Source organism: Cynocephalus volans, chromosome 3 (genome assembly GCF_027409185.1).
Source record: "Cynocephalus volans isolate mCynVol1 chromosome 3, mCynVol1.pri, whole genome shotgun sequence".
Taxonomy (NCBI): Eukaryota; Metazoa; Chordata; class Mammalia; order Dermoptera; family Cynocephalidae; genus Cynocephalus; species Cynocephalus volans.
In genome coordinates, this window is record NC_084462.1 from 148,095,074 (window position 1) to 148,167,162 (window position 72,089).

General features: G+C 41.3%; 1 pseudogene; it reads left to right on the plus strand.

Moving 5' to 3' along the window:
* Positions 1–23,046: 23,046 nt before the first annotated feature.
* Positions 23,047–23,613, plus strand: LOC134372767 (large ribosomal subunit protein uL6-like; annotated as a pseudogene).
* Positions 23,614–72,089: the final 48,476 nt, after the last annotated feature.

Genomic DNA, 72,089 nt, shown 5'->3' on the forward strand with positions numbered 1-72,089 from the left:
ATCCACTTGTCCATGGATGGACATTTATGTTAGTTCTAACTCTTAGCTATTGTAAGTAGAGCTTTTCAGATTATTTTGAGCTGATTATTGTGAGAAAGAGCAGAAACAGGAGAAGCTCTGAAGACAGAGTTTACGTTTCCCTTTTGTAAGAAAAATTTAAATTCAATAAAAGAAATTCCCATTTGTAAGGGTGTCTCCCTCTCTGTACCAGAAGACTTATCAATAGAGAAGCCATCAACCTTAATCTTCATAACAAATTTTACCCTTGTTTGCCATACTTTTCCTGGTTACCTTCCCATAACTTGCCTCTCCCACCCACAAGCCCAAGAGCTCCTTTTCCTTTGTTGAAATTTAAACCCAAGTTTTGACCACCCCTTTGAGTTATTCATCCCTGAGTTTTTCCCATGTATATATGAAATATACATGTTATTAAACTTCTGTTTTTCTCTTCTTAATCTGTTGTTTATTACAGAGATCCAGCCAAGAACCTAAAATGTAGAAGGAAAAGATTTTTTGTCCTCCCCATAGGAGAAAGCAGAGGAAGAAAGCTGACATATAGAAATGGGGGAAAAAAGAAAGCTGAAAACTAGAACTGGGAGCTGGTGAGGATCATATAGTAGGAGGAGCATCAAGGACAAAGATGCTATGAAAGATGACAACTATTACACAGAAGAGACCATCATCAGTAACATCATGGATCACACCAGCCAGGGATAACAGTCCAGCTTTCTAGACAGAAATGAGTTGCACATCTAGCCTTGCATGGTTGGACCATTCTTACCACTTCCCTGAGTGAGAAAGTATGAGTTGGTAAAGGCATGTGGGATTGGTTCTATGTACCTAAATAATAACAATCAGCAAATTGTAGTAGTAATTAATACCCATCCAAATGTCAAATGCTATTTGAGACATTTTCTTGGGTAATCCCCATCCAAATGTCAAATGCTATTTAAGACATTTTCTTGCTAGCCCTATTGAAACCAGTGCTCAAGGGAAAACTATCTATACCCCCAACTCACTCAGAAAGCAAAGGCAAGTTGTTGCTGTTGGACCTGCCCCCTCAACTGGCAGAGCTGCCGCACACTACATATGCCAACTAAGGCCCGAGGACTGGCCTGCTCAGCACCCATCAGCAGTGCCACCCCCTTAATCAGGAGATCTGCCATGGCTGGTTGCACCACACTAGGGCCTGAGAACCAACCCAACCAGCAGCCCCAAGAAAGCCATACCATTGCCTCCTCAAACATCTTTAGTCTCAGTCACTGAAGCACTTTTGGATACCACTGATGTTGGTTACAGCTGAAGAAAGAACATGGAGACCACACTATTGTGCCCACCCAGAACCAAAGCACCCTACTCAACCAATGCTATAGGACACATCTGTAGGAAAAAGTCTTTCCCTGTGAAAGCTACTACATAAGATTGGAATAGGTGACTGTTCTGCCAGATGTGCAGATAATAATGTGGGAACACAATAAACATTAAAAAGCAAGAAAGCATGATATCCCCAAAGGAACACATTAATTCTCCAGTAACAGACTCCCCTAAAAAAAGGATATCTATGATACCTCTAAAAGAGAATTCAAAGTAATGATCTTAAGCAAACTCAGCAAGGTAAAAGAGAATACAGATAGACAATTAAACAAAATCAGAAAAATAATTTGTGATTTGAATGAGAAATTCAACAAAGAGATAAATATTCTAAAAAGACAAACAAATCTTGGAGCTGAAGGATACAATGAATGAAATAAAAAATACAATCAAGAGCTTCAACAACATACTAGATCAAGTAGAAGAAAAAATTTCTGAGCTTGAAGACAAGTCTTTCAAAATAACCCAGTCGGACCAAAAAAATAAAAAGAAAAAAGAATTTAAAAGAATGAGGGAAACTTAAAAGGCTTATGGGACAAAATTAGCAAATATTCATATTATGGTAGTTTCAGAAGGAGCAGAGAAAGAACAGGCATTGAAAATCTGTTTAATGAAACAATAGCTAAAAACTTCTGACGTCTTAGGAGAGATATGGATATTGAGATACAGAAAACTCAAAGTTTCCAAAGTAGATTCAACCAAAAAATGTCCTTTCCAAGCCACATTACATTATACTCAAACTATCAAAAGTCAAAGACAAAGAGATAATTTTTAAAACAGCAAGAAAAAAACCCATCAAGTCACATATAAAGGAATCCCCATTAAACTAACAGCAGATCTCTCAGCATAAACCTTACAGACCAGGAGAGAATGGGATGATACATTCAAAGGGCTGAGGGAAAAAAAAAAACAACTGATAGACAAGAATATGGGGGTACTTCAAAAAGTTTATGGAGAGATTCTACTATATTTTAATTCCTCTTTTCCATGAACTTTTTGATGTACCCTGTATACCCAGCAAAACTGTCCTTCAGAAATAAGGAGAAATACAATCTTTCCCAGGCAAGCCAAAACTGAGGGAATTCATCAACAGACCAACCTTACAAGAAATGTTCAACAAAGTCCTACATCTGGAAGTAATAGGACAATAACTACCATCATGAAAACACATGAAAGTATAAGCTCTGTGGTAGATAAGATACACAATGACAAAAAAATAATAATCAAATCTTATCACTACAGAAAACCACCAAACTACAAAGACAAATAATAAAAAAGGAAGAAAGGAACAAAAAATATGCAGGACTGGAAAACAATTAACAAAATGACAGGAGTGAGTTCTCACCTATCAATAACCTCAAATGTAAATGGATTAAATTCCTCAATTAAAAGATATAGACTAGCTGAATGGATTTAAAAGAAAAAAACCAAGACTTGACTATATGCTGCCTACAAGAAACTCACTACACTTATAAAGACTCACATAAACTAAAAGAGAAGAGATGAAAAAAGATAGTCCATGCAAATGGAAAGCAAATGCAAACAGGAGTAGCTATACTTATATCAAATAAAATAGACTTTAAGTCAAAAACTGTAAAAAGAGACATAGAAAGTTATTATATAATAATAAAGAGATCAATTCAGCAAGAGGATATAACAATTGTAAATATATATTCACCCAACACCAGAGTATGCACGTATATGAAGCATATATTATTATATCTAAAGGGAGAGAGAGACACCAAAACAATAATAATTGGGGTCTTCAACACCCACCTCTCAGAATTGGACAGACTATCTAGACAAAATCAACAAGGAAACATCACATTTAAACTGCACTATAGACCAAATTGACCTAACAGACATTTACAGAACATTTCATCCAATAGCTGCAAAACACACATTGTTCTCATCAGCATATACAACATTCTCCAGGACAGATCACAAAACAACTCCCAACATATTGTTAGAAATCAAAATGATATAAAGTACATTGTCTGACCACAGTGGAATAAAACTCAATAAGAACTTTGGAAACTGTACGAATACATAGAAATTAAACAACGTTCTCTTTAACAACCAATGAGTCAATAATGAAATTGGGAAGAAAATTTAAAAATTTCTTGAAACAAATGAAAACAGAAACACAACATACCAAAACCTATGAAATATAGCCAAAGCAGTACTAAGTGGGGAGTTGATAGAAACAAATGCCTACATCCAAAAAGTAAAAATATTTCAAATAAATACTCTAACAATGTACCTCAGGAAGTAGAAAAGTAAGAACAAATCAAATCCAAAATTAGCAGAGGAAAAGAAATAATAAAGATTGGAGAAGAAATAAAGAAAAATGAGACAAAAAAACCCAACAAAATGAAAAGTTAGTTTTGGAAAGATAAATAAAATTGACAAACAATTATCTAGACAAAGAAAACTTAGAGAAGACCCAAGTAAATAAAATCAGAAACAAAAAAGGACACATAACAGCTAATATCACAGAAATACAAGTGATCATTAGAGACTAGTAAGAATAATTATATGCCAATAAACTGGAAAACCTAGAGGAAATGGATAAATTCCTGAACCCATAAAACCTAAGATTGAACCAGGAAGAAAGAGAAAACCTGAAGAGATCAATAATGAGTAACAAGATCAAATCAGGAATAAAAGTCCAGGACTGAATAACTTCACTGATGAATTCTAACAAAAAGAACTAGCACCAATTCTTTTCAAACTATTCCCAACAAAATTGAAGAGGAGGGGATTCTTCCAAACTCATTCTATGAAGCCTGCCCTACCCTGATTCCAAAACCAGGCAAGGACACAATAATAACAACAAAAAAAAAAACTATAGGCCAATATCTCTGATGAACATAGATGCAAAAATTCTCAACAAAATACTAGAAAACCAAATCCAACAGCACATCAAAAAAAGACTATACAACATGATTAAGCAGGGTTGATTCCAGTGATGCAAGGAAGGTTTAACATATGCAAATCAATAAATGTGATACATCACATCAACAGGATGAAAGACAAAAGTATATGATCATCTCAATAGTCCCCGAAAAATCATTTGATAAAATTCAACATCCTTTCATAATAAAAATTCTCAACAAATTAGGTAGAGAAGAAACACAACTCCACATAATAAAGGCCATATATGACAAACCCAAAGCTAACATCATATTGAAAGGGGAAAAGTTGAGTTTTTTTCTCTAAGATCTAGAACAAGACAAGGATGTCCACTTTCACCACTCTTATTCAACATACTGCTGGAAGTCCTAGCCAGAGCAATTAGTCCAGAGAAAAATATAAAGGGAACCCAAATTGGAAAGGGAGAAATCACACTGTCCTTGCTTGCAGATGACATGATCCTATATAGAGAAAAACCTAAAGACTTCACCAAACAAACAAACAAACAAACAAAAAAACCTCCTAGAGCTGATAAATAAGTTCAGCAAAGTTGCAGGATATAAAACCAACATATAAAAATCACTATTGTCTTTTTACACCAATAGTGAACTAGCTGAAAAAGAAATCAAGTAATCAAGCCCATTTGTAGTAGCCACACACAAAAAAATCAAATACCGAGAAATAAATTTAACCAAAGAGGTGAAAGATCTTTACAGAGAAAACTATAAAAGACCGATAAAAAAATCTGAAGAGGACACAAACAAATGGGAAGACATCCCATATTCATAGATTGAAAGAATTAATATTGTTAAAATGTCCATACTACCCAAAGCAATCCATAGATTTGATGCAATCCCCATCAAAATGCCAATGACATAACAGAGGGAAAAAATCCTAAAATTTATATGGAACTACAAAAAATCCTAAATAGAACAATCCTGAACAAAAGGAAATGCTGAAGGCATTACACTACCTGATTTCAAAATATGCTAAAAAGCTATAGTAACAAAAACAGCATGGTACAGGCATAAAAACAGACACATAGAGTAATGTAATAATAATACCATGTATTTACAGCTGATTTTTAACAGGTGTGCCAAGAACATACATTGGGGAAAGAACAGTCTCTTCAATAAATGGTGCTGGGAAAAATGGATATTCATGTGCAGAAGAATGAAACTAGATCCCTATTGCTCACCATATACAAAAATCAACTCAAAATGGGTTAAAGACTTAAACATAAGACCCAGAACTATGACACTAGTAGAAAAAAATGTAGGGGTAAAAAATTCAAGACATTGGTCTGGGTGAAGATTTTATGGGTAAGACCTCAAAAGAGCAGGTAACAAAAGGAAAATTTGACAAATGGGATTATATAAAGTGAAAAAGCTTCTGTGCAGCAAAGAAAGTAATCAACAGAGTAAAGAGACAACATGCAGATGGGAGAAAATATATACAAACTATTCATCTGAAGGGATTAATATCCAGAATATACAAGAAACTCAAACAACTCAATTTGGAAAAAAAAAAAAATCCAATTAGTAAATGGGCAAATAAGTTGAAAAACCATTTCTCAAAAGAAGATACACAGGTATATGAAGGTATACCAGGTACACAGGTATACCAGGCCTATGGGTATATGAAAAATGCTCCACGTCATTAATCATAAAAATCAAAACCAAAATGAGATATCATCTCACCCTAGTTAGAATGACTATTATCAAAAAGACAAAAAATAACAAATGCTGGTGAAGATTAATTTAAAAGGGAACTCTTACACAGTTAGTGAGAATGTAAATTACTACAGCCATTATGGAAAACAGTATGGAGGTTTCTCAAAAAAAACTCAAAATAGAACCACCATATGATCTAGCAATCTCACTACTGGGTATTCATCCAAAAGAAAGGAAATCAGTAAGTTGAAGAGATATCTGCCCTCCACATTCGTTGCATTATTTACAATAGCCAAGATATGGAATCAACCTAAGTGTCTATTAACAGATGAATGGATAAAGAAAATGTGTTGTATATACACAATGGAATACTACTTAGCCATAAATAAGAATGAAATCCTGTCATTCGTGGCAACATGAATAAGCCTGGAGGACATTATGTTAAGTGAAATAAGCCAGGCACAGAAAGACAAATACCGCATGTTCTCACTCACGTGTGAAAACTAAAAAAGTTGATCTCATGCAAGTAGAGAGTAAAATAGTGGTTACTAGAGGCTGGGAATAGTAGGAGGAAGGGAGAGATAGGGAAAGGTTGGTTAATGGATAGAAAATTATATCTAGATGGGAGGAATAAGTTCTACTGTTCTATAGCACTGAAGGGTAACTATAGTTAACAATAATTTATTGTATTTTTCCTAATAGCTACAAGATATGATTTTGAATGTTTCCAACACAATGATAAATATTTGAGGTGATAGATATGTTAATTACCCTGATTTGGTCATTATACATTGTATACATGCATCAAAATATCACAACATTCCCCACAAATATGTGCCATTATGTGTCAATTAAAAGAAATAATAAAAAAGAAAGCAGAGGCAAGAAATACAGAACAGAAATTTGGATATAGAGGGTTGCATGTAAATAGAATTGAGTTCTTCTGATCCCAGTGGAGGAGAAACTACACCAGATGGCAGACAGAGCTTTCCTGAGCACTGCCTAGGAATACATGGCATCTGGGACTGTTTCCCTGTCAAAAAGAATAGAAAATCTAAGCAAAAAAGCACTAAAGAATAACCCTCCTGGATCAAACACAACACTTCAAATATTCCATTGCTACAAATTCCACCTACACTCACAAAAGCCTCTAGCTGTCAGATTTTCTGATTCAATTTTCTCTCCCAAAAAACCAAAAAATTAAAAAAAAATTCCTTTCATGCATCAATTCAACTTCTTGGACCTTTCTTTCCAACACCTCTGCATGCCTGACAAATTTTCTGAACTTTGAGCATTGGTTTGTAACCCTTGCAGTAGCAAGTTGGGTTTTTACATTTAAGCTCAGCATTTTATAGTCTGACCATTATACCTGTAATTAGCTGCATTTGTTGCTGACAGACCAGGCTCGGCTTATCCTCTCGCATTAAACAAATGACCTGAAAATCCAAAAGTTGGTGCAAGGTTTGGAAGGTTTATTCAGATTACCAGTACTCAACTAAATGTCCAACCAAGTAAACAAACAAAGAGAAAAGAGGAGCAGTGGGGTCCAGTTTATCCTAGTCCCAATCGGCAGAGCCAACCTATTCCACTGACAGATTGATAAGAGCAGTTCTCCCCACTGTTGTTGGCATAAAGAAGAAAAGTACCTACTAGATTTAAATCAAAGAAACAAAGCATAGCCGGGAGCCCTCCAGGGTGCACCTACATAGTAGTGGATACAATCCAACCAAACAGCAGAAGAGGGCTCAGAAAACCAGAGAAAGTAAAGAGAATAAAGCATTGCCTTGTCAGAATTTAGGCTGGGGACTCCAGGAGAGACTTACCAGCAGCAGAAACATGGGAGCAAAATAGCCCCAGTGGCCACTTGCCTCTTGCAGCTAGAGTCTTCTCTGATGCCCAAAGCTTTTCAATTTTCACCAGTGATTAAATGAGGCTCTCGGATTCCAAAGTCATAGAAATGAACAATGTACCCAGCAGTAAAGCTAGCAATGCTTTATTAAAAGAGGAGATAGACTTAAGCATAAGGGGGATAGTGAAAGTAAAGCTAACCCCCCAAGGGGAGCTGATCAGAGTCTTTTATAAAGGGAAAGGAGTTAAGGGGTATAGGCCAGTGTCACTGGAGGTGGTCCATTCTGTTCTTTCTGGTTGCGTCATGGGTGCATGCTCAGTAGGTCCAAGATGGCAGTGGTGTTCATCATTGTCACCCCAGGAGAGACATTGTAGCAGTGACCTTGATGCTTTGTGCACAGTTGGGAATTCCTAAAGGGGTCTTAAGCTTTATCTGTAACTTTTACAATTATGGTAAACAAGCCTTGGGGAGGGGTTTTGCAACTCAGTGAATATCTTTTTCCTCTCTTATCTCAGTCTATTTTGTCAGGGCAGTCCACGGGGTAATCATTTGCCCTGGGAGTCTCATGACTGAGGAGTGGAAAAGTAACAAAGTGTCCTCTGCAGGGAAAATAGGGTCAGTTTGATTCACAGGCCAAGCCTTGCTCTGTTTCATATTTACCTAATTTAAATGTCTTTAAAATCTTAAATAAAAGTTAATTTATAGTACTATGTAAAGAAACTCTTTTTAGGATCCCCATCTTAAAGTATTAATAAGGGATTAGGTATACTCTGGTAGATATAGACTGGCTGCCTAAAAACAACTGAGAACCCACATTCCCCTTGTTTTCTTCTGCTATAGAGGGCAAACAGAAAGAATATTCACCTTCCCAGTCTCCCTTGCACCTAGAGGTAGCTATATGATCCCTGAGGAAGTTTTTCCTTCCCAAATATAAAGAGAAAATCTCAAAAGGAGAAAGGCTAGAGCACTTCCCCTTTCTTCCTTCCTGGAATTTAGAAAGAGCTGCCTGGAGGCATAGCAGCTATTTGCAACCATGGGGATGGAACTAAGGATGAAAAGCAGGAGATAGAAAGACACTGGGTCTAATGTACCTGTGGCCATTGCACCAGCCTTGGACTGCTTCCGAGATATAGGAAAAGATGTTTATCCACTTATTATAAAGGATTATTACAAAGGATACAGATAAACAGCCAGATGGAAGAGATCCACAGGGCAAGGCATGTAGGGAGGGGTGCAGAGCTTTTAACCTCTCTCGGGCCAGCACCCACCAGGCACCTCCCTGTGTTTAGCTATCCTGAAGCTCCCTAAACCCAGTCCTTTGGTTTTTTATGGGAGCTTCATTATGTAGGGATGATTGATTAAATCATTGGCCATTGGTGATCAACTTAACTTTCAGCCCTCTCCCCTCCCTGGAGGTCTGGCTGAAAGTTCCAACCCTCCAATCATATAGTTGGTTCCCCTGGCAACCAGCCCCTACCCTGAGGCCATTCAGGAGCCCTCAGACATCAGTCATCTCATTAGCATACCAAAAGACACTTATCACTTTGAAGATTCCAAGGATTCTAGGAGTTGTGAGCCAGGAAGAAGACCAAATATACATATCTTATTATAAATCACATCTTATTATAAACATTATACTGCTTATCTCTGTAAAGAAAAATATAACTTTAACATGCGCAATTTGCTTCTGTACTAATGCTTGCTAAAAACAAGAAGACATAACTAATGCCATTTTAAGTAAGGCAGCTTCTAAGGAGTTTTGCAAAGGCCAGGCAAGTCAAGGCAGGCCCAGGCACGCTAAATTCCAGGAAAGGAGTAATTACCACCCAGTTCCAGGAACACACCAGTTCCTTATCTAAAGGCCACCTGGCCACATGAAAGATAAATGATTGGGAAATACACCATTCCTTATTGGTGTGCCAGCCCGCTAAAGCCCACCAATAAATCCAAAGGTCACCTCTGATAACCTGTAAGCAGTATACAACTCATCCTGTTGCCAAAGTCTGTCTAAAAAACTGTATAAAAAGTGCTTGTATTAAGAGCTTAGGGTCGCTTCTGTCTTGAAGACTGCGCGACCCCAGCATGCTGGAATAAACTCCTCTTGCTTGATTGCAGCGGTCTCTGTCTCGTGGTCTTTGTGAGGTGAGCCATCCCGATGTGTGGGATTTGTGCACGGTGCACAGGTCTTACATCTCCAGACTTCTTGGTAGATAAGAAAAAATAATTTATTGGCTTAAGCCACTGTAAAGTGAAAAAAATTGTAAGACTTTAAAACAGACCAATTGTTTTCAATGGAGAACTAGGAATTGTCTAGTGCACTCTTCCAGGTGATCTGATTCTGTGGGGATCCCAGAACCTTTCAGTGTTTAGCTATTTTACAACTCTGTAAATATATGTAACTGCCAGCAATGCAAATGACTCTTGTCCATAAACATGCAAATAAATTTTGTCTGACAGAGATGCAACTGATGTCTCACAGTTTTGCTCTACCAAGCAAGTTCATTTTAGTACTCCTGATTGCCTATATGTCTCTGCTCTTTGGATTTTCCTTTTAATTGGTTGGAATATCTTACTTGTTTCCTCTTTAATTAACTGTAAGAAAATAATCTAAGTGATTCATTTTCAGAAATAATTCAGGCCCAGCCTGAAAGCTGTCTGACTGCTCCAGCCCATTCCTGGGGGGTCACTGAATAGATAAAGTTCTCCTTGAGATGGTAATGAGTTACCAGCCCTTAATTGTTTACTGCAAATGGATAAAGTTGTCCTTGAGATGGTAATGAGTCACTAGCCCTTTATTGTTCTCTTCATTTCCTATTGTTTCTCCTTCCACAGGTTTCAGGGGGCCTTTTTCACAGGCTTGTCCTGAGCCCTCAGACAAAGAAATTTCTTACAAGGGGGTAATAAATTGGGGTAATCTTAGATGTCATCTGAGAAGATTGTGCACCCCAACGAATGAGGAGGTGGGGACAGGGACTTGCACACTAGGGAATAAATTACTTGCTACAGCCCTTTTCCATGCGCCTGCCCATCAGACACCCAAACCTTGTGAGGCCATAATTAAAGTCTCACTTTGCTGTACTTTGTGTCTCCATGTCCATCCTTTGGCCTTGGACGGGTGAGGGCATTTCTCACATTAACCAGTTAAATAAAATCTTTGGCATGTGTTTGTTCTATATTTGTTTGAAAGTCATTTTACCCCCTTTAAAAAGATATATTCTTCAACAGTGTTTTCTGCTACTTGTAGCTGTTGTCTTAAGAAGAAACTGAGGCTAAATACATATAGCAAGGATTTACTGAGCATGTGGACCTGAACCCCTTCCCCCACCCTTGAATATTAACTGACTAGCTTTTCTGCTTCTGTAATTAGCTTGCGCAAGGTTTTACAAGCCCCTGCGGGTGGGACTTCCCAAACCACCCAAAGTACACCCAGTTCCAGGAAGGGAGTATGCTCACCCGATTCAAGGAACAGCATGACCAGTTCCTTATCTTTAGACACCAAGGGAGGAAAGAGGGGGGAAGGGAGGAGTAGACCGTTGGTCAATACCTCAGTCTTTCCTTTGCCCACCAAAAGCTAAAAGCCCAGTGGTTTTAAAAATTGCTTAAAGTGGCCAATAAATGGCGTACAACCCATCCTGTTACCAAAGTCTGCCTACCAAACTGTATAAAAGAAGCTTGAGTTAAGAGCTCGGGGCCGTTTCTGTCCTGAAGACGGAGCAATCCCAGCATGCTGGAAATAAAAAACCTCTTGCTTGATTGCAGCAATCTCTGTCTCCTGGTCTTTGCGAGATGAGCCTTCCCAACAAGTAAGATTCGCACTTTCGGGCCAGTCTTACAAGCCAATATGATGATTGCAACCGAGGAGACACAGGTCACCATGAGAAAAAGAGAGCGAGAAGGACAGCCTCACCTAATTACTTCATCAGGTTTTCTATTGGTTGTACATGATGTATAGATTTGAGATTATTACTAGGTTACATCCCACATGCAGGAATCTGGTGTAAGGGTTATAAGAAGCATTCAAGGTTATTTTATGGCTCTCTGGTGCCACTAAGTCTGCTTCTAAGTAAAAAATGGTCTTATGATAACATTTTCCAGAACAAGTGGATGTGACTACTGACTTATCCCAGATCTCCCAAGGCACTATAATTTAGTTGATCTTGTCAGAGCAGTTTTTCTTGTTATCATAACCTTACTAAAATAATCTTAACTGATGCATATACCTAGAATGACTATATCCAAGTAAACTGGTATAAGGGAGGGAAAAAAATCCTTTTCTTCAATAATGAATAGGTGCACAAAACCAAGTTTACGGGAGTCACAATCCCGAGAACTAATTCTTGCAAATGTTTTTCTCCTGCTCATCTGAATTTGAAAAGAAGGGACAAGGAGAAATTTTTACCTTCCTCTCTCACTCTGGCACTGCAGACAGAGACACAGGAACATGGCTTGGTAAGAATTCTTACCTTCTGCTGTCTTTTTGTCTGTTGTCCCAGACCTCAACTGCAGTTTTAGGGTGAATGGAGTGAGTCCAGTCTTTTATTGTTCATGGCTGCCAGAAATTGTAGGGGAGGGGAAAAAAAATCTTTTCCATCTTTCCAGTTCTCAGCTGAGGCCCTATAACAAAAGACAGATACAGCAGAGAAAACATACAAATTTATTTAATATAAGTTTTACATAACACAGGAAACTTCACAAGAAAATAAAGACCCAAAGAAATGGTTAAACATGAGTGTTTTTTTTTTTTTCCACTAGGTTTGATGAAGAGTGGAAAGTCATAGAAAAATGTGACAGGACAAAGGGGTGTGAGCCAAAGGTAGCAAACTGGGGGAAACTTAGTAAGACCCATTTGTTCAGATTCCTCCTGCTGTCCCCCCATCTTTGGAGATAAGGATCTTTTCCTCTGGGTATAGGAAGGGCATCACTCACATAAGGGTCTTATGACCTGTTTCAGGGTAAGGTTGGAGAATCCTTCCTGCATCTGCCATTTCTCAAATTCCTTCAGCTTAAAATATTCAATATGCCAAGGTGTCATATTTCAGGTGAGTGTCTTGAATCCTGTCACTGGCATCTAGGCAAGAGCTGAGGCCACCACCATCACAGAAAAGCATAGCAGCAGAAACAACTCATTCTAGCAGACTCTGATCAAACCAATATCACTGAATTTACACACACTGCTATCACCCTATTCATCATCCCCCATAGCAGAGAATGAACAGGACAGTTACTCAAAAGAAGTTGACTTGACTTACAAACTTCTGAGATATTTTGGTAGGAGAGGAAATAAGCTATAAAAAAAATCTTGAGCTTATGTGGCTTTTACTTATCTTGTAGGCACTGAAAGTTGAAGGTTTGATCTTGAGGTGAGTTTGTGCATGCTAAAAGAAAGAAAGCATTGCTCCTGTTCCATCTACTCTGTTTCTCTACCCACAGCAGTAGACTCCACAAAGGAGAAGAAAGGTTAGTCAGAGTTTAGTCTCTTTGGTCACTACCATAGGAAACAACTTTTAAGTGCCTTTCTCCTTCTCCTATTTGTTTGGCTCCATATAGCCCCAGACTGTGTCAAATCTTTTCTTGATGGAAGTCCCTTGAGGGCTGGGACATGTCTCTGTGATGGATTTCATAAAGCATCCAGCATACTGCGACATTTCATTTGAATTAAAGAGCATACTGGTAATTGGAATAATAAACTAGTATTTTTATTTCTCCCAGAGATTTCTGTGCAACAGTCCCTGGAGATGGCCTAAGTTATGTCCTAATAAGCATGGGGACATTCTGCATGAGATTATTAGATCATGTCATATTCTACTTTATCCCTATTCCCGTCTGACCTTCATAGGGCTCTGTGGGGAATTAAATTCTGTTGTCTGGGTTTGACAATGTACTCTCTAGCGTATTGTAAGACCCGTGCTCCATGCACAAATCCCACACACACTCCAGTATGGCTCACCTCACAAAGACCATGAGACAGAGACTGCTGCAATCAGGCAAGAGGAGTTTTATGCCAGCATGCTGGGGTCACTTAGTCTCCTGGACAGAAGCGACCCCGAGCTTACAATACAAGCACTTTTTATACAGTTTCTCTGGACAGACCCTTGTGACAGGATGAGCTGTTGGTTATCTGTGGCACCTTTAGATTTATAGGTAGACTTTAGCAGGCTGGTACCCCAATAGATCTGTGGCGCCTTTAGATTTACAGGTAGGCTTTAGCAGGCTGGCTGGCACCCCGATAAGGAACAGTGCATTTCTCAATTGTTTATCTTCCCTGGGGTCTGGCCAGGTGGCCTTTAGATAAGGAACTAGTCAGTTCCTGGAACCGGGTGGGGGTCACTCCCTTCCTGGAATGTTTAGTGTGCTCGGGCCCGCCTGACCTCTATACGGCCTCTTAGAAGCTGCTTTACTTAAAATGTTTTTAACAAGCATTTGTTACAAAACTGTGTATACTAAAGTTATATTTTTCTACAATTCCCCTACAATTCATTCCCCTACAGTATCAACATGTCAAAGGTTGGTGTCAGCCCAGGAAGCACTTTCTAGAGACTTGGTTAAACAAGAGATCAGAGTTTGAAAGAGTATATCTTAACATTTGAAAGAGAATATTTTAACAAGATGCTATTTGAACCTAGGTATACTTGATCTAAAGGACAATCAAAAAACTCCCCTGGAGGGCTGGCCCATGGCTCACTTGGGAGAGTGCAGTGCTGATAATACCAAGGCCCTGGGTTCAGATCCTATGTAGGGATGGCCAGTTCACTCACTGGCTGAGTGTGGTGCTGACAACACCAGGCCAACGGTTAAGATCCACTTACCAGTCATCTTTAAAAACAGAAAAACTCCCCTGGGAGAAAGAATGTTTAAAAATTGTCCTTTCCCCGAAGATGTGGATTCTAAAATAACCCTTTACTGGCTTGGTCAGAAGTACTTTAACTGGAAAGTAAATTAGGCTTTTAAGATGCTCATATTTGAGTGTTGGTAATATGGTCCTAGACAGGCTTTGAAGTCAGACAAGCGAGGATACTGTTGTGGGAGACCAGAATATGCCACCTGTATTAACCTGTTTCTGTGGCTTATAACAGCATACCTGGAATGGGTAAATTGTAAGAAAATGAAATTTTGCTGACAGTTTTGGAGGCTGGGAAGACCAAAGTCCAGGGACCACATCTGGTGAGAGTCTTTTCTTGGTGGTAACTCTACAGCAACACAGGGTATCATACGGCAAAATGACAGAAGCACAGTGAGAGCTAATTCCTCACTCCTTCGCTTTTTAGAGCCCTCAGATCCACACCCATGATCACCATTAAACCATCAATAGATTAATCCATTTACTTGGGCATGTTCTTTACAATCTTATCACCTCTTCAAGGCCCCACCTTCAGCTACCATAACGGTATTTCCCACCTTCTTAACATGGCCACAGTGGGGGTTAAATTTCTAATACATGGACTTTGGGGTTACAATTCAATCCAAGACACCACCCCAAAATGTGAAGGACTGTTGAGCTGAAGACGATTATGAAGAAGCAGATTCAGAAAAACTCTCTGCCCTCCATTTGTCTTGAAGCAGGACACAGATTTACAAAGACAAGAGGTACCATGTCCTCCTTTCTACCAGGGAGACCAGAGGTTATCCACTGAAGACAGCTTTAGACCCTTAATAGCCTGGAGATGGTACCAGAGGAATCCACATCAACAAGCTTTACTAACTGGCCTTGATCTGCCATTTATTTATCTTCTCCAAATTTGCTATCCATTGAGACTCCAAGTCCTTTTCCTTTGTCTTGTTACTTCTTTAAAACTTTGCTGTTCCGTGTTGAAGATGCTATTTAAGCTGGAATTCAAAGCCACTTCTTTAAGAACTACTCGTTCTCTGCGTATCTCCTATGTACATATGAAATATGCACATTAATAAACTTATGTTTATTTTTCTCTAGTTAATCTGTCTTTTGTTACAGGGATCTGTTTCAACTAAGAACTTACAAGAGTCAAGAAAAAATTATTTTTCCTCCCCTACATCATCACTTTAGATACATAAGGAGCTTGACAGGATTCTAGGCACATAGACCCAATAAATGGTCATCACTGATGAGGCCGACAGAAGTGTATCTGGCTTTTGTGACCTCACATGTAAGGACTGATAGCCTGAACTTAGTCCGTGGGATTAGATGAAAAGGAAGCTTTTAAAGAAGGGCTGGTAAGACAAAAGGCACTAGGATCAATTTGAGATAAATAAAATATCTTATTTACTTATCTTATTTACTCTTGTGTCTCTAGGACCCAGACAGTGCCTGGCACATAGAAGGCATTCCATAAATGTTTGTTGAATCAATGAAAGAGCAAACAGTAGGATGTCCAGCTCCCTCCCCAATATTTCTGAGCACTCCTGGGAAGAAGGGAGATTCCATTTGCGAGTGACTTTCACTCACTCATTCTGAGTTCCAGTTAATCGCCACCACTCTGGCCACTTTTCCTCTTGTATCTTGTTCACTGAGCATGGACACTGGTCCTTTTCTCTTTCAGTCCCTCTAACATCTCTAATACAAGGCTGGTATGTGAACCTGAATTTTTCTGAACAGCAGAGGATTATTGCACTGCTCAGGAAAACATTCCCCTTGGAAACTGAGCCTCTAGAACATTCCTGCCCCAGGGGATTCCAGTGTAGACCAGCTCTCTCCCAAGCTCTGACACCCCATCAGGTGCTCGGGGCTGATTCTTCCATCTCTTTTCTCCCTGGAGCTCCAGACACTCCTGGTCTTGGCTCTTACGCTGACAGATTGGGGGTGGCAGAAGTAGAAGAGAGAACTCAATTCTGCCTGAGCAGAGCAGGTAGGCCCCTTGGTCATAATCTCTCCCAAACTACACCAAAGTCTTGTCTTTCAGGACCGAAAAGGCCATTTACCTGTTTCTTAAACAAAATAACCATCCCCCTCTTCTTCATTTCTCCCAATCCCTTAGTTACACTAAGAACAAGCAGAAGCTTGGAAAGTATAGATTTTCTGAACTTCACAGGACCCCTTGCCAGCTCTCAAGGAAAACGCAAAACCTCAGAACCTCTGCTTTGCTCTGCTTCAAGCATCTCTGTAAATAGAACACTTGTAAAATCTGTAGAATCTACAGTCCCCTGCCCTTTCCAGAGCAAACCTCCAGAGTCACATGTTTTCTGTCTCTTCTCACCGTACAGAGAATAAGCTGCATTTCCATGAATTACCCAGACCAGGCCAAGCTTGCTTATGCCTCAGGATGTTTGCTCACTGTGCTGCTATAAGTCTGTGTTGCAACAAAGCAGGGTTGAAAAGCCATGCTGCGGGGAAAAAGGGGCTGCAAGAAAATACCTGTGGAGCACTAGTTACGTGTGCGTTTGACCCTAAAGCCCCGATCTTCCCACTGCCTCTCTTACCTTAGAAACTGTGTGAGGTCAGCTGTAATGGCGTCACCCCTCAGAGTTTACTAAGGGTTGAGTAGCAACAGAACCACCGGGGTGGCCTCTATTTGGGAACTTCCCTGGAACCTGTTTCAAAACTAGGAGGTAGGAGAGAACCGAGGGTCTGGGGCTAGAAGAAGAAGGGAGCATGGAGGGAAGAGAGGAGTTTAAGGGAAGTATTTGTTTTGGAAAATTACAATTGTAGATCACTCTTGTCCTGCACAGGGAAAAGCAGGACTTTGAGGGATGAAATGAGACCCAGGCTGTGTGAGGGAAGCTGAGGCTCTAATGGAAGCCTCTCGACTTTGAAGTAGTGCTCCTTTAATTCTGCCCAGTGTCCTTGCCTGTAGCTGTAACTAGGGTGGTCCATACGCATCGTCATGACCCATTCTGAGGAGGGACACAGGAGGGAGTCGACCTTTCCAATCCTACTCCTTGGGCTGGGGTTTGCTTATGGCGCTTGCTCGTACTAATGGCCAGGCGGCCCAGCCAGGAGTTGCCACAGAATTCTTCCACCTCAAGCTTCAGGCAGAAGAAAGTGGAGTGTCCTCTCCCCAGGCTCCTTCATTCACTGGCAAGAACTGAGCAGCTTCTGTGCACTATGCTCTCTGCTAGATGTGTTAGGAAAAGAAAATAAACCTGGGGTTTTGTATTCGTCCGTTTATGTTGCTTATAACAGAATACACGGAACTGGATGATTTATAAAGAAAACAACATTTACTGCTTCCAGTTTCTGAGGCTGAGAAGTCCGAAGTCCATCTGCGGGTGGCGACAGTGACCCAGGGGTCTCACATTGCAAGATGGTGGAAGTAGAGAGAGCACAGAGAGCAAGAGAGACAGCCTCTCCTCTTTTTTTACAGCCCTCAGAACCACGCCCCTGACCACCATTTTTAATCCATTCACTACTGCACAGTCCCACAATCCAATCATGTCTTCAAGGCTCCACCTTTCAATTACCATAATAGGATTTCCCACCCTCTTAACAGTCACAGTGGGGGCCAGGTTTCTAGTACATAAAACTTGGGGGACACAATTCAAGCTTCAGAGAGTTTGGGGGGGAACACAACTCAATCCACTACAGGTTTGGTTTGGTTTGGTTTTTGTGAGAGCCAAGTAAAACACACCATGGAAACCATATTTCTAAATGAATCCTTGTATCAATTGAGCAACCTAGGTCTCCTCCTCCACACCCTAACAGTCAGCCTACGGGAGGATTCGCGTTCCCCTGATTCTAACTTGCCCATGTTCCTGATCTGTGGGAATATGGGACATGACTAGACCAGTTTTAAGGTCAACAAATATGTCAGTGAATTTTTTGTATTTGTTTTTTTTTCAAACTAATATAGGCACCTAGTTTAAAGTCAAATAAGGCAATAAAAAATTTATAACAAAAACAGCATTCCCCTAACATATCTCTCTCTCCTGCCATCCCTACTCCCAAGTTCCTCTCTTCAGAGGCAAACATTTTGCTGTCTTTTTTTAAACCCCTGGTATTTACTTGCATATTTCTAACATGATGCTTACACTGCTATTTCTTGATTTATCTACTTTAGAACTACTAATTGATTTCTGTATTAGTCAGACTCCAGAAACCCATGCCAGATAATTCAATACAGGGAAATTTAACATAGGGTATTAGTTAGAACGTGTTAGAATTGCTGAAAGAGCAAACAAAGATCAGTAACTTCAGTTCCTGCCTCCCCCAGGGCTGGAGGGACTGATGTGGAGGAGGTTTCCTAGGGCTGCCCAGCAGGAGGGGGCCACTGTGGCCACCTGGCAGATTATGTAAATATTACTCACTGTTAAATCAGTATAGTAATTACATTTTCGTTCTCATATAATTTTTTTTTCATTTTTCCTGAAATAATTGCATTTTTCATGATTTTCTTAGTTTACTGTATAACCAGTACCAAGTGTTCCCAAACACTCAATGGTCAGTTCTCTTCTCCACTTGGTCCAGCACGGAGACAAGCCATCAGGTCCATATATTTTTTCCTGGCAACCCCATCCCTGGCCTCCCCTGGCCCTGCTCCAGCCTGGACCAGTTGCCCCCTGGGCCTGGGGCCAGCTCATGCCCCAGGGTCTCCTAACACTGTCCTGCACGCAGGCCTCCCGTATCTTGGTTTACTTTCTGTGCTAAAAGTCTACCTTCTGCAGAAGACAAAATGTACAATTTTTGAGACATGGCTGTCTAAAAACACTTTTATTCTATTCTTACACTGGATTTAATTCCAGGTTAAAAGTAGTTTTCCCTGCAATATCTTGAAGGCATCACACCACTATCTTGCAACCTCCACTGTTGCTTTGATAACTTTGATCCCATTCTGATTTCTGATACTTTGTGTATGACCTTCTTTTCTCTCTGGAATCTCAGAATTTTCTCTTTATCCTGGTGTTCTGACAACTTATGGTAATGTTCTTGGTCTGGGTCTTTTCATATTCATGGTGTAGGTCAATGGACAGATCTTTTGTTCAGACCAGGAGTCAGCCAACTTTTTCTGTAAAGGGGTAGGTAGTAAATATTTGTCTTTGTGGGAGATACAGTCCCTGTCTTAACTTCTCAAAGCTACCATTTTAGCCAAGCAGTCATGGCCAATACATAAAAAATGAGCATGATTGTGGTCCAATAAAACTTTATTTACAAAACAGGCAGCAGGCCGAATTTGCCCTATGGACCATAGTTTGCCAGCCCCTTATCTAGACTCTAGATACTAATGGCCCTCAGTTCAGGGACATTTTCTTGTGTTATTTCTTTGGTAATATCCTCCTATCCTGCTTCTCTATTTTTCTTTTCTTTATCTTGTATTCATTAGATGTTGGCCCTCTTAGATTGATTCTCTAATTTTTTTTAATCTTTTCTTTCTTATTGTTTACATCTGTCTTTTTGTTTTGCTTTACAGGAGCTTTCTTTCACTAGTGAATATTTCTGTAATCCTGTTTTTTTAATTTCTAGGACCTTTCTTCTTTTTTTTTTTTTTTAACATAGGCTACTTCTCTTTTGCAAGTGAAGTATTTTTGTCTTTCTGTAAATGTTATTATGGAAGATTTGTTTTTGCATTTTGTTCTGTTCTGGGCAGTATCTCTGTTTCCCTTACCAAACTTTTGCTCATTATTTTTGTTTTGTTGTTGCTCCATCTTTTATGTTGACTACCGTTGGGAAAATAGAATAGTTTAATCATGGCCCCTCACCTCGGGTCTGGTTGGTGGTGGTGCGTCACATTCTTTGTAAATAAGTTGTGCGTGGGTGGAATTAGTGCATGTGGGTGGTGCCGCCATCTTGGCTGGTGTCTAGTACCTCAGGTGTCTGCTGCGCGCGGCCATGCTCTTGAACCTATGGTTTCCAAGGACCTGTTTGTTGGCTACCTAGCTCATGGACCTGCATGTGAGGAGTCTGGGGACCCAGCCTGGCATGTGAAGGGTTTGTCTTAACAATGGGCTTGAGGGTTCTGTGAGCTCCAGACCCAGCCCTAGCTTGACAATTGGCCCAGTTGGCAGGATTATGCGCAGGTAAAAGAGCTCGAAAATTGGCATAGTCTGCAACAGGATTCTGAACAGGTACAGGAGCCAAAAGCCCTTGGAAGAAAGATGAAATTTGGCTACTTTTGAATATGTGGTGCCCTGTGGCCTTCCTGTTGACTAGAGTTTGGCTGCTGCTCACTGTGCTGCAAACTGATCGAGATTTGCAGCAGAAAGCAGAGTTGTTGGAAGCACGGATAAATGTCCTAAAGGATAGCGTGCAGCAACTGGCCACTCCTGCCTCTCACACCAGGGAAGATGACAAACCCAGTGGTGAGTTGGGGAAAACTGTGTGTCTCCAGGCATGACCTGTTGTGCATGAGAAATTAAAGCACGAGCAGCCTGTGGGACCAGATAGACAACCAGTGGGTGATCCACAGTTGACCCAGTTCATCACCTATGTCCCGTATACCCAGGCTGAACTGGTTGACTTGGGGAGATAGTAAAGCAGCAGAAACAGGGAGAGCCCCTGGCTGCTGCAGCTATGGCACCTAGGGGTGGATGGTATAAGGTGCTCTAGAGACAATATAGTAAACACATGTCATATTTGTCCAAAGGCAGAAGGCTGGGAGGGTGCCACTTAAACCCCAGAAGGCTTGGAGGGTGTCATTTAAACCCAATGGCTGGCCAGGTGCTGTATAAACCTGAGAAAGCAGATGGCCCAACGGGTGCCATATAAACCTGAGAAAAGAGTGACTGAGTGAATGTAGTTGTTCAAACTGTGGGTGAACGCTGCAGAACTGCCTGAGACTGTGAGTGAATAGCTGGGGTGAGCTGATTCAAGTAATTCAGGAGCCTGGGATGGGGAAGCTAGATGTTAATAGCCAAGACAATGAAAAGGCCCTGAGGGTGTTTCAGAAGTTTGGGAGAGCACCCCTCCCATCACTGAGGCCTAGAAGGACTGAGTTGTCCCAGAGGACAGACCTGGGTCACTGCTGCCCTCCGCAAACTGCTCCCTGCATCCCAGCCACTCTGGCTGGAGCAATCCTGCCACAGAACCTCCAAAGAGCAAAAGCCAAAAACCTTGGTGGCATTCACATTGTCTTAGGTTTGCAAGCCAGCAGTATGTGAGAGCAGTGGCGGTGTGGCGGCCTCCACCTAGATTTTGGAAGATGTATGAAAAGCTGGTGGACTCAGGCGGAGAACTGCTGCAGGGGAGGAGCTGCTGCAGAGGTCATCTACAGAGCAATGTGGAGCAGAAAAGTGCAGTTGGAGCCCCCCACAGAGAACCCCCACTGAGAAGTGTCTGTGGGGCCAGGATGGCAGGACTGCCTCCAGGGACCCAGAACTGTGGGGCTGCTGGCAATGTGCAGCGCCAGCCTGGAAAAGCTGCAGGCACCAGGGCAGCTCAGTGAGCTGCACTTGGTGGAGCAGTAGGAGTGAGGTTGACCAACACTTTAGGGGTCCAGGTGCCCCAGTGTGCGTAATGTTTGCCCTGTTTGGGTTTTGGATTTGTTTGGGGCCTGTTTTTCCTTTCTAGTCCTCCCTTCTGGAACAGGAATGTGTACCCAATGTCTGTCCCACTGTATCTTGCAAGTAGATAAACTTGTTTTTGACTCTTTACAGGTTCATGGCTGAAAGGAGTTTTGTCTTTAGTCTCAGATGAGACTTTGGACTTTTGAGTTGGTGCTGCAATAAGCTAAAGACTTTTGGGATTGTGATAGAATATGTAATATGTGAATGTAAGGGTCGTCTATCCTCGCTAAGGAAACATTGCGGAAGATTCTGAACACGTAGATTGTACGGCAAGGGACCCTGAAGGGGTGGATTGTTGGGAAAATAGAATAGTTTAATCAGGGCCCCATGCCTTGGGTCCAGTTGGGGGTGGTGCGGCACGTTCTTTGTAAATAAGTTGTGCATGGGTAGAGTTAGTGTGTGTGGGTGGTGCTGCCATCTTGGCTGGCATCTAGTGCCTCAGGTGTCTACCACACATGGCCATGATCTTGAACCTATGGCTTCCAAGGACCTGTTTGCCGGCTACCTAGCTCATGGACCTGCATGTGAGGGATCTGGGGACCCAGCCTGGTGTGTGAGGGCTCTGGGGACCTAGCCTGGAATGTGAAGGGTTTGTGACCCAGTCTGGACAATGGGTTTGAGGGTCTGTGAGCTCCAGACCCAGCCCTAGCTCGATAATTGGCCCAGTCAGGTAAAAGAGCATGACAACTACTTTCCTCAAACTTCTGATGATCTTTGGCTGTTTATTCACATTTAAAAGTAAGGCAGAGAAAAGTGATGGGAGAATAAAAGTAACAAAAAGTAATGGCTATCAGAAATTTGCTCCAGCTTTTTGCCACATCTACTGTGAGAATGAAGACCATTCTCAGCAATCAGACTCTCAACATTCCAGAAAATGTCGACATCACTCCAATGGTGATAATGAAGGGCCCTAGAGGAACCCTGCAGAGGGATTTCGATCACATCAGTGTAGAACTCAGTTTCCTTGGAAAGAAAAGAGGCACCAGGCTGACAAATGGTGGGGAAATAGAAAGGAACTGGCTACCATTGGCATTATCTGATCAAGAGTGGCAGAACATGATCAAGAGTGTCACACTGGGCTTCCAGTACAAGATGAGGTCTGTGTAGGCTCACTTCCCCATCAACATCATTATTCAGGAGAATGGGTCTCTTGTTGAAATCCAACATTTCTTGGGTGAAAAATACATCTGCAGCATTTGAATGATGCCAGGTGTTGCTTGCTCACTATCTCAAGCCCAGAAAGATGAGTTATTTCTTGAAGGAAACAACACTGAACTTGTTTCAAATTCAGCTGCTTTGATCCAGCAAGCTACAACAGTTAAAAACAAGAATATAAGAAAATTTTCGGATGGTATCTATGTCTCTGAAAAAGGAACAGTTCGGCAGGCTGATGGATAAGATCTAAGAGTTGTCCAGCTACAGAAACAGGCTACAAGATGATTCCCAAGACATACTTATAAATTTTAATGACAGAATAAAAGACTTATTGATTTGGGACTTTTTCTTTAAAAAAATTTGCTCTAATCAGCTGCTAACAGACCAACTCTCCTGTAGGAGACTACCGTAACCCTGAACTAAAAAAATAAAAACAACAGCTTCCTGAAGGCACTGAAGAGGGATCAAAGGATACTGGAGAAGAGTTGACATTTGGAAGCCCTGGGTCATTTCTCCTTCTTTCACACCTTCTTGCCTGAGAGCAAGCCCCATTCTACACCAAGCAGAGGGTAAAAATTCTTTTTTTTTTTTTTTTTAAAGGTGACCTGTAAGGGGATCTTAACCCTTGACTTGGTGTTGTCAGCACCACACTCTCTCTCCCAAGTGAGCTAATCGGCCGTCCCTATATGGGATCCAAACCCGTGGCCTTGGTGTTATCAGCACCACACTCTCCCAAGTGAGCCACGGGCCAGCCCCAGAGGGTAAAAATTCTAAAACAAACCTGGAGGCCTAATGGCTTGAATAATCAGAGATTCAGGCAACATCAAAATGCAAGGTGCTTTATTCAGAAATGAGAGGGCAAAAAAGTTTATCCCATATTCTGTGGATAAACTCCCACAGGATCTGTGGCTGCCCCCTGAACCATGCATGTGTGGGGCACACACTGCCTGGCTCAGCTAAGGCTGAAAAATGCAACTGAGATTTTTGCCGCCACCCACTACAAGGGAGATGGAGTTTGCAGTTTGAGTTCAGACAGGTTACCTTTCTGATGATTTTTTTTTTTTTTTTTTTGGCAGTTGTCTGGTATGGAATCTGAACCCTTGACCTTGGTGCTATCAGCACTATGCCCTGATGGTTTTTAAATAGATGATAGATAGATGATAGATAGATAGATAGATAGATAGATAGATAGATAGATAGATAGATAGATAGATAGATAGATAGATAGATAGATAGATAAAAATAGAAGTGATGAGAAGTTCTGAATGTCTGGGGCTAGCTTATCAACTTCTAAGGTTTAAGGGGGTCCTCACACATCAGGATCTGTGAACATTTCCTGTTCAGTCTCCCTAGTGGCTGAACCCACTTCTCCACCAGGGGCTTGGCCCTGGCTGTCAGCGTTTGGAGGGCAGAGCAGAGGAAGGTAGGTGGAGTCCCCACAGTCAGAATCCCCATAATCAGACTGTGTGTTACCTCCACCATCTCTGGTGTATGATGGCCTCGTGTCCTGAGCCTCGCCTCTCCAGGTTTGGTTTCTAAACAGAGAAGTTGGGAGTTGGAGGGGAGGGTTCCAGTTATTACCTCTGCAGGGGTCGGGGAGGAACCTGGGGCTCTAACTGAATCTAGACAGATTTCCAGCCAACCCCTGGCCTCAACCCATGTGTCCAGCCACCTGCTGGGCCTCTGGGGGCCACCAGCTTGCTTCTCATCTGTGCCCTTCTGTGCAGGCACTGAAGTCGTCACTCTCCCCTCTCTGATGAGGCAGTGGTCATTCCTCCATCTGCTTTCCATCCTCCGGAAATGTGCTGGCCTCTTTCATACTTTCCCACATGTCCTCTATCCTTGTGGCTTCATAACATTTTATTCCCTGGCAGTCATTTTTGTGAGGTTTCAGGAGGAAGAAGAGCAGACTGCATGGGTTTAGTGGATGGAAGTAACTATGATTTTGGAATGTGCTCAGCACCTTGGCACAGAACAACTATGGCATCAGACAACCCAGGAGGGGACATGACAAGAAACTGGTGCTGACAAGCTCAGCAAATGGAAAGGCAGGCATGGACGGAGAGAGATTTAAAGAGCCATGCCAGGTGTCCAGAGCTGACCTTTATTTCTGTTTGAAGAGGGTAGCAGCAAGCGCTGTGTTTTTAGCTCCAAAGAGTCTGATTTGGAGGAAAAGGAAGAGGGAACACAGCCCAGTTTCCTGGTAGGTCATCGGTTGATAAAACCAGGAATGCTCTAATGGTCTAATTGAGCCTGCTCCCTTTCCTGGTTCTCTGTGACTTCTGCTGAGGCCTCTCAGGTGACAACTGCCCCACTGTTCACTTAGGCAGAATCAAAGACACAACAGCGTTTTTCACAGAACAGTAGGGGCCATCCTGGGTCCAAGTTTCTTTCTCAATTAAACAGCTAGAGGGGAAAGCTAAGCAGCCTCCCTCCCATCTGGACCTTTGGCTCTTTCCATGTACCCAGAACACAAATGCAGCCAAATCTGCCTCGCAGGTGTACAAAGATGCAGAGATTTCCCAGGTGCTCAGTAAAAACTGTTTTAGTACAAAAATGAATGAGAAAGTGTTAAGTACTCGATCAAGTTCATACAGCTAGTAAATGAGAAAGGGGAACTTGAAGCCAGGGCTGTCTGACTTCCATGCTGAGAGCTGAACCACACAGTGCTGAGTAGACAGGGGTCAGGCCCAGGGAGAAGGACCCTTACTCAAGCTACTGAAGACCCACAGGCTTGACCGACCCACGCCTGACCCAACCCTAACTGCAGTCTGCCTGGCTGAGCCCCTCTCTGCTTCCTTAGGTAACCAATTGTGTGCAGTTTTTCCACAACTTCAGCAGACCGGCTGCAGCAAATCGATACTATTGGATCAAGAGCTGCCACTTTCCATCTGTAGAAAGGCTGCATTTTAGCAATAAATCAATCCCTCTGTAGTTACTTTAGACAGTCCTCCTGGGACAATAAAGCTGCATCACCTGCCCAGAATAAAGAGCTTCACCCAGCAGGAGACAGGGAGGGCATCTGCCCATGGGCCTCAGGTGGGCTCTCAGGCACTTTCTTGAATAAACAGACAATTAGACCAGAGTCCACTAAGGATGGACGAACACTCTAGGAGCTCCAGCTCTGTGCCCACAGCTCTGTCATGTGTCTCCCTGTGTTGATCAACAAACCACACCGCTGGCCTGCCCTTCCCCTTCAGGACATCTGAGAACCTTTCAACGACCCCATCTTTACTTTCCCTGAAAAAAGCAGAAAAGCAGCCAGTCCTAAGCAGCCCAGAAGCTTTAGGAAGATTCTAGAAGAGGGAGAAAAGTATCAATACAATTAACAGCATCCCTGTCAAGGGACAGGCTGGAAAATGGGCTTCTCTTCAGCATAAAGACTAGTCTACTTTTCTTGCCTTTCTCCTTCCCACTGTTTCTCCTGCTGACAGCCAATGTCTATCTGCTCCAAGGGAAAAGCCTCCTCACTGTTAATTCCTCCTGGCAGGGGGATTGTCGCCCTGCCATTCCAAGTGCCTGGAAAACTTGAATCTCATTTCAAAAAGGACCCAAATTCCCTTCAAGGTCAAGGGTTCAGATTCCCATACTGTGCCAGCTGCCAAAAAAATAATAATAATAATAAAATAAAATCCTTCAAATCCCAGTGACCTGCTCATCTGTCGAGCTCATGGACTATCCAAATGTGTCTTTCATGCCTGAGAGAAAACAAGGCTGCAGAGGTGTGCCACCCTTGGACTGGACACAGGGGTTCAGGCAATATGAGACTCCATACAAAGGGTCACTCAAAAGATTAAATATTCTTTTTCAAAATTGAGAGGCAGCAGAGTCCTTCTCAGCTAAATAAGGACAGAAGTCTGCAGCTTTCCTGACTCCCCATCTCTGTGCTCTTTCTCTGATCTCAGCATCACCCCCCATCCTCATCTCATCCCTCCTCCTCCCTGGAAACAAGCCTGATAAGCCATTAACTTCCTATAATAAGCTATGGTATCTAGCTTTTGTGGGGCACTTTGCTATTTACAGGGTACCTTTGTGCCCATTCTCATTTTATATTTACAATAGTAATTTAATGCACACCTAGCACGTACCAGGCACTGCACTAAGCAGATGGGAGACCCTGGCATGATAGCATTTAAAAATCATGCAGATGTCTGCTACCTGTGTGTCCCAAATTCTCCCACGTCACCCTTCCCTTCAATCTGAAAAATAAGATGGCTTGAGTTTCTCTCCCTCATTCCATTTAACTCCAAAATTTCTGTGTCTCTGAAAGGGCTCGTGTCCTCCTGGTCATCTTTCTAACTGGTTTTCCCTCCCCACTAAACTCTCGAATAATCCTTTTGAGAGTTTCCTGCAGAAGCTACTCTCCAAGTTAGTGTTCCTCCATCACTCCCAGCCCTACTCCCTCAAGATTTGGGGCAATAGTTTCCCATTAGAGCAACCTCCAAGGATTGTCGCATTTTTATTCAGGACAAAGTTTCCCTCATCGAATACTGCCTGATACAAGTAGGCCATTGGGAATCACTGGGATGTGGAGATTTTCATTGCAGTGGCATTTGCTATATGGGATTGCACCCATGTTTGAAATTTTCCATTGGCTTCAAATTGAATTTCTTTCTACGACCTTCCAGAAAGTGAGATGCAATTACCCCAAAACATCATCACAATTTTTAATAATATGGAGCTATTCACCTCCTCCCCCAAAAGAAATGATCTCCCTTAGGGTTCCAGGAAAATCTAGTGAAGACAGAAATGTATCTGACAGACACAATATTAGGAAAATTTACTGACCTCATGATGCACATTAGCATCTCAGAAATAGCCAATACAATGTCTCGAGCTTATCTCAAAGTATTAATTTTTGTACCCAAGTATATATAGGCAAGGTTCTCCTCCATATTATATTTTTCACAATACCCACCCAGTTCAGCATTTCTCTGATTTCCAACACAACATTCTATAAAAAGCAGTAGCTGTGTGATAAGTTTTCAGATGCAATTTTTGCCTTGATTCAAAAGTGCTTGTCTTCCGATGTAGTATTGGATATTATTTGAGCAGTTCTTGGTCTCTTATGGAAATCCGTTGCCCACAGAAAAAGTCTTCAGATGCTCACAAGCATTCCCAATGTCTTGGATATCAAGGCTATTGCTATACACCCTACCCACCACACACACACTCACCCATCCACACACACCCCCAAATTGCCCAACCAATGCCAAGTTCACGTAAATCCTAAGAAACAAAGTTCACAGAGTCTACTATACCCCCGTCACAAAAATAAGTCTATGAAATGCTCTAAGTAACCTAAAGGGCAATATCAAAAGTCACCAGGCCAGGGAATTGCCTACCCCAAAAGCATTTATGCAAAAGAAACAAAAGAGAATTACATGCCAAAGCATGGGCAAAATAGCCACTTACTGCAGGATGTGCCCTTTAAGCTTGGTACTCAGTATCATTTACCTCAATTAAGTGTGGGCAGCTCACCTTTTAAGACTACCCAACCCATGTCACCTTGCTTTCAGACTGTCAACTGTCCCCGGGTTCAGTCACATCAAGAACCTGGTCATCAGACTCCGGGTTGTGCTGGCTAACAGCGAGAGCAGCCGCTGCCGCATGAGTCTGTGCACACGGGTGCCTTCAAATCCATTTCAATTGGGCAGCGGCTTATCAAGACTTTTCCCCAGAAACTGATTTAGCCTAATGATTGTGAATAGCAATGACTTCTGCTTAATTAGTACAGTAATCAGTGCAAATTCCCCCTAAATTGTAGAGACCCATTTGGCAGGTGCCAAGTGATGCTTGACCAGGTGCTAAATAGGTGCGAAAGGCTCAGGTCTGGTCTTTTCCAGCTAGTTGCCAAAAACATAAAGATGAAATGGAGTCCTAAGTATGCCTGGATGAATGAGCTGTTTAAAACTTCCCTCTAATTGCTGGTAAGAGCCACCTTGCCCTAATGAGTCGATGCGAAGGCAGAGACAGCACCAGCAGCAGAGCTGGGAGAGACAGAGCAAAAGTAAAATCAACAAGATTTTGTTGTCTCCTCTCCTGATTCCCAGTTCCTCCTCTTTCCTAGCCCTCAGTCAGCATTCCTTTCCTGTTCATATGTTCTAATTTCTGCCTCTATATTTAAAACTGGGGCTGTTTTCATGCTCTAAGCTACCATCCCAGCTTGTGCACTGCTCTGTAACCCATTCTGATGGGAGGTGAGATTGTAGCCCTGGGCCAAAGGAGGGAGTGAAGGTAAACTTAAAGAGAAAAAACATTCCATATGTAGGCAGGTGTGTATGTGTAATTGACCCAAATAATACTCTCTTCATTATTTGCAAAAATAACTAACTTTTATTGAGTGCTAGCTATGGGCCAGATAATGCCCATACTATTTGATCCTTCCTGACACCCAGTCCACCCCTTGCTAAGCCAATCCATGTATGACACTTTGCTGCTGGCTATTGTCCATGGGTGGCTGTGTGCCCTAAGATGGTCCAAACAGATGGAAGGGAAGTGCATATATTCAACTGTTGGCAAAAGGCTTTTTCTCCAGCACTAGACATAAGGCAGAAAGCAAGTTGCCCTACTTGCTATTGATGACCCTCTTGCAAATGCAAATAGAACCATTTTGATAACAAAGCTGGGAATCAGAAGAGGACACAGGCAAGAGAACTGCAGACAACTAAAGCTTAAGCCCCAGTTGTATTCTGCTGGAGCCTGCTTTACTTTTGGACATCCCCCTATGTGAGTAAATAAATTTCCACATTGTTAACATCAATTCGAGTTGAATTTTCTGTTATTTGCTGCTGAAAGCATCCTAATTAACATTAAAACACACTGGGGAAGGAACTGTAATATCCATCTTATAGCTGAGGGACCTGAGGCACAGTGGGGTTAAATAATTTGGCCAAGGAACTAGCTGAGTCACTGCTCACACTCAGGACTGCCTAGGATCTGCATTGTCCTTACTGTCCCCTGGAGTGGGAAGAGCCTGAGCACATCCTCAAAAGTGGCCAAGCTTCATCCCTTAACAGTTTTTTGGGTTCTTTTTAAAGACAGGTAAGTGACTTAGAGCCAACTTTGGGAAATCAGGTGGGCGGTAAGGCTGAGAAATGACAACCTTGGCTGAAGTTGGGAGACCTTTTCTCGTGTGGTTGGAGGCAGTTCTGAAGGAAGAGTTCCCACTGCTTTTTAGCAAGGCCAGCACTGTCAGAACAAGGCCAAAGTCTCCCAAGGTAACTACTTCGAAGGGCCCTCTTCTTTAGACGTTCATATTCTAGTATGTTTAAGAAAACATGAGCCTTGATTATCCTAGTCACATCTCACACACATTCAAGTCCTAGGCGTGACTCTCTAGAAACATCTCTGACCCCCCACTTTCTCTCTACCTCTACTGAAACACCGAGTCCTGAACATTCTAATTCCCTTACTGTCTTTGAAATTCATCTTTTCTCTTATATTCTCCTTGACTTTCACCACGAACCGCTTTCTCATTTTTCTCCTCACACCAGTCACTGCTTCACTGCCTGGACTATTGCAATACTTGCCCTACCTCCAGACTCTCTCTGCTACAACATCCTGACCTCCCTAAACAACTTCCATCATGCCTGACACTGTAGAGTCTCAGAAGCCTGCAGCGCAGCGCTGTGGGGAAAAGGCAGGCTTTGTCTTTAAATTACTTAGTCCTATTGAGCCTCAGTTTTCTCATCTTTAGACAGAAGTAATAACTAGGTCTCTACTTGATTGTTGTGAGGTTTTTCTTGGGCAATGATATTTACTGACTTAATGAGTAATTCAATGAGAATGAGAAAGCACATTAAATGCCTACTGCAGAACCAGGTAAATATTAGACATTTAATACTGGCACCAATCATTATTACCATTGTATTTTCCATATTTAATGACCATACAAAATATGGTAGCTATCACCAGTGATCTGATCTCCTGGTTTGGCATTCAGGCTTTTCCTGGATTTCTAGGCTTATATTTCTGCCATCTCTTATATCAACACTTGACTCCAGACATACTCTTCTCTTCATTGCCTGCTAAATATGACTCATACATTCCCAGCTCTAAACACTAGTTCCTTTTGCTACCGCTGCCTGCAGCAGTCTTCCCATGCCCCTCCACTTATCAATATAATCCCTCGTTGAAGGCCTTTAAATCATCTTATTTCCTCTCTAAGTCATCTCTGACTGTACCAGACCACAGCAATATCTCTGTCCTCTGAACTTTTTCTCCATACCAAGCATCCATCACTTAGCCTAGGTGGGTCTTCCCAACTTGAGTATAAACTGCTTGAGGGCATGGACCTCACCCTATACTTCTTTGACTTTGACTCCTAAGTGAACAGCACAGTTCCCAGCACAGAGTAGGAACTCAATAAACCTAAACAATTATCACTAGTATCATTATAATTTAGTTAGGCCACAGTAATTTTTTTAAAAAATTATCTTACATTAATCAAGTGTCTATTAAGCAAAAACCTTCTTACCCTGACTTTTGAGGTTCTGAGTATGGGTGTACATTTCTATAGCTAGAAATAGGATTCCACCAGAAGTTCATTAAAGTAGACCTTGACAGAATTGGTACCAGTCGAAGCTGTTTTGGCCTTTACTAATTCCAACTTCATGTGCCTGAAGATATACATCTATATCCATACATCTAGGTATATCTAGGTACATTGCTATAAAGATAGATAGATAGATAGATAGATAGATGATAGATAGATAGATAGATAGATAGATAGATAGATAGATAGATAGATAGATAGATAGATAGACAGACAGATAGATAGATAGATAGGTAGGTAGGTAGATTGGTTTGGGTCATTCACAGGTAACAGCCCTGGCACCTTTGACTGGATCACTAGTAGCAGAGCCAGTTTCTCTGTTTATTGACAATGAATCAGTATGCAACAAAACTTCTGAGTGTTCACCCCAGGGAAAGGGCCACGAGAACAATGAGTCAAAAGTTGAAAATAGTCTGATAGGGGCTAGCCCATGGCTCACTTGGGAGAGTGTGGTGCTGATAACACCAAGGCCGCTGGTTCGGATCCCTATATAGGGATGGCCAGTTAGCTCAATGGGTGAGCGTGGTGCTGACAACACAAAGCTAAGGGATCCCGTTACTGGTCATCTTTAAAAAAACAAAAAGAAAGAAAGAAAATAGTCTGACAACTGTAAAATAGCTGTTCATGGATGAGTACTGCAGTCGTCATCACCATTATTATTACCCCTGATAATAATTGAATCACGGGGAATCTCGTAAGGGCAGGGGATGTCCTTATGTTTCTTGGAATCCCCCTACCATTTAAACTGTTTATTCAAAGACAGCTCAGATTCTAGCACCTCTTTCTTTTATAGTGACCAACTACAAAGAAAAAAAAAAAACTTTGAAAAGTTTTGCTTATTAATAACATTCCTATAGAGAAAGAATACAAGAGCTTAGGTATGAGTGAATAAATGTCTATGTCTGTAATAAATGGTCTAAACTTTCTCTAGAAATGCCTGGAAGGGAACCCCACCTTCTGACAGTGTCATTAACAAGCTGTGTGCATTCACTGTCTCCATCCTCAGAGCTCCCCACCGCGAGCTGGAACCTGTGATCTGGGACCAGCTGCTCCACCAAGCACAGATTTTAATGAGAGACTCTGCAATGGGAAGCCATAGCTGCCACTGCTTTTCACATTACTAGGGGCTGCTGATTGGCACCAAGGAGGCTTGCCAAGGTCTTGGGGCATGTGGAAGGGAGCAGTGAGTTGCATGTAGATAGACTTTTTACATGTTGTTGACAGAGAGAGCAAGCTACACAAACACAGCTCTAGGCCACATGAAGCTTGCAAAATTAAACTTATCTGGATAGAAAATGCAAAACTAAACTTCATTTTATTCAGCTGCATGCCATTGCATTTCAGGCAGACAAGAGTTTATTTTTCATGCAAACCTGTCTTTCCCCAAACCAAAATTTCTTCTTGACACACACCCCCCACCCAATGTAAAACTAAATATAGCAGTATATTTATACCATAGATCACGGTTTATAATTATATATTTACACAATTATTTCATTAATGACTGTTGAACTAACTACTGAGTCTACAATATGTGATACAAAGTAGATATTTTCTAAATGTTGATTGACTAAACAAGCATCCTCAATATGGGATGGAAGGTGATTCTACAGTAGAGAATGATAAATTCACCAAGTCCAGGATTTGGAATTGGAAGTTCTAGATTTAATTCCTAACTCCACACCTTACTTATTAGTTGTATGGTCCCAAGGAAATCATTTAAATGCTAGGCATCTCAGTTTCTTCACCTGCAAATAAGAATAATGAAAGTGATTCACAGGGCGGCTGTGAGAATTCAATGAGATAATGCTCTGGGTCAGGTTCCCCAGAAGCAGGCCCTGAGACAAAGATTTACGGACAAGTGATTTATTGTGAAGTGCTCCCAGGAGAAACAGGCAAGGAAGTGAGGAAAGAGAACAGGAAGAAAAAAGAAGCCAAGCAGAGGTGTAATTTCAGGCAAAGCCCCAAGGAGAGTTATCTCTGCCTGATTCCTCAGGGAGATCCGGGAGTATAAATTATGCCCAAGTTTGTTCCAGCCCCAGGCAAGGGAGCTGGCCTTTCATATTCCACATCTGTCGGTCATTGGCTAAGGGCCATCCCAGGGCCCATAAACTCCCAGGCATTGGCAACTCCGTGTGTTTGGGCAGAGGGGCTCTAGTGTCTGGGGCAGACTTCCAGAGAAGGGAGGTGGGGCAGGCTAAGTCCACAGTTACAGTGAAAAGGAGTCAAGAGTGGGCCTGTGCCTGGTGCACAGTAGATGCTGGATCTGAACCTGCCAGTGGGCTAAGGGTGTGTCATCGATTTTGGGCCAGAAGACGGAAGATTCTATGCAACTAAATATCTAGAAACATGAAGAGTTTTCTAAACTATTGGCTCTGCCCAAAAGCTGAGTATTTGATGCCCTGGAGAGAGTCTTGCTGCAGCTTCTGGGAAAAGGATCGATACTTTCTCCCTCGTTGCTAGTCAGGCTGTGAGTGAGAAACCAAGATGAGGTTGACATTAAAATAATGAACAGGGAGTAATTCAGGGGAAATAAACTAATTCTTCATGAACCTTAGGAGATTTTTGGCAAAAGATGAAAAGGGGTCAGGAACTGGTTCCAGCCATGTTAATAGACAAATCCCCAGGAGTTGACTCCTAGAAGTTTCATAAATCCCCAGGAAATACATGTCTTACAACACCCCTGAGGCCAAACCAGCTTCCATCAACACCTAAAGAGAGATTATCGGGCATGGCCCGGAGGACATCTCATTAGATCGTCAGGGACTTAAGAGACAAGAGGGGCTAAAACTCCGAAACTGAGAGAAGCTTAGTTGTAACTTATGATTTCATCCATCTCCAAAATCAGGATGTTCCAATACCCCTGGACTTTGCACTTTCTCTCATCGGGCACTAAATTTGGGAATTTAGTGGGTTGATGAAAATTTGACTCCTACTATGTGAATGATGACTCTCCAAGCACTTTAGTTGTCTCTTTCTCCAGGTAGAGAGAGACAATGCCAAAAATATTCAGTCTTCCTGGGGAAGGATGAAAAGAGAGAGCTGCAAACAGAACCCTAAAGCTCCACTTACAGCTCCTCATTTTAATTGCACTTCACAAACATTTGTTGAACTGTCCACCCCAGACTGGGCTGTCTGCCATCTGCAGGGGGCAAAGATAAGTGAGGGGTCCCTGCTCTCAGCTGGCAGTGGAGTGGGGCCCAGAGCGAGTGCCTCCCAGGAGAGTGTGCTGACCCTGGAGGCAAAGATGAGGTGAATTTGAAGAAACGGGGGTGGGTCTGAGAGACAAGTCCCAGGTGAGGAGCAGAGTAAGGATGAAGAAAACTAGATGGATCCAGGGTGGGACAGAAGTCAAGACGCAAGAATATGCGGATCGTGCAGGAGGAACGGCAGCAGAGCAGACTGCTTATAGGAAACTGTCTTCCTCTCTCTCATTCAACTCCCAAAACTGTATCTGCCTTTGGGGGATAATGGGGGGAAAGAACTTCTGTCCTCCGTTCCATTCCCTCACTCACTTCTCCCTGAGGCAGGAGACGAGGTAAGTCTCATACAAGGGGCAAAGTCACACCCCAGCCCCTGAAGACGGGCACAAAGAGGACCCATAATAAATATAAATGAGGGATTTGGTTTCTAAGCAGATGAAAAGGAGAGATGGAAAAAGCAGCTGAAACAAAATCTATTTGAAGAATGAAGGTTTTAAGAGGAGGAGAAGCAGAAATGGTTGATGAGCGCATCTAAGTTTCTGCAGAGGACAGTCCTGGTTTTGCCCGTTGGCTTCGTTACTGATAATGCCCCCTTTTACTCTCGATAGTGTCCAGTTTGGACCACAAATTGTATGGTCACAATAAAGGAAATGGGATCAAGCACCTAGGAGGGAGAGTAGTTCATCTTGATAGGAGAACATCTACTCCTCAGATGAAAGAATAAGATGGAGATTTTTAAGTGAGAAGTTAACTCAAGTAGCCAAAAGAAACTATTATTATACCTGCACAGCTGGGTTAGGTTATTACTAGGTCCTCTTCCAGCTTTTAAAATGATTTTTTCCTGATAATAAGGGAAGAGGTGAATGTTGGGAGTGTAAATAGGTTGGTTGCTGAGCAGTTACCGAGAGATCATTCTTTAGGTTTTCTCTACCTACTATCTCACCTGCAGGCCTCTTACTCCTTCCCTACCCCCTAAGAAAACCCTGACTGCAGAAGCCTTAATCTCCAGGAGATGATCTGGAACCTAATTAAATGTACAGCAAGTTGTGTGAAAATAGGATGAGAGGAAGTGTTCTTCAAGAAGTCTAGAAAAATAGAGGCTAAACAACAAGAATTGGCTGGAACGTTTGCAGCGCTGTTCAGAAGATAATGTATCCCCACCTAATTCTCTTCTCTCTGAGACTGACTCCCAGAGTACATAGACTGGTAACTTTGCCCTCCCAGATGCTTTGTCTTTGAGGAGCCTCCTCAGGCAAATGGATGTTTACATTAAAACAGTGTGAAATTCTTTCTTAATTTCTTGTCTGCCAATCCCACCCGATTCAGCCAGTGTCACCCACTGCTATTCTCCAACCCAAGCCAGGCAGATGTGGCCAACCCCATGTTCCCATGATTTCTTGGGTCCCTCTCCTGCAGTGAGAGATGGACCCAAGAAATCTCCCTCTTCCTCTTCCTTCCAGGCCCAGCATGAGCACCCCTGACTCCATGGACTTCTCCAGGGGCTGGTTCCCTTTTCTAACCCGCAAAGCTCTCAGATCCCTATACTGAACTTCCAGTACTTGCTCATACTCCAGCAGTAAGAAAGAGCTAGAATAAGGACTATGCATGTGGTCAGGAGAGCCTAGAGCCCAGGGCATAATCTAGTAGGAGCCTTGTCACTGGCTCAAGGTCACATTAGATTTTTAGGCCATGTTAGATCTTTAGTCACGCTGAAAGTGATGTTTTATGAAGGAAAAGAACAGCTATAATAATACTCTGGCATAGGACACTGTTAGTGCAGAAAGCAGGCAGGAAATGTCTGCTCGTTAGTATGCCTCTGCGTGGCTGCATCTTTCAAGCTTGATTAATACTTAATGTGATTGTCTTTAAAATCTGTCACTACTTGGCAGCGATCAGACTAGCACCAATGACAGCAGCACAAATATTTGTATTAGGGCTATGTCATCTGCTAGGGTTATATGATTAATAAATTTTGCCTGGTCACCCACAGAGATTTTTTCTAATTCATCCAGCCGTAGTTTTCACCAAAAATGCTCGAATGAATGTGAAAAACAAGGGAGGAAGGGAAAGTTGTTAGTAGCTTTGGGGTTTTTCCTTTAATTATTGAAAGGGTAGCCCATTGCTTAAAGGGACTGGCTGACAAATTTAAAAGTCCTCAAAATCCTGCTGGAACCAGAGCAGACGCTCTTGAAACCTGAATTCCATCAAGACTGACGCAGACTGAAGAGAGGAGAATGTGCCAAAGAAATGTTTTGAAATTAAAAAGAAGGTAAGGGTGGCCACAGAGACAGAGATTTTGCTGCAGGAAGAACAATAATAACCTTTTTTTAATTTTAAATTTAAAAGAAAATGCACATAAAATATCAGATGCTGTAACTTCAACAGTTCCAAGCAAGAAAGAACATTCTGAAAGGAGACAGAAGACAGCAGTGGCCAGGCTGCTGCTACACCATGAACAGCTGCGGAGTGATTACCAAAGGCTCTGCCTACTTCCCGCAAATCCTTAGGGGTCAGACTTTGCCTTTAACTTCTCAGTGATCACAAGGTGGTCCCAGGGGCAGCATTTTCTAGTATTTCTGATTTCAGGTGGGAAGAAAGGCCCAAAAGTACCTCCCCAGGACTTCCTATATGATCGAGCTAACTATTCAGAATTGCTGTGTCCTGAGGGGTGGGGGGTGGGGGACCGTGGGCCCAGAGCATGGGTTTTGGTCACTCAGACCTAGGTTTGAATCCCTGCTCTGTTACTTGCTAAATATGTGATCTTGGGTAAGTTACTTAACCTCTCTGGAGTTCAGTCTTCTCATCAGCAAAATGAAGACTATACTTACCTTGGGGGTTGGTCTGATGATTAAATAACCAGTAAAGTGAAAAGTGGTAGATGTTATTCCTAGAGACCCATAATTTCCAAATCTCTCATTTCCTACCCTCTCCTTTCCTCTCTCTTTCTCTCCCTCCCTCCGACCTTTTCATGAAACATTCATTTCTACCAATATCAGCCCATCAGGTCTGCTGGCTTACCTGGATACTCACCTCCACAACACACACATCATCTTTCAAGTACTAGTACAAAGATATTGATCCAAATGAAAGAAGACAGCAGTCCCTACAGGATACAATCCTGACAGAAGGTGTCTAGTTCAATTGTCACTATATTATTACCATTATCATCATTAATTAGCTGCCTGCTGTGTGCTAGTTTTATAAAAGATGATTAGCCACCTGTGTCCTATAAGATAAGACCCAATAAGTTGCTGGCAAGGCCAAATTAATCTGTGCCAAAAGCCAAGTACCATACAGAGTGGTAAGGTTTTATAAAGAAGGAACTGGCAGAGAAGAGAGGTTTGTGGTCAGTGGCCAACTCTGAAAGCTGACGGTGCATGAAAGGAGACCAACCAGGAATAAGAGAATAAGTGTGCACCTTGACATAGCCAGTGACAGACACATGAAGGAATCACATGCACAGCCTAGGCCTCTGTCTAGCTCTTAATCCTGTTCATGATGCCAATTGTAGTGCTCTTAATCCTGTTCGTGATGCCAATTGTAAAGCTATTCACAAGTTGTCGGGCTCTTTTACCTGCTGGTAATCCTGGACCGACTGGGCTGATTGTCGAGCTAGGGCTGGTTCTGGAGCTCCCAGAGCCCTCAAGCCCATTCACAGACTGGGTCACAAACCCTTCATATGCCAGGCTGGGTCACCAGACCCCTTCATGCAGGTCTATGAGCTAGGTAACCAGCCAAAAGGTCCTTGGAAGCTGCAGGTCTGGAAAGCATGGCTGCGCCAGCAGATGCTCAAAGCTGACACCTGCCTGCTTGCTTCACTAAAACCCTCTCTCTCTCTCTCTCTCTCTCTCTCTCTCTCTCTCTGAAGAACACAAGAATAGCAACAAAACTAAAAAGATACATTGGCATGCATACACACTAACTCCACACACACACAATTTGCTTATAATGGATGTGCTAAACCACACCCAAAAGGACCTGAGGTGAGGGCCCTGACCAAACTATTCTATTTTCCCAACAGCCTCATAATCCCATCCTCTAGCAAACCCTGGGGTTGAGCATATTCTATGAGCTGTGATCAGTGTGCTGGAGATTCAAAAATGAGTGAGTCAGACCTGGCCCTCAGTGTGCTCATGGGTTAGGGGGAGAGAACCATGGGAAACAGTCCTTGTCAGCAGAAGGCTGAAAGGTTGCCCATGAGTGCTCAGCCCATCCTAGAGAGGAAGAGTGAGCAATGCTTCCAGGAGCACCCCTGAACTGGATCACAAAGAATGAGTACAAGTTGAAGAACGGTGATCAGTTAATTGACTGAAATTTGTGTTTCTATGTAGTCTCCCAAAAAATACATCACTGAAAAGGAGAGCACTGGCTGATTGAACCAGAGAATAAATTGAGGATTAAAACCCAGAGAAGAATATAAAAGGGCATATGGAACATGTCTTGACCTCTGAATAATTAGTTTGGAATTATACTAAGCCTAAAAGCCAAAATCTCGGCATTTGTATTAATCCATTTCTGTTGCTTATAACAAAATACCTGGAACTGAGTATTTTATAAAGAAAACGAGATTTACTGCTTATAGTTTCAGAGGCTGGGAGTCCAAAGTCCAGGGAACACATGTGTTGAAGGCTTTCTTTGATGGAGACTTCAGTGCCAGCAGGGCATCACACTGCAAAAATGGCAGAGCAGAGAGAGACTAACCTCCTCATTCACTTTCCTTTTAAAGCCCTGAGAACCACCCCCTGACCACCATTATTAATCCATTCACTATGGCATGGTCCTACAATCCAATCACCTCTTCAAGGCCCCACCTTTCAATTACCATCACAGGACTTCCCACCCTCAACAGTTACAGTGGGGATTGAATTTGGGGGCCATTCAACCTGAGGCAGCATCTCATTCCTAGCTGGGGGCCAAATCCCCAAGAACCAGGAAGTAAAATATTTAAAACTTCTTGGACTCTATGACCCCTATCTGTAAAATGGGATGTCAACAGATTACCCACTAATTGTAGAAAATACTTTAATTTCTAAAAAATTCAGAAATCCCTCCTAAAACACTATTTTGAAACTTCTGTATCTATTTTAAGCCCTTGTCTAAGTATCAATTAACAGAGCTTTACTAACCCACTGAGATAAGACCAATTTTCAAAGGGAGAAACTGAATCACAGAAGTGGCAATAGGGCTTCTGGTCAAGATGGCAGAACAGACGGTCCCCAGAGTCACTCTCTCCCACAAATCAACAAATTTACAACTATAAAAATGTAACATCAGCCAAGCTGGGGTCGCTGGAGCTCAGGGAAAGAGGAGGAGAGACCTACAGAGTTCATGAAGGTGGGAGAAACCACAATAAGAGAAAGAAAAAACTGGTCTCAGCGTTTTGGGCTGCAGCCACTTTAATGCTGGAGCGCATGGAGCAGGAGCTGGCAGAAGCCGCAGCTGTGCCCTTTAGATGGAGTTATTTAGAAGTGGAAGGGGAGAAGAGGACTTTGGTGGTCCCCCGGACAGCAAGACCACTAATAGGGTTCCTGTAGACCCATGCAGGAGTGAGGAGCCAGAACAGCTGTAAAAGGGGAGCCACTCAGAGGCTGGTGAGTCATCACAAGGGACCGGCACAGGGCCCGTCCCATGGGATGTGTTTGCAGCACGGGCGGTGGGGGAGACAGGGCCACCAGGAGAACACTGGGACACAGCAAGGACAGCCAATCTGCCCCCCAATCAGCACAGGACCACTCAGAGGAGACTGGTCAGGAATGCAGAATTGCACGGGGTGCAGTTTGATGAAAAGATTCAAGCCCAGATCAGAGTTTCTACCAGCCTAGGTGCACCGAGTACCTGGAGAGCTGGAAGTACCTATAAGGTCAACCAATAAACCCTGAGCTGCACAAAAAGCCTTCCCTATGGAAACAGTAGCAAAGCAGCAGTTTAAACAACCACACAGCTCAAGTACTGGTTCCCACAGGAAGTTCCTCCCTATTAGAAGTAAGCAAAGGACGAGTAACGGCATGTACCCCATGACTGCTGAAGGAAATCTAGGGCAACTGGTCTCAGAGTAAGCCACATGAACCTGTTAAAACTGGGATTTAGACTTTCAAAATGGCGGTGGCTGCGGCAGTTGGCGCGGAGTAGCTCAGGTGGAAGAAAAGGTGGCCACTGGGCCTCAGGCAGCCGGGAAACTTGTGGACTTTCCTCTTGCCATCTCTTAAGGGAGGACCGCTGCTGCTGGCCAGTCGTGGGGGGTGACCGCCACTTTGCCCTCGGCAGGAGAGGCTGCATCAATTACAGGCAACAGCTTTGATGTGTGGAGCAGGAAAAGAACTGTTTCTTAGCTGCAAAAGCGAGTCTTGAAACAGGGAACACGGCGCCAGGGCTGCTGTGGATGCAGCCAGGATCCCGGAGGCTGGGGCCGTGCTGAAGGCGGCCAGCTGCCCTATTCAGAACTCAAGGTCTCAGGCCGGCATTAAAGAAGATTCCTGGGCGCCCGAGCTGCGCCGCGACTGAACAGCCCGAGGCGGCAGCGGCCGAGAACGGGGAAGACGGCAAACCGGAGACAGAGAGTGAGAGCCCGACCTGGGACAACCCTTTGAGTGACCCCTGGACCAGTCCTGTGGGCGGCAGATGCCCACCCGACTCCCGCCTGCATCACCAGGCCACTCACCACCCCGGGGCTCCCTCCATTTTCCCAGGTCCGGGCAGCTCCGCCCGGCTCAGCCGCCACTGAGCCCTCCCACTTGCTTGGCCCGGGGCAGGGCTTTCCAGAGCCTGTGGGCCGGCCTCCCCTCCCACTCCCTCCGCGGTTCTCTGGCGGGTTGGTGGCGTGGGGCATCCCCGGCCAGTGTCGGGAGGGCAAGGAAGTACGGGTGGGCCGACTGTCACTCCACCACACCCTGGACTCCGGCCCCCGGTAAACTTCCTGTAACTGAGAGGCAGATACCATCTCTGCGGCCACCAGTTCGGAAAAAAGCCTAACCAATTTCTGGTTGGGAATAGTGTGGTAGGAGAGTTCCCAGGTCCGCTTGAACCTGCCGGAGAGCTGGCTGCAGGCAGGCTCTAGACTCGGTTTATACCAGGGGGGATACAAAGGTGAACAAGTCCCGAGAAAGATCTACACAGTGCTACAAAGGCACCCAGAGAGACCGGTCGTCTGTGCCTAGCAGAAACCTGGTAGACTTCCTGGGCGAGGCGGTGCCGAGCAGGGTCTTGAAGGCCCAGCTGATAGACAAGGGTTGCAGAAGACACGCCCCAGCCCAGCACAGTGCGCACAGAGTGGGGAGACGTGCGGCCAGGGAGGCGGAGACTGGACAGAAACCACACACCCTGTGGGGTCGCCACTCCACGATCCAACAGCCTGGGCCAGAGCACACGGAACAGGGAGAAGTCCTGCACAGGAAGTGAAAGCTCAACAGCGATCACACACCCTGTGGTACGTGATCCACCAGCCCAGCAGAGTCCAAGCTGACCAGAAAGGTGGCTCCCCGGAGAAGCCCAAGACCCGAGGCAACCACACACACAAGGCACTAGAGGCCAACTGAGCAGCCACGGAGGTAGCCATACGAAATTGGCAACCACAGCAACATCCTAGTTAGTCATTAGTCTCAAACTGGTGGACTGTGAAACCCCCTGCCACAATGAATAAACATCAAAAAAAAGATACCAGAAATACAAAAAATCAAGAAAGTACACCACCAAAAGTTAATAAATCTCAAACTCTAGATCCTATAGAACAACAAGCCCTTGAAATGACTGACAAGGAATTTCGAGTGATAATTCTAAGGAAACTGAATGAGATACAAGAAAACACAGCTAGACATCATGATGAAATGAGGAAAAGTATACAGGATCTGAAAGAGGAAATGTACAAAGAAATCAATGCCCTGAAAAAAAATGTAGCAGAACTTGCTGAACTGAAGAAGTTATTCAACGAAATAAAAAACACAACGGAGAGTTTAACCAGCAGGCTGGTCGAAGTTGAAGAGAGAACCTCTGAACATGAAGATGGGCTGTTTGAAATAACACAAGCAGACAAAAAGAAAGAAAAAAGAATTAAGGACATGGAAGAAAATCTGAGAGAGATATCAGACAACCTTAAGCGCTCAAATATCCGAGTCATGGGTATTCCAGAAGGGGAGGAAAATGGAGATTCCATTGAAAACATATTCAAAAAAATAGTGGCAGAAAACTTCCCAGGTATAGGAAAAGTCACAGATCTTCAGATCCAGGAAGCTCAACGATCTCCAAACGTATTCAACCCAAAAAGGCCTTCTCCAAGACATGTCATAGTCAAATTGGCAAAACTCAGAGACAAAGAGAGAATCTTAAAAGCTGCAAGAGAGAAGCGTCAAACCACCTATAAGGGAGCCCCAATCAGGCTAACATCAGACTTTTCATCACAAACCCTAAAAGCTAGAAAGGAATGGGATGATATTTTCAAAATACTAAAAGACAAAGATTGCCAGCCAAGAATACTTTACCCTGCAAGGCTATCCTTCTGAAATGAAGGGCAAATAGTATATTTCTCAGACAAACAAAAACTGCGGGAGTTCACTAGCACACGACCACCCTTACAAGAAATCCTCAAGGGAGTACTGGGTTTGGTTCCTGAAAAATAACTACCACTGCACTAAAAACCCAAGAAAAATCAAAACCCACTAGTATAATAAAAATGGCATTCATGAAGAGAAAACAAGCAAACAAAAATGCTATCTACAACCTAAGGAACCAACAAACACAGAAACCAAACAGTAAGTCAGAAAGCAAGGAACAAAAGACACCTAAGACAACCAAACAACCAACAAAATGCTAGGAATAAATCAAAACCTTTCAATAACAACTCTTAATGTAAAAGGCTTAAATTCCCCAATCAAAAGACACAGACTGGCTGACTGGATCAAAAAGCAGGACCCAACTATATGCTGCCTACAAGAGACCCACCTCACCCACAAAGATTCACACAGACTAAGAGTGAAAGGATGGAAAAAGATTTACCATGCAAACAGAAAAGAAAAACGAGCTGGAGTAGCTATTCTTATATCTGACAAAATAGACTTTAAACTAAAAACCATAAAAAGAGACAATGAGGGACACTACTTAATGATAAAAGGACTTATCCATCAAGAAGACATAACAATCATAAATATGTACACACCCAATGTTGGAGCAGCCAGATTTATAAAACAAACTCTATTAGACCTAAAGAAGGAAATAGACACTAATACCATAATAGCAGGGGACCTGAACACCCCACTGTCAATATTAGACAGATCATCTAGGCAAAGAATCAGTAGAGAAACACAAGATCTAAACAAGACTCTAGACCAATTGGAATTGGCAGATATCTACAGAACATTCCACCCAACAACCTCAGAATATTCATTCCTCTAATCAGCACATGGATCATTCTCCAGGATAGATCACATATTAGGTCACAAATCAAGTCTCAATAAATTCATAAAAATTGCAATTATCCCATGTCCTTCTCAGACCACAATGGATTAAAACTAGAAATTAATAACAAACGAAACTCTGGAAACTATACAAACACATGGAAATTAAACAGCATTCTACTGAATGACATATGGGTCCAAGAAGAAATCAAGCAGGAAATCAAAAAATTTATTGAAACTAATGAAAACAGTGAAACATCATACCAAAAACTGTGGGATACTGCAAAAGCAGTATTGAGGGGGAAATTTATTGCATTAAACGCTCACTTCAGAAGAATAGAAAGATGGCAAGTGAACAACCTAACACTTCACCTTAAAGAACTAGAAAAACAAGAACAATCCAAACCTAAACTTAGCAGACGGAAAGAAATCATTAAGATCAGAGCAGAACTGAATGAAATTGAAAACCAAAAAACAATTCAAAAGATCAACAAATCAAATAGTTGGTTTTTTGAAAAGATAAATAAAATTGACAAACCAGTAGCATGGCTAACAAAAAAGAGAGAATACTCAAATAACAAAAATTAGAAATGAAAAAGGCGATATTACAACTGATTCATCTGAAATACAAGGAATCATTCGAGACTACTATAAACAACTATACGCCAACAAATTTGAAAATCTGGAGGAAATGGATAAATTTCTGGACTCACACAAGCTCCCAAAACTGAACCATGAAGACGTAGAAAATTTGAACAGACCAATAACAATAAAGGAGATTGAAGCTGTTATCAGAAGGCTCCCAACGAAGAAAAGCCCAGGACCAGATGGATTCACAGCAGAATTTTACCAAACATTCAAAGAGGAATTGACACCAATTCTTTACAAACTATTCCAAAAGATTGAAACGGACACAAATCTCCCAAACTCATTCTATGAAGCAAACATCATCCTGATACCAAAACCAGGTAAAGATATAACCAAAAAAGAAAACTACAGGCTAATATCCTTGATGAATATAGATGCAAAAATCCTCACTAAAATACTAGCAAACAGAATACAGCAACACATACGAAAAATTATTCATCACAATCAAGTGGGATTCATTCCAGGGATGCAAAGTTGGTTCATCATACGCAAATCAATAAATGTGATACACCATATTAATAAACTCAAACACAAGGACCATATGATCATCTCTATAGATGCTGAAAAAGCATTTGATAAAGTTCAGCACTCATTCATGACAAAGACCCTCTATGAGGTAGGTATAGAGGGAAAGTATCTCAACATAATTAAAGCCATATATGCCAAACCCACTGCCAATATCATCCTGAATGGGGAAAAGCTGAAAGCTTTTCCTTTAAGAACAGGAACTAGACAAGGATGCCCACTCTCACCACTCCTATTCAACATAGTGTTGGAAGTACTAGCCAGAGCAATCAGAGAAGAGAAGGAAATAAAGGGCATCCAGATTGGAAAAGATGAAGTCAAACTGTCCTTGTTTGCAGATGACATGATCCTATATATTGAACAGCCTAAAACCTCTACAAAAAAACTGCTGGAATTGATAAATGATTTCAGCACAGTAGCAGGATACAAAATCAACACACAAAAATCAGTAGCATTTCTTTTCTCCAATAGTGAACATGCAGAACGAGAAATCAAGAAAGCCTGCCCATTTACAATAGCCACCAAAAAAATAAAATACTTAGTAATTGAGTTAACCAAGGAGGAGAAAAATCTCTATAATGAGAACTACAAACCACTGCTGAGAGAAATTAGAGAGGATACAAGAAGATGGAAAGATATTCCATGCTCTTGGATTGGAAGAATCAACATAGTGAAAATGTCCATACTACCCAAAGTGATATACAAATTCAATGCAATCCCCATCAAAATTCCAAAGACATTTTTCTCAGAAATGGAAAAAAACTATCCAGTCATTTATATGGAACAATAAAAGACCACGCGTAGCCAAAGCAATGCTGAGCAAAAAAAATAAAGCTGGAGGCATAACACTACCGGACTTTAAGCTATACTACAAAGCTATAATAACCAAAACAGTATGGTACTGGCATAAAAACAGACACACTGACCAATGGAATAGAATAGAGAATCCAGAAATCAACCCACACACTTACTGTCAGCTGATCTTTGACAAAGGCACCAAGCCTATTCACTGGGGAAGGGACTGCCTCTTCAGCAAATGGTGCTGGGATAACTGGATATCTGTATGCAGGAGAATGAAACTAGATCCATACCTCTCACCATATACTAAAATCAACTCAAAATGGATTAAGGATTTAAATATACACCCTGAAACAATAAAACTTCTTAAAGAAAACATAGGAGAAACACTTCAGGAAATAGGACTGGACACAGACTTCATGAACATGACCCCAAAAGCACGGGCAACCAAAGGAAAAATAAACAAATGGGATTATAGCAAACTAAAAAGCTTCTGCACAGCAAAAGAAACAATTAACAGAGTTAAAAGACAACCAACAGAGTGGGAGAAAATATTTGCAAAATATACATCTGACAAAGGATTAATATCCAGAATATACAAGGAACTCAAACAACTTTACAAGAAGAAAACAAGCAACCCAATTAAAAAATGGGCAAAAGAGCTAAGCAGGCATTTCTCTAAGGAAGATATACAAATGGCCAACAGACATATGAAAAAATGCTCAACATCACTCAGCATCCGGGAAATGCAAATTAAAACCACACTGAGATACCACCTAACCCCAGTTAGGATGGCTAAAATCCAAAAGACTCTGAACGATAAATGCTGGCGAGGTTGCGGAGAAAAAGGAACTCTCATACATTGTTGGTGGGACTGCAAAATGGTGCAGCCTCTATGGAAAATGGTATGGAGGTTCCTCAAACAATTGCAGATAGATCTACCATATGACCCAGCTATCCCACTGTTGGGAATATACCCAGAGGAATGGAAATCATCAAGTCGAAGGTATACCTGTTTCCCAATGTTTATCGCAGCACTCTTTACAATAGCCAAGAGTTGGAACCAGCCCAAATGTCCATCATCAAATGAGTGGATACAGAAAATGTGGTACATCTACACAATGGAATACTACTCAGCTATAAAAACGAATGAAATACTGCCATTTGCAACAACATGGATGGACCTCGAGAGAATTATATTAAGTGAAACAAGTCAGGCACAGAAAGAGAAATACCACATGTTCTCACTTATTGGTGGGAGCTAAAAATTAATATATAAATTCACACACACACACACACACACACACACACACACACACACACAAACCGGGGGGAGGGAAGAAGATATAACAGCCACAATTACTTGAAGTTGATACGATAAGCAAACAGAAAGGACATTGTTGGGGGGGAGGGGGGGAGGGAGAAGGGAGGGAGGCTTTGGTGATGGGGAGCAATAATGTATATCGAGAAAATAAAATTAAAAAAAAAACAAAAAAACTGGGATTTAAACACAGCTACAGGTAAATAATGATGTTAAGGTAAATTGCTTAAGAAAGAAATGGATGCTGAACATGGGGGTGGTGTGGTTTACGAGTGCAGAGCCACAGAAAGATTCTGCCCTGAACAAATAAAGCATTTAGCTGCCATCTTTATTATGTATTAATGTTACTAATCCAAGTTAAGAATAAAACTGAGCATTTATACAAAAAAAAAAAAAGAAGTAAGCAAAGGACAAAAAGTCAGTTCCGGCCCAGGCACGCCAGCAATACCTTGGGGCCCACCAAGGGACATGAGGCAAGGAGCCAGGGGCAGGACCCCCACCCAGAACCACTCACATGACCAGCACCTCAGGGCCCTGCCCAGGAACCCAAGGATTAGAGCTGGGACCAGACCCCACTCCCACATCCAGGCATACCACCAATGCCTCAGGTCCCACCTGGGGACCTGGAGCTAGCAGCTGGGGACCAGACCCTCTTCCCAGACCCAGGCACACCGTGACAGCACCTCAGGGCCCCACCCAGGGGCCCAAAATGCGGAGAAGGGGACTGGACACCCCGCCTGCAACTAGGCACACCTTGCCAGTGCCTCAGGGCCTGCCCAGGGTCCTGGGGCACAGAGAAGGGGACTGGACCCCCCTCCCACAACCAGGCACATCACACTAGTGCCTCAGGGCCTGCCTGGGGTCCCAGGGCATGGAGAAGGAGACTGGACCCCCTCCAGCAACCAGGCTCACCTTGCCAGTGCCTCAGGGCCTGCCCGGCGACTCAGGGCATGGAGCCAGGGATTGGACACTCTCCACAACCAGGCACACTGCCAGCACTGAGGAGCATGCCAAAATCATCTCCTCCCTGTGGGTGTCCCACCACAGCCGCCACGATATCCATGGCTGCCGCGAAGGCAGCTAGATGCCACAACCACCATGCAGATGTTCCGCCAGCCACTGGAGTGCATTGACACAAGAGTCACCAGCAGAGATAAAGAAAGGAAGAGGATGTCTCTCCTCACAGAGCCCATTTCTGAGTGACAGAAAAGGCATCTGCTCTATGATTGTATTGGGGGACCTGAGCACACCTCTGAGCATTGGACAGATCATTTGGGCAGCAAATCATCAGAGTAACCATTATTCTTTCAGAGGGAGAGAAGAAATCTAGGGTAATTAGAGGGGGAAGAGGGAATGGGGGATGGGAAGCGATTGGACAAGGGGCATAAAGAATAATTACGATCTGTAACAATATATATGCTAGTAATATTGATTTGATCAACATATCTCAATGTTGAACCCAAAAAATATGTATAATCAATTTTGATTCAATAAAAATTAAATTTTAAAAAAATTGGCAATAGCCAATCCATACTGTTGAAGCCCAGGCTTACTACCAAATCCTCTCCTCATCCATCTGCACTCCCAGTCAACCTGTGGGTTCTGCCCTGGGCCCTCTTCTCCACTCTGTGCTCTTCCTAGTGACCTCACCCCTCCCATAAGGTGCTGAGAACTCCCCCATCTCTACCTGTAGCCTTGACATCTGTTTGAGCTCCTTGCCCGTTCATCCAACTGCTTCCCAAATGTATCTCCATTGGATTGGATATCCCAACTGAAACGTCCCAACTGAAATCATTATTTTTCCTTGACAAACCTGACCCTCTTCCTGAGTTTCATAGTTGTCATTCACTCCTCCCATTCTCACCCATTGATCACCCAGGCCAATGGGCTTCCTCTCCTAAATATCTCCCAAATCTGCCACGCATCTCCATTCCTATGGCCACTACCCCATTGGATTTCTCCTAAAATAGTCTTCTAATCTATTCTGTAGCCAGAATGACCTTTTAAAAAGGTAAGTCTTATCACGTCACTCTCTTACTTAAAACCCTTCATGGACTCCCATTGTCTTTAGAATATAGGCCAAATGCCTTAATGTGGCTTATATGGCCCATCAGGACCTGGCCCTGTCTACATCACCAGCGTCACCTCTCACCTCTTTGTCCTCAACTCTATGTCCCAGCCATGTTGAATTCTTTCTGCTCTGTTAATGCACTGAACTCACTCTCACTACTGGGCCTTCATATGTACAGTTCTTTTTGCTTGGAATATGCCTCCCTCTTCACTTAACTAGCTCCTACTTATTTTTCAGACCATCTTCTAGAAACTCTTCTCTGATTCACTAAACAAAATTTGTTTGCCCTGCAATGAGTTCTCAATTCTCTCTCTACTAGTTAAGACAGTATGCGCTATGCCGTGGCAGCAATAAACCCCCAAACCTTAGTGACTTAACACTATAACATTTTATTTTTTTAATTTAATTTGGAAATAATTTCAAACATACAAAAACTTGCAAGAATAAAATAGCACAAGAATACCCATACACCCTTTACCAAATTTGCCTGTTGTTAACATTTTATCCCATTTGCTTCAGTATTAAAGGGTAAATTACATAAATTATGACCCTTTGTCCCTAAACACTTTAGTGTGCATTTCCTAAGAATTGAGAGGTCTTTTACACAGCCATGGTACAATTGTCATCTTTACTGGGTTAACATTGTTGTAATTCTTTTTTATCTAATCTGACATTCATATTTCAATTTTACCAATTGATCTAATTATGTCCCTTGTAGTATTTTTCCCTTTCCAGTATAGTATCCAGTCTGGGGGGAAGGGGGCCAGACCTTGCATTTAGTTGTCATGTCTCTTTAGCCTCCTTTAATCTGGAACATTACCACAGTGTTTATCTTTTATGACATTGACATTTAAAGCTTCTCTTTCATTCACATCCCAGTCTGAGACAGACTGAGCAGGCTTCCTCCATCTTATAGCTGTGCTGTCTGGAATGGGTGGTCTCCAAAGTCGTGGAGATAAGCCAAGAACGAGCGTGGAGAAGGTATACCCTGGATCAAAGTGACATCACGTCCACTCATGCCATTGGTAAATATTAATCACATGACTCTACCTAGATGCAAGGGGGCTGAGAAATGTGGAAGAGCAGATAGATAAGTGAGGGCCAGCAGTCTCTGCCAGCCTTCCTACACTTCTTCTACTGAAAATTCTTCGTGCCCTATTGTAAATGCATGTGTAACTAGTTGTCACACAGATAGATTTTCAACTCCATCATGGCAGGGACTGCCTTGGTCCCTGCCATCTCCCAGCACCTACTGTAGTGCCTGGCATGTAGTCAGGTCTCATTAAATATTTGTTGAATGAATCAATGATTATGTTTGTTCCGCTTACATATCATCTCAAGTATCACACACCCTCAGGAATCCTAAGAAATTTCACTCACCCTCAAGAATCCTAATAACATTAGGCTAATCCTAGAATAATCAGAATGAAGTCTACATATTGAGTGTGGTCAAAGAGTTTTCCCTAAATGCCCAGATAGACAATCGATTATAGAAACAATCAATTGTAGATGCAAGTTTTAATAATGACCATGAATAAATCCAGGAAGTACTTAATAATCACTTAAGTGTGGTTTGAAAACTGTTTCTGGAATAGCTGGAAGTTCTAAAATGCTCAACCACTTTTGGGTAAGACATATGAATAAAGTAGAGCAAAGATTCCATTTAACTTACATAAATATTGGCCCCGTCGCTAATCAGTCTCTCTGGTGCCTTCAACAGTTTGTTAGAGAAGATTCTCTGTTCCTTTTATAAAGAACTTGGATGGGACTCAATTTATATGAGGAGGTTATCAATATGTAAGACCTTAACAACCTACGGCCCACAGCTGGAGAGACTCACCCCATATCACGAAACTGGCAAATGGCAATGCCAACATTAGAATTGAGACTTTGAAATCGTTTGTTCGCCTTCTCCTTCCCGTTTACCTAGGAACCTGGTTAAGTCCCAGCTCTGTTGAGCCGTCCCTGCCTCTGTTTAGCTGTTCCTGTCTCATCATCCAAAGTAATCTCTCAGATAATGTTGTGCCCTCACAGTGCTTTGATCTCCAGGCTTAGGTTTAGGAGTCTCTCACTGCATTTGTGATTGACTGTTTCCATGTCTGTTTCTCACATGTAGCACTGGGCAATGGGTCCCTGTTTCCTTCACCTTCATCTTCCCGTAGTTGGCATGTTAATTGGCCAGAGTTGTTATGCATCTGATGGCATAAGCTCCACGGCTCTTACATTGTCCTGTAGTTTACTAGTCAGAAACCTCAGCTTTGAACTACCCCTGAAATTGGAGCTGGGACATCTAAGAGGATGGGAGATGGTAGGCAAAGACTGGCTCTGGTGATGGTGACTTTCATCATATTTCTTCCCTTTAACACAGCACAGTTAGCCCTTTTGTAAAGGCTTTACCTTGAACATCTTTTACTAATTAAGCCCATTCCTCCCTGACAGTCTCTTTGTACTGCAAATGGGATTCAGCACTGGCTGCTGTGTAATTTGCAGCCACATGAGTTACAAAGGTGCAGGGTGCCCAGAGAGCACTCTGAAAGGGGTGGGAGAGACGAGAGAGGAGTGATAAATGGTTTATTTGTTCTAAGTTAAAATTACACAGCCCCTCCTGGACTGCCTTACTAAGTACTGAATCATTTTACTACCAGCTCCTGAAAAGAGCCAGAAAATGAGTATAAGACATGTAGAAAAGCTACTCTAAATGGTTCATTTGGCAAATAATGTGAAACAGTGCCTTTTCTTCAGCCTTGCATTTTCTTAATAGCCAACGTGCATATGGATTATTTTATGCCAGGGACTGTTTTATGTACTTAATGTACTATAATTCTTTAAATATTTATATCAGCCTTATAAAGTAGATGCCATTATTATGCCTACTTCACAGATAGGGAAACTGAAGTACAAGGAGATTGAGGTCTCATAACAAGTGCAGAGCTATGATTTGAACTTGGCAGTTTGACTTCAGAATCAATGTGCTTAACTACTACATCAAATCCTCACACCAAAAAGAAAAATGTCACTAAATTTCCTCACTTAGTAAGAGTTTTACTTTTAAGTAAATTCCTTAATATCAATCTCTTTCTCTTCACCTGGACAATGAGGCAAATAGTATCCACCTTGCAGTTTGGATAGAAGGATTAGTGGCAATGTCTATAACATGCCTACTAAGGACACCATAGGATATACTCCATGACAATAGATATTATAATTAACTTTGTCATTCTTTATATATCAAGAGGGACTCCACAACAACTTTGTATGTAAACAGAATCACCATGTAAAGATATACTCATTTAAACTCAAGCGCAGAGGCACTGAATAAATATTAATATTTACAATTTTCAGTATCAAAAATTTAATTTCAAGTAGACAAATGCCATGAATCCAAGTATCTGGAGAAATTTTCTGAGATCTTCACCTCTCCCTCTCACTCTGGCTCACTGGGTTTCATTCCGTTCCCAGGGTCAGCCTCACTCTGAGGGGCCCTTGAGCAGCCAGGTCAACTGCAAGCCCTCTGGGCCCATTCAGGGTGGGCTTGAGTGTTGGTTAGGGGCCTCCCCAGAGTATGCTTCACTCTAGAGTTCAGACCCAGAATGACTCGGCCTGTCAAGAGCTCTCCAGATTGGGTGTTGCCTAGGTCAACCGTTCTGGAGAAACTCCAGATTGAAAGAGCTCCCCTGGGAAGGAGGAAGAGGAAAAGGGTAAGGAAGAAAACATCAATTCCCAAGGCCCTAGGAGATTCCTGGGCTCAGGTTACAACAAGCAGGGGGCTAGTTGAGCTAGAAAGTGCCTTTCAAGCACCATTCAAACTTCTTTCATGTGAGAAAAAAGCCATAAAGCACACAGCTTCCTGTGCGGGCCTCGTAACCCCAACAGGCTTCCAGCCCAAGAATGGAAGCCCAAAGAAAACACAGGTGAAGATAAGGGAGATTAAAATAAGGAGATCCCTCTTGGAAGCCCAGCCACATGGAGTCTACCACTGAAGAACAGTAGACGAGGGTCAGACTGTCTGTCCTGCCTGGCGTCCACTGAGGCGAAGTGAGAGCCTCAGAAGTTTCTGAGGGCCACATTCTTTCAACATGGGGTATCGATCAGCAGTACCAAAGTTGGTGCTTTGAGCACTAAGTTGAAAGGGGTAATCCTGGTAGGTAGTTTTGTCAGAATAGGATGAAAACTGTCTCTAGAAAAAAGAAAATTGTTTATGAAAGGGCATCAGCCTTTCTTGTTGACCCAGAAGGGTGAAAGAAAATGCATCTGCTCGCTGCTGTACTTTGCTTGAAAAGCAAAGAATAATCCATGAACCAGGAGAACAGTACCTGTGCTCCAGATGAGGATTTGTGGTCAAATTAAAACTTCAATTTGAAGAATGTGTTAAAATCTCCAGACATGAAATTAATGTAATTAAGTAACAGCCCCTGAACTATATCTCTCAGTAAGCCGAGAGGGAGAAAAAGGCAGCTGGACTGGACCTCATTAAAACTAAATGAATAAATGCCAGCTTCCGAAGAATGCCAACAAGGAAAAAACACAGTAAGCATAAGCTCAGGCAGGGGCAGAGTGAAGTGATGAGCACAAAGGGCTGTAAATTAGGTGTCAGGAAGTCTGGGTTTGTGTCCTGCGGCAATGACATGGGCTTGGACAAATGGCTCAACCCAAACACTGAAAAACTAATATAGTGTTTTTCAAACTATAGCATGATCCAGAATCCTCTGGATGGCTGTTAAAATACAGATTTCCAGGACCCACCCCCCGAATTCCAAATTCCACAGGTGTAGGGAGGGGTCTGACATTGGGCATTTGCAACAAGTTCCCAGGGAAAGTTGGTGCCACTGGGCTAAGGACCACACTTTGGGAACTACTGGGCCTGCTTGGGCCTCAGTTACCAAATCATAAGATGAAAAAGGAAACCAGGTGATCTCTAAGCTACAGCACTGATAGCTTCTGTGCTGCCTGTGCGTTTAGGAGGTGACCGTGCAAACACACTGCTAGGAAGGAACAGGCTCAAGTGATTCACCTGATTTGCTGAAGATCAGAAAGCAGGATGGGGGTGTGAGCAATGGTCCCGGGAGGCTGCAGCGGTACCAGCCAGAAATGGGCACTTCCTCCCCACCTGTTAAAAAGGAAAAGGTGCAGGAAACATCAGAAATATCAGTCATAAAGGATGTTAACCTGTTGGAGTGAGCAGGACTGAAGCCACATTGGGACTTAAAATTGCCTGGGCTGCTGGGGGGGGGGGGGGGGCACCGATTTTAAAAAGGACAGTTTTTTTCTCTCCACTCTTTCTTCCCATCCCCTGACTTTCTTATCTTGCTTGCTAAGTGGGAAAACAAGGCTAAGAAGCTAATTAGTACTTTGCAAAGCTAACAGTTCTTTCTTCGAGACTTGTAGAGTTTTGAGCAACGATCAAGGCCAAATGACTGGAAGCTGACCTTGGGCACCAGCCAAGTACACCTGCGCAAATCAAAATCCTACAGGGTCCTGAGATAACAGCGAAGGTGGGAACAGAAACCAGACGAGGCCTTGGCAGGACCTTGTACCTGACCCATAGACACGGACCCCTTGTAGCTCACATCTCCTGCTCTCCTGCTTTTCACCTTCCACATTCCATTCCCTCAGCCCCTCCTTTAAAAAGCCCTCAGTAAATCTAAATCTTTGAGATGGGATAGCCTACCATCTCCTTCAGCTGAATACATCTGCTTTTCTAACACCAACCATTCGACTTGAGGGTTTTTGGGGTTTTATTTTTTCCTTCCCAAGGGGGTGGGCAACTGGACCTGAGTTCGGTAACAAACCTAGTAAGAGTCCCAGTCGATTTGTGAGTAAGGGACAGCCATAAGTGACTAAGGAAGATACTCTATTTTATGATTCCAGAGAGAGAACTATTTGAAAAGATATACATTACCCATTTGAACTTTATTTTATTTATTTATTTATTTATTTATTTTTTAATTTTAAAAGATGACCGGTAAGGGGATCTTAACCCTTGAATTGGTGTTTTCAGCACTGTGCTCAACCATTGAGCTAAACGACCATCCCTATAAAGGATCTGGACCCATGGCCTTGGTGTTATCAACACCACACTCTCCCAAGTGAGCCACAGGCTGGCCCCTACCCATTTGAACTTTAAATGCAAAGCCAATTGTTAGTTTTTGTCACCCTTGGCCACTTTGATATACTACTATATGAACATATTGGCTTTGATTGCCTTTTTGGTAGGAAAATAAAACTGAAAACACTCATAAAAAAAACAAACATAAATTCCAAAGCCCATTGAAGGGTCTGAGAGTCCTTGCTCACTTTACACTTGTTACTAAATAAAGTAAATATAAGTAAATAAGGTTAAAAAAAAACTTTGAGTTCTTGATGTTTCTTGACTATTTAGTCTGTTACTTCTGCATTTGTTAATAAATATATCTCTCTTGTTACCATAACGTTAGTTTGAGAGAGTGTGTAAAACTATATAGCTAAGTACCATTGAGCAAATTTAACAGAAATATTATTTTTATTCATATTTAAAATTAGCTGATTTTCTACATATATGTATAATTAAATCTATATAAGTTTCTTAGAAAAATTTATATAACTTTTAATAATATTTGCATACTACTTCTATGTCACCCCTAATCCCTCCCTATCAGTTTCATGTAGTAAAAAATCTTTCTTTTAGAAGAAAACCTATTTAATATATATGTCTATATGTATATTCAATTATTCCTGTGGTTAAAAATAAGACTTTGGAGTGAAACCAACCTAAGTTCAAATTTTGTCTCCACTATTTGGTAGCTGAGAGACAATGGGCAAGTTTCTTCACCCCCTGAAGCTCAGTTTCCTCCCAAGGAAAATGAGGGTAACAAATCTTACCTCATAGGGTTATTCTGAGGATTACATGAAATAACAATGTATAATTAAGCACCACATTTATAAAATGATAGCTATTATTATAAAACAATGTGACTTTTTTCATTAAAATTTTAATAAATTATGTATGGGCACTTTAATAAATATTAAATTAACATAATTAGTTTCTAACTTAAAAAATTAATCTCTTTCTAAGGTTAACTTCAAAAATAATATAGAACCTGTCAGATCCCAGGAGGGAAAATGTTGATAAGTGTGATAACCTAACAAGCAATGACCATGACCTAAGAGAAACTGTATAATTTTATGTGGAATATACCAATATTTATAAAGCAAATATATTTCACGGAGTCTAGTTTCTTGTAGTTTCAGGTTTAGCCTAACTTTGTAAAAGTATATATAAAATGTTAACCTTGCAAAGACAGGAAACTTTCCCCAGGCTAAAAGTCTCTGTTGTAAGATAAAGAATTGTAACACAGCAAGGTTGCTGGCTCAAGGACAGACAAGTTACTGATTGATGTGTAAAGATACTGGGAAATTGTGTAGGGAGAGAGAATGTTTGCTAAGATCAAGCTTTTGTTGGTGGATCGACTTAACCTTTTGCAAATTGCATTATGGAATGTCACTTTGCTTATTTCAATGATGTTACTGGTTTCCATTTGTTAGTCATAATTCTGCTGATATCCTTGTGTCTTTGTAATGGTTAAATCAACTGAATTTTCTTGTAAAACTTCCTTGTCTTTACAATAAAACGGAGAGGCTAACTTTGGAAGCGGCTGCCACTTTCAGTTTTGCTCCTCCTAATGCATGAATTACTGAGTGCAGTCCATCTGGGCCTCAATGCATACATAGTGCTTGAGTATTTGCGTAATTCTTTTCTTTGAATCTGTTACACAGGGGAAAGAGGTGTAACAATTTTATGAATACACTAGTTGGTCTTTCCTGTTGGATGTTTAGCCATGAATTATATCTAATGATTAATGTTTGAAATGGTCTTTTTGGCCAAATCTCTGACCTCAACTACTTGCTCTTTAGCTTCTCATAGCACCATTTTCTGCATGAACTTCCACTGTCTATTTGCTATTTCTGCATACATTCCCTCTTCCATATTATCACCTGAGCGTAAGTGCCTGGCCTCTTCCAGTCACATTTATCGGCAGCTCAAAGCATTGGATTCACCTACTGCATGCAAAGTATGCAAAAAAAAAAAACCCAGGCTCTGCCTTTAGCTGCAGTTCTTGTCTAAGGGCTTCAGTTTTACACATGGGCAATAATTGATTTCATTTATTTAATCAGCAAGCATTCAGAGAACCACTCCACGGAGAAGGTCCTGAGCTGAGCACTCCAGAGGGCGATATGGGGAGAAAAGCATGATCTTAGAGTCTAACAAGAGAAATAATATCTAAATGTACATAACAGTCATAGGTAGAAAGTAGAAACCAGTGAGTATCACAAAGGAAAGCTCCACACAAAGATATGCAGTTTAGAAGTCAGAGGTCTCTTCCTGCTGGGAGGGACCTAAGAAGACAGGCTGGAGGAGAGGACATTGAGCAGGTTTATGTGTCTCTAAGACAGCATAAATTGAGAGAGGTAACTCCAGCATGAAAGAATGATATGTACAAGGTATTGAGATATAAAGGAAGGGTTTCCGGTGGTCACAAGTGACATAGGGAATGTGAAGGAGTGAAAGTAATAGTTAACGTGACATTTGATGAACACCTGCTGTGTGCTGAGTGCTTTATGTGCTTTTGTCCATTATTTTATTTATTCTTCATAAAAACTTATGAGGTAAGTATGAACTGAAAACAACATTCTTTCCTATTCCTGGAAACAATGCTAGGAACAGGCAAAAAAAATGGTTTAGCTTGTTCCTGGAAATATTTATTCCTGGAAAATAAGATTGTGAGAAAACTAAAATAGCTCACTTCAAGGCCCTTGTCTCAAAGTTCCAAAGTTATTGTCATGAACTGCCATTCCCAACCTCTACTGCCTTGCAGACCCACCTTAAAATCATATAGCCCTAGGCCTAAAACCCTATAAATAACCTATTTCTCTCTTTTTTAAAAACCACTTTATTGAGGTATGATTGACATATAAAGAACTATACATATTTAATGTGTACAACTTGATAAATTTGGAGATAAGTGTACACCTGTGAAACCAAACCGTAATCTATGCCATAAACATATCCATCACCTCTAAAAACATCCTCTCACATTCTTGTTTATTACTGTTATTATAATTTTTGTGATAAAAACACTTAACATAAGATCTAGCCTCTTAGCATATTTTGAATATACAATACGGTATTGTTAACCATAGGCACAATGTTGTACAGTAGATCTCTAGGACTTATTCATCTCATATAACTTAATCTTTATACTCTTTGTCTAATACTTCCGTATTTCCTCTTCCCCCAAGCCCCTGACAACCACCATTTACTCTGTTTCTATGAATTTGATGATTTTAGATTCATCATACAAATGGTATCATGTAGTACTTGTCTTTCTGTGTCTGGCTAATTTCATTTAACATCATATCCTCCAGGTTCATCCATGTTGTCACAAACGGCAGGATTTCCTTCTTTTTTGAGTTTTTAAATTTTATTTTGTATCCCAAGACCTTGCAAAACTCACTTTTTTTAGTTCTAAGAGGGTTTTTTTTTTCTTTTTTAATTGAAACATAATGGATTGTACATATCTATGGGATAGAGCATTGAATATCAACACCTGTGTGCAATATATGATGCTCAAATCTGGATAATTAGTACATTCAGCATTACACAATGTAATCATATTTTGTGTCCCTTTACTAATTTCTCACTAACCCCCCATTCAGGATGATATTGGCAGTAGGTTTGTCATATGAGACTTTTATTGTGTTGAAATACTCTCTTTCTATACCTACTTTGCTGAGAGTCTTTATCATGAAGGGATGTTGAATTTTGTCAAATGCTTTTTCTGTCTATTGAGATAATCATGTGGTTTTTGTCCTTGATTTTGTTGATGTGGTGTATCACATTTATTGACTTCTGTATGTTGAACCAACCTTACATCCCTGGGATGAATCCCACTTGGTTGTGGTGTATAATTTTTTTGAAGTGTTGCTGTATTCTGATTGCTAATATTTTGTTGGGGATTTTTGCATCTATGTTTATCAGAGATATTGGCCTATAGTTTTCTTTTTTGGTTGTATCTTTGTCTGGCTTTATTATCAGGGTGATGCTGGCCTCATAGAATGAGTTTGAGAGAATGGCTTCTGTTTCAATATTTTGGAATAGTTTGAAGAGAATTGGTATTTATTCCTCTTTAAAGATTTGGTAGAATTCATCAATAAAGCCATCCAATCCTGGACTTTTCTTTGTTGGGAGAATTCTGATTACTGCTTCATAATCATTACTTGTTCCTGGTCTGTTCAGGTTTTCTATTTCTTCTTGGCTCAGCCTTGGTAGTTTGTATGTGTCCAGAATTTTATCCGTTTCCTCCAGGTTTTCAAATTTGTTGACATATAGTTGTTCATAACAGTTTCTGATGATTCTTTGTATTTCTGTGGTATCGGTTGTAATATCTCCTTTTTCATTTCTGATTTTTGTTATTTGTTACTCTCTTCTTTTTTTAAACTAGCTAATAGCTCATCTATTTTATCTTCTCAAAAAAACAACTTTTTGTTTTGTTGAATTTTTATGTTGTTTTTTCTGTTTCATTTAGTTCTGCTCTGATCTTAATTTTTTCTTTCCATCTACTAATTTGGGGATTGGATTGTTCTTATTTTTCTAGGTCTTTAAGGTGTAGCATTAGGTTGTTTATCTTAAATCTCTCTGTTCTTTTGATTTAAGTGTTTATTGCAATAAACTTCCCTCTTAGTACTGCTTTTGCAGTATCCCACAAGTTTTGACATGATGTGTCTTTATTTTCATTAGTTTCAAGAAATTTTTGATTTCCTGTTTAATTTCTTCTTGGACCCACAGGTCATTCAGGAGCATGTTGTTTAATTTCCATGTATTTGTATAGTTTCCAGAGTTTTGTTTGTTATTGATTTCTAGTTTTAATACATTGTGGCCTGAAAAGATACTTGAAATGATTTCAATTTTTAAATTGTTGAAACTCAATTTGTGACCTAACATGTGGTCTATCCTGGAGAATGTTCCTTGTGCTGATGAGAGGAATGTATATTCTGTAGTTGTTGGATGAAATGTTCTGTAGATATAGGCCAGGTCCAATTGGTTTAATGTATAGTTTAAATCCTTTGTTTCTCTGTTAATTTGATGCCTAGATGATCTGTTCATTGCTGAGAGGGGGGTGTTCTGGTCCCCACCTATTATCATATTGGGGCCTATCTATTTAAGTCTAATAGTATTTACTTTTTTTATATCTGGATGCTCTGGTGTTGGGTGCGCATATATTTATAATTGTTATGTCTTCTTTCTGGATAGATCCCTTTATCATTAAAATGGCCTTTTTTGTTCCTTTTTATGGTTTTTGGTTTAAAGTATATTTTATCCAATATAAAGATAGCTACTTATGCTCATTTTTAGTTTCCATTTGCAAGGTATATTGTTTTCTATCCCTTCACTATTAGTCTGTGTGTACCTTTACAGGTGAGGTGAGTTTCTAGAAGACAGCATATAGTTGGATCTAGCTTTTTAATCCAATCAGTCAGTTTATGTCTTTTGAGTGGGGAGTTTAATCCATTTATATTTCGGGTTGTTATTGAAAGGTATTGTCTTACTCCCAGCATTCTGTCAATTTTCCTTTGGATGTTTTAAATATCTTTTGTTCCTTTCTTTTCCTTTTATTGTCTGTCTTCAATGTTTGTTGGTTATTTGAGTGGTAAAATTTAGTTTCTTTCTTTTTCTCATTTGTGTTTTTATTCTACCAGTGGGTTTTGTTCTTTCTTGTGTATTCATGGTAGTGATTATTGTTTTTTGGATTCCAGATTCAGGAATCCCTTGAGGATTTCTAGGGCTGATCATGTTGTGGTGAAATCCCACAGTTTTCATTTGTCTGGGAAATATATTATTTCTCCCTCCTTTCTGAAAGATAGCCTCGCTGGGTACAGTATTCTTGGCTGGTGGTTTTTTTCTTTTAGTATTTTGAATATATCATCTCATTTTCTTCTGGCCCGTAGAGTTTCTGTTAAGAAGTCTGCTGTTAGTTTGATGGGGGCTCACTTTTAGGGGCCTTGATGCTTTTCTCTTGCTGTTTTTAAGATTCTCTTTGTCTTTGAGATTTGCCAGTTTGACCGTAACATGTCTTGGAGAGGATCTTTTTGGACTGAATCAGTTTGGGGATCTTTGAGCCTCCTGGATCTGAAGGTCCATGTCTCTCCCTATATTTGTGAAGTTTTCCATTATTATTTTGTTGAATAAGTTTTCAATGCCTTTTCCTTTCTCCTCCCCTTATTGAACACCTATGATTCAGGTGTTTGTGAGGTTAAGGTTGTCTGCTAGCATTCTTAGATTTTCTTCATTTTTTAAAATTCTTTTTTTTTTTTTTTTTTTTTGTCTGTCTGGGTTATTTTGAAAAGACCATATTCAAAATTAGAAATTTTTTCTTCTGCTTGCTCTAACCTGCTGCTTAAGCTCTCAGTTGTGTTTTTTTATTTCATTGAACGAATCTTTCAGTTCCAGGTATTCTACTACGTTCTCTTTAAAAGTATTAATCTATTGGTAAATTTCCTCCTCCACATCCTGGATACTTTTTCCAATTTTATTCTGCTGTCTGAGTCTCCTGGTATCTCATTGATTTTCCTTAAAATTGTTGCTTGGAATTCCTTTTCTGTCATTTAAAGTGTTTCCTGCTCTATGGGGTCTGGTATTTGAGAATTACTGTGTTCCTTTGGTGGTATCACATTTTCTTGTTTTTCAATTTCTAGTATCTCTGCATTGGTATCTGGTCATCTGGTACAGCAGTTGCCTCTTCTATTACACTGGAGTGGAATTTGAGGAGAGAGACTTCCTCTTCTAGACTCCACTGGTGACTCTCCTTGTGTCAATGCAGTCAAGTGGTCAGTGGGCCACCTGCCCGGTGGCTGTGGTTGCTGCTATGGCAGTGAGCCATCCTTCTGGTGGCAGTGGCTATGGTGGTGGCTGTGGTGGACCATCCACATGGAGGCAGTATTTGTGGCAGTGGCAGGGGTTGTGGTTCCTGGGTATGCTCCTGCCTTCCACTGGGTAGGTAGCTGCCTGCAGCTCCTGGTGAGGTTCCCAGGCATGCTCCTGCCTTCTGTTGGGTGGGGTACTGCCTGTGGCTGGATTTCCTTCTTTTTGGAGGCTGAATAATTTTACATTGTATGTATATACAACATTTTCTTTATCTATTCATCTGTTGATGGAGATTTAGATTGCTTCCATGTCTTGGCTAATGTGAATAATGCTGTAATGAAGATGGGACTGCAGATATTTCTCCCAGATGCTAATTTCATTTCCTTTGGACATATATCCAGAAGCAGAATTGCTGGATGATAGGTAGCTCTATTTTTAAATTTTCTAGGAATGTCTATGCTGTTTTCCACAGTGGCTGCACCAATTAATATTCCCACCAAGAGTGTTCAAGGGTTCAGTTTTCTCCACATCCTCACCAACACTTGTTATTTTTTATATATATATAATAACCACCTTAACAGGTGTGAAGTGATATTTCATTGTGATTTTAATTTGCATTTCCCTGACTATTAGTGTTGTTCAGCAACCTGTTGGACATTTGTACACCTTCTCTGGAGAAATGTCTATTCAGTTCTCTGACCATATCTAAACCAAGTTATTTGGGTTTTTGTTTGTTTGTTTGTTTACTATTGAGTTGTAGGAGTTTCTTGTGCTTTTTGGAATTAACCCTTTATCAGATATATGGTTTGCAAATATCCTCTCCCTTTAAGTAGGTTATCTATTCATTCTGTTGATTGTTTCTTTTGTTGTGCAGAAGCTTTTTAGTTTGATGTAATACCACTTGTCTATTTTTGCTTTTGTTTATAGTGCTTTTGGTGATGTACTCAAGAAATTAATGCTAAGGCCAGTGTCAAGAAGCTTTTCCCCTACACAGGAGTTCTTCCAGGAGTTTTATAGTGTCAGGTCTTTGGTTCAAGTCTTTAACCCATTTTGAGTTGCTTTTTGTGTCTGGTATAAGATCTGAGCCTAATTTCATTCTTTGTATGTGGATATCCAGTTTTCCCAGCACCATTTATTGGAGAGGCTATTTTTTCCTTGTTGTGTATTCTTGGAACCCTTGTTTAAGATCAGCTGACCATATATGTGTGGTTTTATTTTTGACCTCTCTATTCTGTTCCATTTTTCTGTATGTCAGATATTTTGCCAGTGCCATACCATTTTGATTTATGTAGCTTTGTAATATATTTTGAAATCAAAACATGTGATGCCTCCACCCATGTTCTTCTTTCTCACAATTGCTTTGGCTATTTATGATCTTTTCTGGATCAATATGAACTTTAGGATTTTTTTTCTATTTCTGTAAGGACTGACTAAGATTTTGATAAAGCTTACATTGAATTTGTAGATCACTTAGTATGGTATGGACATTTTAACAACGTTAATTTTTCTAATCCATGAACACAGGATATCTTTCCATTTATTTGTGTCTGCTTTGATTTTTTTCATCAGTGTTTTATAGTTTTCAGTGTTTCAGTGTACAAGATTTTCACCTCCTTGGTTAAGTTTATTCCCAAGCATTTTATTCTTTTTGGTGCTATTGTATATGGGATTGCTTTCTTAACTTCATTTTTGGACAATTTGTTGTTAGTGTATAGAATTGTGAAAGATTTTTGTACACTGAGTTTGTATCCTATAACTTTGCTGAATTTGTTTATTAGTTTTAAAAGTTTTTTGGCAGAGTCTTTAGAGTTTCCTACATATAAGATCATGTCTTTTGCAGAGACGATTTTACTTCTTCTTTCTGACTTGAACGCTTTTTACTTATTTTTCTTATCTAATTGCTCTGGTAAGGACTTCTAGTAATGTATTGAAGAGAAGTAGAAAAAGTGTACATCCTTGCCTTGTTCCAGATATTAAAGGAATATCAGTTTTTCACCACTGGGTGTGATGTTAGCTGTGGACTTTCCGTATATGCCCTTTATTATGTTGAAGTAAGTTCCCTCTATACTAATTTGTTGAGAGTTTTTATTAATAAAGGGTGTTGGATTTTTTCAAATGTTTTTTCTGCATCTATTGAGATGATCATGTTATTTTATCCTTATTTTGTTAATGTGGTATGTTAAATTGATTTGCATATGTTAAATCATCCTTGCATCCCAGGGATATATCCCACTCATAACATATGATCCTTTTAATGTTCTGTTGAATTTGATTTGCTAACATTTTGTTGAAGATTTTTGTATCTATGTTCATCAGAGATATTGGCCTGTAGTTTTCTTTTCTTGTGGTGTCTTTCTGACTTTGATATCAGGGTGATGCTGACCTCATAAAAAGAATTTGGAATCATCCCCTGTTCTTCTTGAAAGAGTTTAAGAGGGATTACATAAATACTCTCTCTTGACTTCCCTCTTCTGAGACACTATAAAGAATTTGGCAAGTGGTTATCTCTCTTTTATTCAAGTGAGTCTAATAAAATTAGCTGTGCTTGTTCAACAGGTGTTTGTAGTTGTCTTTTGAAGAGTCACAAGTTGACATACTAATATTATATCCGCATTTTACAGGTGTGGAAACTAAGGCACAGGAAGGTGAACTAACTTGTTCAATGTTTCAAAATCTAGTGGTAGAGCTGAGACTAAAACTGAGATATTTATTTTTGTTTTGTTTTGTTTGGGCAGCTGGCTAGTATGGGGATCCAAACCCTTGACCTTTGTGTTATCAGCACCATGCCCTAAACAAGTAAGCTAGCTGGCCAACCCCAAACTGAGACATTTCTTTTTTTTTTTTTTTTTTTTTTTTTTTTTTGTCGTTTTTTTTTTTTCGTGACCAGCACTCAGCCAGTGAGTGCACTGGTCAGTCCTATATAGGATCCGAACCCGCGGCGGGAGCGTCGCCACGCTCCCAGCGCAGCACTCTACCAAGTGCGCCACGGGCTCGGCCCAAACTGAGACATTTCTGACACTGAAGTACAAGCCCTTAAGCAGACAGTGGGGATTATAAATGGCAAGTTAGGAGTGTGGATCTTTTTGGTGCCCAAAGAGATATTCCAAAGCTCCCTGCCCACAAAGCTTTCTGGTCCCCTGCCCTGCCTAGGAATTTCCTCTACAATGTCACTGGCATGGGGTCATGTACCTTCTGTTTTAATGTTTCCAGTTATGAATACTTGCTGATTCAGATGGGCAGCCCATTGCCTAAATCAACTGAATTAAGCACTCTTTAGCACTGAGCACCTATAAAGGAAGAGAAGCCCATTTATTAGGAGTGTGGACCCACTCCATATTCCTCCACTCCTGATCCAAGGGTAGAAGATGCTTACAATCCAGGTTCTTCTCCTTGGGATGGAGTTGGTTTATGGTGGCATAATTTTAATCACTCCATATAAACCATGGTTCAGGGGAGTAAAGATGGGCCTTCAGGCATCTCCCGATACTGCCAACCATAGCACTCCCAGTTAGTGTCAAGAGCACAGACATTTATGTTGAATTTTTTGGACTTCTGTTCATCAGAGCACAGCCTGCTTCTCAATGATCCTTTTCCCCAAGGATATTATTTCAGAAGTGGGGAGCACTGTACGAGGTGGGAAGGGGTGGAGGAAAGTATAATTCATTGGTTTATTTTCTCCTAAACCCAGGCAAAGCATTCAAGGTCTAACTTCTATTTGACCACTTCTTTTTTAAATTTGATAAACATGAACACCCTTCTGGTTGAGTTGTGTTGACGGTACAAAGTTAACTTTTAATACATGATCACTTTTGAGCCAAAATATAATTAGAAATTCCTTGGCTTCTATTTTTCCCAAAGGGGATAAACATATGCTGAGAAAAATGATCATGCATAGGCCAATATTTCATTTGTCTTTTCTCATTCTAACCTCAAGTTTAGAAAATCACCTAGAAAATTTTAAGAATTCACTACCTCAAAGATATTAGCTTAGCTCCCAAATTTGTATCAACAATAAACTTGAGAATCTAGTCTTCCGAGAATCAATTCTTCCACCAAAACTATTAATTTTTTTTAAAACAGCAGAAGCCAGGGGACAATGACACAGGTATGTTCCTAGAACATACCTCTACACATCTCCCTCCAAGTTTATTAATTCATTTAACAACTTAAATCCACCAAGCCATACAATCATCTGGGCTACATTGTTCTGACTTCTCCATAAGAATTTTATTCAAACTGATGAAAATTCTAGCTGAAATTCAGGCAAACTTAATCTTTATCTTTCATTGGTCTTTAATGCTAATGGTGCTATTAAAAGAGAGGAAAAAAATGCCAGTTTGAAATAATTTGTTCATAGTGAGCCTAGGTCAGGACCATCTACTTATTAGAAAAATTATTACCTAATTTTTCTAGGTATATATATAAAACTCACTGAATTTTTTTTAATTCAGACATCTACCTATCTCTAATCTCTCAACATCTTTCCAAATCACCATGACACCCTGAAGGTCACACAGCTACCCAGCAATTTCAACTATACCTCTCTTAGCTGAAATTCACCAAGCCCAGACACTTGAGCTTTGTTTCAGAAATTAAGTACATTCTCCTTACCTCTTACCAAATCTTGTGCTTCATATTCCACTTAACCAAATTGTTCTCCCTTTCTGAGTAATGAATATCTTCCTCCTGTATACATATATAGCAATTTATTGGTATTTCTATCCTAAAGCTTACTCCCTGTCCTGGTCCATGCTCATTGTAAGCATGTTAGTCTCTCTTACTACACTGTAAGCAGCTTAAATGCAGGGGCCAGATATTATTTATTTATAAGCCTTTCAGTGCCCAGCACTGTGCCTGACACCACTAGGAACCCAATCCCTTTTATTGAGTTGTTGCTCAAGAGAGCCATTGAAACATGACATTTTGAAAGAGTAGCTCAGGATGATTAATCTGGCTGTGACACATGGGAGTGATGGAAAATTATAGAGAAGCAAGGAAATCACTTAAGTAGTTATGATAATATGCTAGTCTGAGATTAGAAAGGCCTGAACTAGGATGGCGGTGATGGGGATGGAAGTAAAGCACCAACATGAGAGAAAATGACCCAAAATTCATGTTCCCCCAGAGTCAAGAAGTGATTGCCCAGCCAGGGGCTGCATTTCCCTACCTCTCACCCCCTTGCATCTAGGTGGGGCTACACAACTAGCTTTTGCTACTAAAATGTGAAAGGAAGCAATGTGTGTTGCTTCTGGATCAAAGTGGGTAACAAATCTATATGATTTTTTGCCCCATCTACCACCTAGAAGGAAAGAATTCCAGGGTCCAGAGGAGGTCATTTCTTTTGAATGACCACATGGAAGGCCACTTACCAACCTAGAATACTGATATTATACTTTACATGAGTGAGACATAAATTGCTATTGTGTTATGCCACTGAAATTTTGGGTTTACCTGTTACAGTAGTTAGTGTTATCTCAATCAAAACAGACAGGGACAGAAAAAGTCATGGATGCTTTTGAGTCTATGGTGGCATCTAGCACTTTGGAGAAAGGTGGCACTTATTTAATGAGAGGAATCAAGAGGAGGACCATTTAAGAGAAAAACATTGATACCCAGATGAATGGCATCATCATGTGAGGAAAGTGCCAGAAAGTGGGAATCAGAAGACTCACCTCTGGACACATTTGCTCCCCTTAAAAAGTAGGTCCTTAAACAAGTCACTTAACTTTTCAGACTCAGTTTCTTCAACTGGAGGATGATATATGGAGACAAGTCCTATAAACAATAAATAGCTATTCCCTTGTAAAATATCACTATATAATCTTACCACCCACTTTTAAACTATAGAGAAACTTAGACATCTCAGTAAGAAAAACACTAAATCTCATAGAGTAGTAACTGTAACTGGGCACTGTGCTAACTAATATAGTTTTCATGACATATGAAGATACTTCAAAAAGCTTGTGGATAAGTGGAATTGAAAGATACTATGAATCTTTCCATGAACTTTTTGAAGTACCCTCATAGATACTATTGTTATTATCATCACCTATTTCTCAGTGAGAAAAACTGAAACACAGATGGGTTAAGCATTTTTCCCAAAGTCACACCGCTAGTAAGTGGGAAAGTAGGAATCAGACCCAGGCAACCTGGCTCCCAAATCTGGGAGCTTTTAACCACCATTAAAAGATGTCATCTCTAGGTACAGCTTCTTCATTTTAAATGTGAAAACTCAGGTCATGTCACACAGGTTGTTATGCACTAAATATAGACTACAGTGACAGAGAAGGCAATTTTCTCCCCAGGAAAATTCTAGTTTCTTATAAAAGACTGGTTCTGCAGAAATCACTGAGCTGAGAATGCATAAATTACTAAGGAAACTGAACCAGATATTTGAGCAGAATTTACGTTGATAGGAGAATAAACAAAATGAGCCTTACCCTGGCTAAATCTTTCAAATATGAAACAGGAGGGATATGCAGGTAGATTTATTTAAGTATTTTTTAGCCAAATTTTCCCTGTAGTTCTAAGACATATCAATATCCTTAGAGAAGTGTACTCCTGTTCCTTGAACTCCGGCCAATGCAAGACAGAGAAATGGCCCCGGGTCACATGCTTCTATTTAGATCAGAGAAAATCTTATGCGTCTAGAAGTCCCAGGCTAATGTGGTTCTCCCCTGGCACCAACTGAAGGCAGCATCCATGTGTCTTAGTCATGCCTACTAATTGTGGAATGTCATCATCCTCTTAAGACACAGGTGGAACATCTTAGGTGAATTTCTAGATGGCTAGTCTGCCCCTTTCCATTTTCCACACTGAGAGAGACTCAGGTGTATAGGTTGCTATCAACCTGCACAATACTTTTGAACATGTTTATCATCCCTATATGGACTGTTTATTTCCAACTATGTATTGACCTTGAATGATTTAAGAAGACCCCCAAATCAAGACACATTGACAAAGATCTCTGTTATGAAATGCCAAGAAATGATAAGATAAATCAAGTAGTAAAAAGCAAATCAGAAAAGAAAAGAGGAGAGGGTAAAGTAGGGGGACTGAGTGGGTCTCTGGATGATGAAGAGAAAGAGACTGATTACTGCACAGAGATTTTTCCCTCCCGTTCTAAAGCCAGTGCTCTCTGTCGCAGCACTGCTGACGAGGAACACAGATAACACCTGCATCACAGGCTATAGCAGCGAGACAAGAAAAACGGCTGTTCTTTACCTCTGGATATCACCACTTGCAAAGCATCTCCCACGTTTTACCGAATTGGTGCTCACAACAGCCCATTTTACAGGAAATTGAGGCCAAATGGTTTAACTGATTTTCTTAATATCACAGAACTCTAAATAGAATGTGTCTACAAATTCTACCACAGGCTCTTTGCCCCACACCACACTCCCTCTTGTATCACCGTGTGAATTCAAGGAAGGACACTGTTACTGCTGTCAACCAGATGTACCATGCAGGATGAATTACCACCTCTTTAGGGATAAGTGTCTTCACTTGGAAAATGAGATTCATTAGAAGTAGATGATCTACAGTTCTAAAAGTCTATGAATCTAGAAGTCTGTACATCCATGAATTTTAACAAACCACTATTTTTTAAATTGCCAGTTATGATTAATTAGTGGCTCATGAAATTAATTTAGTGGGTAGCCACCATTCCCTTTTTTAAAAAATGAAATAGAACAGAAAAGATTTGAATAGATTAAGGTAAGATAAGGTAGGATAAAACAGATTTTTTAAAATGTCAGCATGTGTCCCATGTAGTAACGGTGAATGTTATCTTGTAAAACAGTGTATGTGTACCAAATCATAATATAAAACTTACTTCATACTACGGGACAGTCAAAAATGATTGAAAGCCAGATTTAAATATAGGCTCACATAACACATTTTAACGGAGTTTTACTATAGTCCCCAAATACATACACATTCACTGCTTTTTGTGGGTCATTTTTGCTGTGGTTTGACTTTCTCTTCCCCCTTTGGTATCTTCCCCTTAGATCAGTTTTCATCCCCTCTTTCCCTTTCTCACTTGCTCAGCAACCACCCTCCCTGGGGAGGCTTCTGGCTGCTACTAGAGAGGGAAGTTCTGCAGGAGGAGAAGGCATCAAGGTGTCAGATGGCATTGCAGATTCTGTTAAGCTTGTAACATCTGGTTTCCTGAAAGGGGAAATACAACAGATGAAGAAAGTGGAGTCGGGGTGGTACTGAAGGCCCTGGAGATTCTAGACAATAGTGTCATTGTCTGGGAGGGACATGGCTACAACTACCTACATGGCTGTCTCTTCCCCTTTCTCCTTGCAGGGGGTGACTAAGGTAAGCGTGTCCCAAGTCTTCAAATAAGGGTCTCTCAGAAGGGGCCTATGTTGAGGGAAGTGCAGGTTGCATCTGCTTTCCCAAGGCTGGCTGCCCAAGGGAAGTGGTCTAGAATCATATAAGAATTAAAAGTTTGGAGAGTGAATTGAGGACTAGGGCTTCTAGTCTGTTGCTCAAAACCACTCTCTCCAGTGAAGGGCTGCCCCCTCCAGGTCAAGTTAAGCAGACAAGACAGGAGCCCCATGGGGCTGGATAGAGTTCCATGGCCCTGCAGCCGTCCACAGCAGGTTCCAATTGTTGCCCTTTCCTTGATCCTCTTGGGTACAAAAACTCTGGTTTTCTGTGTAATTCAAAGTTTGAAGTCAAGGCAGTGAGTAGAAAACGAGGCCCCCTGGGCTATCAGATTCTCCGCCATTCAGTGTCTGAGATGTCTGAGATGAAGGTTGGTAAAAATATTTGACTGAGACCTTTAACTCTAAATCTCCTGGGTGGAAACTCAAGATGTAGCATCCTAATCCTTCCTATCAGCCTGGTCTCAGGACAGCGTGGTTTGGAATAATGTCCAGGAAATTATTAATAATGAGAAAACATTGTTTCTGACAGCTACAGTCTATTAAAGGGATGTGAAATGTAAGTGTGATATTATGGGTTCTGCATAAATATTCTCTTTTGTTCTCTCAGTGTCAAAACTGATGTCTCCTTCAAGTGACTGCAGGTAGATGTGAGATGAGGGCAGCCCCCCAGGTTCTAATTGGCTCCCTGCACTGAGCTCTGTGCACAGAGATAACAGTGTCCATCACAGGATCTGCCTTGCTATGATGCCTTATTAGGTACTACATGTTAAGCAGCCCCTGGTGGTTTTATTAAACTATTGACCTGCTATTGACCTGCTCTGTGTCACTGGTGCTCAGGAGCAGTCCTTTTGGTATTTTCTCATAAATATTTATGAGTCCCATGATAGATTACAATAAAGATTATAAAGGCACAGTC